This window comes from Poecilia formosa, unplaced genomic scaffold, assembly GCF_000485575.1.
Source record: "Poecilia formosa unplaced genomic scaffold, Poecilia_formosa-5.1.2 Scaffold553, whole genome shotgun sequence".
Classification (NCBI taxonomy): Eukaryota; Metazoa; Chordata; class Actinopteri; order Cyprinodontiformes; family Poeciliidae; genus Poecilia; species Poecilia formosa.
In genome coordinates, this window is record NW_006800492.1 from 114,413 (window position 1) to 174,794 (window position 60,382).

At 36.4% G+C, this 60,382-nt stretch overlaps 3 protein-coding genes across 5 annotated transcripts in view; 1 reads left to right on the forward strand and 2 right to left on the reverse strand.

The window, feature by feature from the left end:
- Positions 1-1,670: 1,670 nt before the first annotated feature.
- LOC103129519 (rab GTPase-activating protein 1-like) lies at positions 1,671-27,518 on the reverse strand. The gene is made up of 11 exons (XM_007540662.2): positions 27,262-27,518; positions 26,837-26,984; positions 20,775-20,979; positions 18,914-19,088; positions 17,889-18,046; positions 17,199-17,309; positions 14,048-14,114; positions 13,654-13,756; positions 12,688-12,854; positions 7,688-7,817; positions 1,671-1,768 (listed from the first exon to the last, which is right to left on the reverse strand). The coding sequence occupies exons 1-11, from the start codon at positions 27,397-27,399 to the stop codon at positions 1,671-1,673; spliced, it is 1,500 nt and encodes a 499-aa protein (XP_007540724.1). The 5' UTR covers positions 27,400-27,518.
- A 4,593-nt stretch (positions 27,519-32,111) lies between these two features.
- LOC103129524 (rab GTPase-activating protein 1-like) lies at positions 32,112-52,605 on the reverse strand. Its single transcript, XM_016665173.1, has 10 exons — positions 52,498-52,605; positions 46,788-47,019; positions 46,363-46,510; positions 40,301-40,505; positions 38,440-38,614; positions 37,415-37,572; positions 36,725-36,835; positions 33,574-33,640; positions 33,180-33,282; positions 32,112-32,380 (listed from the first exon to the last, which is right to left on the reverse strand). The coding sequence occupies exons 2-10, from the start codon at positions 46,923-46,925 to the stop codon at positions 32,127-32,129; spliced, it is 1,359 nt and encodes a 452-aa protein (XP_016520659.1). The 5' UTR covers positions 46,926-47,019; positions 52,498-52,605; the 3' UTR covers positions 32,112-32,126.
- Positions 52,606-53,207: 602 nt separating this feature from the next.
- Positions 53,208-60,382, forward strand: part of axdnd1 (axonemal dynein light chain domain containing 1) — a 16,193-nt gene continuing 9,018 nt past the window's right edge. For 2 of the 3 annotated variants that reach the window (XM_007540669.2, XM_016665168.1), the window contains exons 1-8: positions 53,208-53,475; positions 54,794-54,948; positions 56,008-56,111; positions 56,632-56,731; positions 58,332-58,417; positions 58,505-58,561; positions 58,731-58,839; positions 59,810-59,931. In XM_007540669.2, the coding sequence (XP_007540731.1) occupies positions 53,412-53,475; positions 54,794-54,948; positions 56,008-56,111; positions 56,632-56,731; positions 58,332-58,417; positions 58,505-58,561; positions 58,731-58,839; positions 59,810-59,931 (797 nt within the window). In that variant the 5' untranslated portion in view covers positions 53,208-53,411. The remainder of the gene's footprint in view (positions 53,476-54,793; positions 54,949-56,007; positions 56,112-56,631; positions 56,732-58,331; positions 58,418-58,504; positions 58,562-58,730; positions 58,840-59,809; positions 59,932-60,382) is intronic. The other variant, XM_016665167.1, reaches the window with a different exon arrangement.

A 60,382-nucleotide genomic window follows, 5' to 3' on the forward strand; every position in this document is an offset into this window, starting at 1 on the left:
GTCAATGTGGCCCGTTGAGGTGGGCCAATATGCTTCAGTGGCTCTCGGTGAAATTGAGTTTGACACCCCTGCCTTACACAGAGGATCAGGGCTGCATGTCATTAAGAAAACATACATTATGCAATAATATTGGTGAATGTTCCATATGGCTCGTGATAAACACATAGTGTGTTAATGTATTTCTGCTTGGGTTTAGTTTGGTTTATGTTGCTTATTTCAAACATTTAATAATAATTAATACAGACTAACAACCATTTGTATGAAAAGGTGGTAGGCAGACATATAAACTTGTTTGATTCTACCCCATATCTTACTTTACATATTATTTATTGCTTAAATAGATCATAGTAGTAGTTTACACAACCTAATCTTAGTTTCTTTATAATTTTACCAGAAAGTATTGCTGTCAATCGAAAACATTTTTCTATTGTTGAGGTATTACCAAATGTCCCAGTACCATTAAGAGTACTTATTTAGTATAGTACATATATAGTTAACTATTATTCAATGGAGTCCAGACGACTTTATCCAACACTGATATAATGTGGTAGTATATTTACGATGCATTATGAAGAACTAGTGAGAATAAAGAAGACAAAGAAAAGGTTGTTAATAATCTAAAGGCAGTTGGGAAAAAAAAGTCACCAAGAACATCAGTGGTAACACATTAATTACTTGGTAACAAATTGAAATCTTGAAAGCTCTTTGCAAGTTATTAAAAGCTGAAACTTTTAAATGCCAAGCAGCAACTGGAAACGAGAATTTCTGGAAAGAGAATTGGATCAAAATCCTTTCTGTGGTGCGAGCAAACATCGGACAGGAAGTGATGCGCTTATTAGTCTACATTTCTTACGTCTAGCTTGGGGATGAAAATACTCATGTCACTTTTCATTAATAAGTTTCATCTGGATTTTGACTGATATTCTTTGTCCATTAAAATTCCTATTCATTCTTTTTATTTCAGCAAAATTTAGTGGGGAAGCAAACATGTATTTTCAGGTTTTGGTTTTGTATGAAGCTGCGTTGCCTACCGAAAAAAATGCATTGTTACATCAGACTAATTTAGTGATATGCAGTTCTGATGGGGACTTTTGACATGAAAAGTTAATTGCTGCCCCTCGGGCACTGTGCCACCGTAATTTAAAATGAAATGGTGTTAAAATCATTATACTGTCAAACATCAGGTTTAATGAAAATCTGCGGTGCGTACAAACTGCAGTAATAGAGCAGACATTACTTCTACTGTAAAACCTTGTTGTTGTTTTTTTACCTGCGCAAACATCTGTTTTAGCATCTTATATTAGCAAATAGAGCAGTTAGCACTTCTAAAACAGCAATCTTTCTGTATATGATCAATAAAATATTCCAGTCAGCCTGTCACTTACAATAATTAACAGAAATAAAGGCTTTCAAAGGTCCGTCTGTGTGTAATTAATATATACACTGCGTTTCACTTAGTGATGAAGTTCCTGAAACAAATTGAGTAAATATTTTAATTTATTGAATGGGTCTGTAAAGGCTAAAGTGATCTAGACAAGAACCCCATTATCATACCGTTACCCAGTTTTTATAACATAATTACTCTCTAACCTTACTCTTCACTCCAGCCGTCAAGATTCAAGAAACATGTTTCTGACATCACTGTGTTCAGATTTTGTCTCGTTAGATGCCTACCATCTGGTGAGGATCCCTCCCCATGACTCCAGTATTTTCTCCGGACAGTCCTTGGAGACATCTCCAGTCCCACTGGAGATTTCGCTGTCACTATCTGCAGAGAACAAGATGTATATTGAGACACATTAATCCAGTTTCATCAGATAAAACTGTTACTAGCTGTTTTATCTAGCTGGTCCAGTAAGGTGAGGAAAATGTGCAGCTTAGGATTGTTTCAAATCTTTTACCACTCATTTCAAGAGGTCTGAAATTTTTTGTTAACTACCAAAGCCATTTCTCATTCTCCTGAAGTTTCAGGTGCAAAAATTTTGTGTTAAAAGTGGAAGCTTTGTGGGAGCCATCACTCAAGTGGAACAAGAATTACTTTGAAATTGCAAAATATATATTAGGCACTAAATAATAAATCAATCTAAACCCTTTTTGAGTCTTGCAGCACATTTTAAAACCAGCTGGTATTGAACCCACACAGTTAATGGAGGCAGGAGTGCGTGCACAGTGCCTACACCTTCCATTATCACTGCTCTCCTGGCTGCTGGTTCGTGAGGCAGACAAGAGGCAATCAGCACGGCCAACCACTTGTCTTCTGAAGCAGACTGTAAGGCTGCTTTAACATATGCTGCACAGGGACAAGTGATGAAATGTATTTCCAGCACGAATAAGCAGAATGACAAAAAAGGAACATAAATACCCTTTTGGCAGCCAATGGTTTTATTAGCTGGCATTTTACATTTAAAAACTGAAAACAGATAAGGCAGAAATATCTGTTATTTTTAGTGTAATCACACTAAAAATTGTGATTATGTTCCACAAGGTGTCATATAGTTTCTTGTCGCATATGTTTCTGGATATAAAAACATGTGTATGTGTATGTGTATGATGTGCATGGCTTTACTCTCATTGCAGAGTGACAAACAGTAAAGTCTAATTATTTATCTGGGTCTAAATGTGAAGAAAATTAAATGAATGTTATGTCAATGCGGGGAATTTGACACTTATGATGGAGCACAGTTTTTTTATAGTGCATATTCATTGGATGAAGAGTTTAAAAGTTGCAAAGTTACTGCAAAAGACTCTGCATCGTTCATTAAATTTTGTTTTCTATATATAATAAATGCAAAACCATCTTAGGATGAAAGTTCAGTGCTCTGCACACGATCTACGACTTTTAAGATGCCTGAATCAATCAGAAAGCAAGTTAAACTGGTAGGAGAAACTTTAAGCAGTAGTCGTATCCAGGTGAGTCGATCTTCATTGGAAGAAACCTAAATTTGCTAAGTTTGCTCTAAATTAAATAATATTATTACGGTGGTATTACTGTGACCATTGAGAGGCACAAGTGCAAATTTCATACTGGGAGCACATATTCAAATTCAAAAATATTTTATTAATCCCAAAACAAAATTAAATAATGTGCACTAGATGCTTCACCTCCAAGTTTCATCTGTGATAATACAGAATCTTTTTACATATCTGGGTATATTATTAAGCAGAGCTCTGCGGCTCCAGTCCACGAGTGCCGGTGTTTACAGGTGTCTCTCTTCAGAAAGGCAATGCGAGGGTGCTAATTACTATGCTACTGAAACACAGGGCTGATAAGTAACAGTTTGACAGGAATATTAGCCTGTAAAAAGCTTGCCTTTTACAAGAGAGACAGCGGCACAGATTGAGTACTAAACTCCACAACCGTAGTCTTCATCACAGACCTGAACTCAGATCAGAAAATGTACGAGCGATTGATTTATGAACCTGGATATAAACGATGCAGGACTGGGCAATATAACTAATATATTTGATGTATTGTGATTTGTGCCATGCGTGCAATGTATCAAATGGAAATATTGTGACTATCAAGAGTATAGGTTTCTATAGCAACCGTTGCCCATCTGCATCCGATCTTTACGCTCCTAAATGCATCACTTAAACTCCCATCATACCGCTGCAGAAAATTACAGAATGCGCCGATTGTTTACCATGTGAGATGAGTGGAGAGTGAGTGGCGGAGAAATCGGAATTGAGCATCAAGGTCTGCAGTGTGAACAAAGTATTACTTTGTTTTGGAACTCAACTCGTCAAAGATGCCGTCAACTTCTGCATTACGTCAAAAAACAGCTGAAAATTTTGCATTCGCTGATTCAGTTGTCGAAAAACAGCTAAATTATAGCTGAACATCGTCATAGTGATAAAGAACAGATTTTACATATTGCCATATATGTTGTGTATTGCAGTAAATCAAAGTGACATTGCGTTTAAACTATATCACTGATTTAATTATACTCATACTCTTCTATAAAATTCAAATATCACAAAAGATGTTACTGTATTGTTTATCAGGAAAAACAAATGATAAGAATTAGCCCTTATTGATACTTGGTGTCGACTGTTTTATCATTTATATTGATTGTGTGGTAAGGCCATTGATACATTCTTAAATGTGATTAAAAACAGGTATTAAGTGTCATTAGTTAAATATAATAACATAATACAACTACTTCAATAACTGATTTGAAAAGTTTTATTTTTAAAAGCAGTATTTGGGTTCAACTGTATGCAGTGACATGAAGTCAGAGCCCTAAAATCTACAAAAGTAGATTGTGATCAATTTTGTCATCGTCACTTTTATCATCACACCACAAAATATCCTGGTAAACCTTAACGTTTATAATTCCAACCACTAATTAAAATGCATATTTCCTGTTTGCCTTCCTTGCAAAGTGAGGAATACAAGTAGCATGTAGTCCGTTTCGACATGCTACTTGATATCGTTTCTTTAGCAATATCAGAAAGAAACAGAAGTCACACAAGCATAAAGGCAACAAAAATGTAGTAAAAAGAAACAGGTCTTCAGAGATAACTGAACAATAAAACCCAACTGCAACCTTTCTGAGAGTTTAAAGGCACCGCTCATTCCCACTTAAGACTCTTACTCAGGCCTTTACATTTCAAAATGAGTAAAGGCAAGTGGTTACGCTGAATGCGCTGCGGCTCCAACATCCTCACAGCCTCTGCAGGAGCTTTTCAGGTCTTTATAAATGCTTGATGAAGCCTTTCAAATGTTTCAGAAACCCAACATAAAGCTCCTGCCTCCGTCCTCAGATTTGTTGGAGCCACGTGGCAAGAAAGCACGAGTCCAAAGCTGCTGCCAACTTACCAGGTGATGAAAGGAACCGGGCAGACAAGGACCATTACTATTACCTTTATACGTGATGGGGGGGGCAGGCACATTCAGTGTGGGATTAAAACAGGATCTGCGTGAGGATGAAGTCACAAATGGACTGGGTTTGTTACAGCTAGCAGCCATTTCTTTCGTGTATCGTAAAGATAATACTTGCAGAATAAAATGAAGGAGAAAAGGAGTCAGGCTGGAGACATAACCATGTTTGTCCGAGAAAGTAGAAAGAAAAAAAAATGTCAGTGTCAAACCAATTTAATTAAATGCGTTTACTGGGGTGGTTTCTACTTTGACAGTGTATTCATTACTATTACAATAAAAGTGACCTCCAGCTTCACAGCCCTGATAGCCTCCAGTTTCCAGCAGTGGCAGAGGAGAGGGGCGTCGCTGAAAAAGGCTTGTGGATGTCGCCCACAGAGCCGGCTGAAAGGAGTCAGACGCAGCCTTGGCGGACGCCTCGTGACTGAGTGACTCGACAGATAGGAACAAAACAGACTATTTCTCTCTCTTATTGTGTAAATACTTTTTACCACTTCAAGGAGAAAATAGCTGAAGGCTGTTTATACAAACAGGAGAATAAAGCCTCAATTTCTGAGGCTTGAGGACAAACTTAATAAAAAAAAAAACACCAACAAACTTGTGTAAAGAAAATTATACTTTATACTTTCATATGTGATGCGTTATATCCACTTTCACTTTGAAATCCTTAAGTAAAGCGCAGAGCACTTAACTAACTTATGCTGAATTCATATTCACACTCTTTAGATTTTTGTTTGTAAATCTTATGCAATATTCCTTCAAATTTGCAAGTATTTTCTAACTTAGGCTGGTCTAATCAGATAAAATCCAGTTAAAAAACATGAATGCTCCAATATTAAAAAGTTAAAGGCAGATGAATATTTCAGAAATATCTCTTCTTCTCTGAGAGAACTGGATGGAAATGTCCTCTACAAGAATATGCTCACATATACGCACACAAACACAGCTGCAAAATAAACAGATCCATTAAAATCCGTGTTATCGTACAGCATGCAGTCTGAATGATGACCTCGAGACACCTGCAGCATTTAGCCTGTGGTGAAGTGCCTGAAACTGGGTCATGTTTGGGAACCTCTGGAGTCTATCTGGGGTTGTTAATATTACTGCTGTTTTGGCTTCATTCCTTCGGCAAAGACGGCCGTTACTGGCGGTGAAATATCCAGTCTGGTAAATAGGTCAAGTTTACAGATTCACCAACTTTCTCAAGAGAAAAAGTTGATGGATAACTCGGTTCAGGCGGAGAAAAGTTCATGTCGGATGGCTTGTAAAAAAAATACATATTCATAAGTCCAATTTAGGTTTTTGTTATATGCTTGATCAGACTACACAACTCTAGTAATTCTTTATTTGTCACACAGTGTGGAAATCGACAGCGTAACAGCATGGGAAAGTAGACATGAAACTTAAACCATTAAAGAAAAGAAATTACACCAAAATAGTGCAAATATGTCAATATAGTTTGGTTATGTATAAAATAACATGCTCCAAATGGTTCAAGCAAGTAGATTAATGTCTGTTTTGTTTAAATTGTGTTCCTTTCTACCAAAAAGTCTGTTTCTGACAGGAAATTAAATGGCTATTTCCTAAATGATAGTACTTTGTAGATGGGATATAATTGTTGAAAAAAGGAAATTCTTGGTATTTTATTCATATTTGATAAAAATCAGCAATTTTTAAAATTATTTACACCCTTTTTAGGAATGAATGGTGTGGTTATTATAATTCCAAATCAGCTTTTTGTATGTTTGGGCAATTATTTGTGAAGATTTATCACCATAATCTTTAGTTTTCTTCACAGATTGAAGTCACGTACAGATGTGCAACTCTAAACTCTTAATTTTACTTCCAGTTACAGGAAACTTGTTAGTAAAATTTAAATATAACTCCAAATATAAATCAGTCAGGGGTAAGAATAATGTTGGAAAATTAGTAAAACAGAAACTTGATCTCATCTTTTAATTGTGTTTTTATTTTTAAAGAACTCTGAGGAAAAAGTCAGATTTATTTTTCTTTCAGTGGCCCTAATCCTAGTTTTTGGTAGTTTTTGGTTCAATAATGTTATCGAAACTGAAGAGAAATACGAACAAATGGTGTCCTTGACTAAAGGAGGCTGTTTACTTCATCCAAACAGCAGCACATAAAGGCTCTTTGATGTTGTCGACGCTGCAGTGTTGCAGGCGTTAACAGGATTGGGCCGGGTTCTGGTTGACACACAGACACATTCACAAGTGCGGATAATCACACAAATACCCCCCGACTGGACCCGCAGCTAAATACTGTGGACAAATCAACAAATCCACGGTCGACATCAACAATGTCGAACTCGTGTGTGAATATGTACGCCGCCTAGCCAGTGTTTGCTTGCCTAACAGAATTAAGCTTTACTGTTGATGAATCTCTGTCACTGAAGTGTACACAGGGGTTTCTATCAAAGCGTTGCTGCAGAAGGACAGTTTGAAGGGGCTTGTGACCCTTTACAGAAAACAAACTCTTCCAATTTGAAAAGGCTTTACGATACACGGCGAAAGCAAAATAATAAGAGAAGGTAAACGTCGATTCTACAACATATTGGTGAATCACTCTCCTTTTATTGTGCTTAGGAAAGTCTCCTCAGTACTGAAAGGACAACAAATTTGTAGAGCGAATGCTGTTATGTTTGTGCAATTTTCAATCTCACTACAAAGGACAAGTTATTGTGAAGTTATGTCTGGTTTATTTTGTTTCAATCCAAGAAGGTAGAATACGTCACCCAGAACAGTAGAAAAGAAAAGAAAACTGAACAAAAACAAGACAAAAGAAGCATACCTTCATCGACATCTTCTTCCTCATTATGGGAAGTGACCTGCTCCCTTTCTTCAACGTTTCTTTCTGCTTCCCTCTGAAGGCTCACCACTTCGTACACAGCGTCACTCTGACTCACCCTGTCAGGGGCCTGCTGCATAAACAAATAAACACATAATCACAAATGTTTAAATGTTGCACTTGTGTAGCGCTTTATCAAGTCAGGCAACTCCAAAGCGCTTTACACCACATTCACTCATTCGTGCACATTTTCACAAGCTGAGCTCCATTGTATCTGCAGACTGACAGAAGTGAGGCTGTCCAACATCACCAGTGAGTAAAAAGATTGAACATAATCTCACTAGTAGAATGTAGTTTCTGTGTCAATTTAGTCACTTGGTAAAGAAAAAAAAACACCTGTTGATTCCTATAAAACAAATGAAACTGGAGCACTTTTTAAATTCATATTATAATATTTTAAGTGGTCAGAGTGTCTAATGACATCTATGACTATCTGTTTGCTAAAGTATAAAAACAAGGCGACTGTTAACCATTTCTCTTCACCTTTCACTTTTCAAAATGGGAAAAATAAGAGAACATGCCACTGAAGTTAGGCAGATTTTTGCTGTTCAAAAATACTCAACAAGAAATTTTCTTCTACTTGTCCATGCCTATCGTCAAAGCAATAATAAAAAGCTAAAAGTTTAAAACAACTTTAACTGCAACAAGCAAAGGTGGACGAGGACGCAAGTTTTTCTTGACACCATGTAATGATGATAAGGAAGGTAAAAAAACCAAAAATGTTACTGTTAGAAAACTGCAGCATTTTTGTGAGATTAAGCTGCATAAAACAAAAGGATTACTTTTTTAAAAAGTCTGCTACACATATTTGACTGAGAAGCTAACAAACAAAGGACACAGTGTCTTATCATGAAGACACTCACAATATTGTATCTCTGTCTGCAGAAGATAAATATTTTCACATAGACATGAGCAGGAAGGTTATATATGCCCACTACACATTTATTTTGTTTTTTTTTGTGGTTTTGTTCTAAAAAAAATACAATAACAAATGCATGTCAAAACTGACTGTAAAGCAGCAAGATCAAGATTATTTTTGGTGCAACATGAGCAGGTAGTGGATATAAAGAACTTGATTCAATCATCACAGCTTGACCTGAAAACTAGTATCATAAACTGGAAATAAAGTGAAAATTATCAGTTAGTCTGATTTTTATGGTTTTTTTTGTTGTTTTTTTTAAATGCATATTAAGAAGGCACAAATAACTCGAGGAAAAGAAAATTCCCACTTAAAACTGCAACATTATTTTATTGCCAAGTTAACAACTTCAGCTTATTTAGAATCCGACTCAATACAACATTCTTCTCTGAAAAACTAAAACTAGCACAGCAGGTCCTAACATGGGCCTTAAATGTACCTAAAGGCAATAAAGAAAGTGTAAGTGAACAAAGATACCATCAGATCTGACCTTCTGTGTCACAGGCAGCTGATGTTTATTTCTAGTCTATTCAATTACTTTGGTGCTAGTGCCCATCTCTTCCACCTAGAGAAAACAAAATGGATCAATGGGCTGCATTGATCCGCCCACTCGCATGGCATCTAATGACTAACTCAAGTCAGAGTCGACAACTCGAAATAGCCGAGGATATCCAGCCTGGACTATTTCTGGAAAAATAATCTACAGAGACTTGAGGAAATAATTTGCTTTGGTTTGCTGCGGCCTCTTCAAGAGATTAGTGAACTACATAAATTATTCACACCGATTTAAAAACAAGAGAAATAAATTTGGACAAAAAAAAGGGCTCCTGGGACATATGTGACATGGATTTTGAATTATGCAAAAATAATCAATGCGTCAAGAGAAGTGAAACATTTTCCACTTGTGCCACGTAATATCAATTTATGTGCACAAAAAATCTTCTACTGATTAGTAACTAACACAATATTACATCTACAAAAGACACAATTCTGTGTTTTTCTGTGCAGATTGATACATTTCTAAAAGTTTTATGATTGTCCACAAATTCACAGTTAATATTACAGTTTTGCAAAATTGTACTGAAAATAAACATTTATTTATTAAAAACTACAGTTAATATGCAACTTTTTTCTATATCTAATAAAAATTTATTTCAACAATTAAACCAACATATTTAAAAGCATATGTTTCATATCTAAAACAAGCCTGTCTGTCAGAAATAAGTCAGAAGAACTGATGACAATAATTTTATCTGAGAGATTGGGAGGGTTAGCAAGCATATGGTGCGTTATTTTATTGTGATGTATAACAGGTCTCTCTTGTAAATGACATAATGAGTCTCAAGAGATTTAGCCAGCATAAATAAAGAATTATATATACAGAGTATACGTTTCTCCCTTTTGTGTCTTAGTAATGAAACTATCTCTGCAGACTGAATCATTCCAAAAATGTCACATGCAACAAATATGTCAATTAAAAAAATCAAAACATAAAATATGCAATAAATTAAAAGACTCCGACACCCACTATTAATAAAATGTCTTGAAGTTAAATAGACCTTTCTGCTTTTCTGGGGATCAGTTGTTACATTTACTCTGTAAGCGATCAAGCTCCTTTTAGAGGAATTTAGTTTTTCTCCTTTCATTTCAGACTCCATGTTATTACTGGAGATATTTCAGGGTTTTCAGTTTATTACAGCTTTAAAATCAAGGAAGAACATTCAGCACTGGCAGGCTTGTTTAAAAGAATAGCAAGTGGTTGAGCAAACAACTCCTATAGGTTAACAGATGGATCAATGGTACTTCATATTAATGTTTTCCTTCTCAAAATAAGCCAAGAGGATTGCATATTTATTGTGTTTGAACCACCTATGATTGTCATCTTCAGTGGAAACTTCTACACAATATTATCTTTTAATTAGCTTGGAACCACAGAACTAGCCCAGCACCCTTCCATTTACCGAAGAGATAACAAGAGAAGCAATCAGGCGAACGAGTCAAAGCGCTGCTGTTAATTACCCAAAAGCAAATAATGAGACAGAGCCTCTTATTAGCTTTCACAATCCAAAGCTTCCCCACACCTCACTGATTCACCAGGTCCCTGTGGCCAACTAAAAGATTTGCTTTTTAAAACAGAGAAGAGGAAGCTTATGGCTTAACGGTTTGTTTAAGCACCAGCAGAAAACCGCTCCGGCTGCATGTGTTCGTGTCGGTGGGGAAGGAAGTATAATCACACTCCTGTCCGAACACTTTGGACAGCAAGTCAAAAGGTCAAGTGTGGACCTTTTGTGTCTGCAAATATAAACAAAATATTTTTAAAAAATACTGTGCGTTTTTCTTTTGTTTTGAAGGGATACATTGTTTTAAAAGTACATTACAATACATACTTGAGAGTATTGGTCATTATCCAGGAATCCTGAAGGTGAAAGCTGCTCCACAGCCATTTTTATTGTATTATTTTTTAAGTGATTTTACTTTACAAATGTGAAAAAATCTGCTAACAATTGGAATCAATCTGATTGGTCACCTGCCATTTCTTTTTTGTTGTTGTTATTTTGGGTCTTCATTGTGTAAAGTAGTTTGCCTTGTTGCTATAATGTGCTATACAAATATTTGCTTTGCCAGTCAAAAACTGGACTTGCACACTGGACTTTTTAAAATTTTTGGATTGATTGCATTCATTTCCCTGGTATTTGATTTTATTTGTCCATCCTCAGCAGCAGGAACAGAATATGGATCAATCTTTTTGTGAAAATGTGCAACTAGCTGCACTTTTCTACTCTCCTGTTTTGAAATATTAGTAAAACCTGTTTTACAGTGATTGGTGGGATGTCACCTCTGTTTCAACTATTACTAATAATATATAGATATTGAATGCTGTTCTCATAACTTCTTATATTTTAATTGTTAATAGGGAAATTGTAATCTGGTGAAATCCTTACTGGTGGGTCAAACTTTATAAAATCCAAAGATCGGATAACATGACAAAAATTCTGACTAGTGAATCTCTATTTTGTTTTTTTATTCCGTTTTTGTTTTTCAGCTTTACTTTTGTAAATACCTGGAGATAAAAAAAAATGTTCAATGTACATTAATATTAATAATTTATTAAGTATTTAAGACGCAATGGGAGCACTGCACATATTTCCAATCTGCTTTGTGAACCTCTACATCACAACACTTACCCTCCAAAATGAAACTCTGCCTGCCTGGGGAGAATAGATCGAGTTCAGAATTAACACAATCTGGGCCTTTTTGTCCCCCTGACACCAATTCTGAAATAAGTCAATAAACTTAACATGACCTGAGAAAAACTGCAAAACAATAAATCACTAATAGCCGACAGCTGACAGATTCGTAGCCAGAAGCCTTCACTGACACTCAATAAGCTGAACTGACCTGCTCAGGTTGGCTTTTTAAATATTTAATAATGCCTAAATGCATTGGCTCTGCTGCAACACAAACATTGCTGCTCTATATTTTACAAAAGATTAATAAATCATTGCTGACAAAAATGACCAGGAACATAGTTTTAGTTAATGCAACAAAATCAGTGTTTGGGAAAATAGGACCAAACACTGATTCTCAAATTTTATAGCAAGATTTCAAAATCCAAGCATCACAAGGAAATCCGGATTATTTTAGTGATTTACTCTCCTGCAGATATTAACCCAGCTTCGATGATGTACCAGTACTAAAAAATAATAAAAGACATTGATGAAAAGCAAACCTATAAGTATATTTTGTTTTTGTCCAAATGTATAAAACAAGAAAGTAAAAAAAAAAAGCAACCTAGTCAAGAACAAAGCGTCTTTATGCCTCACTTCGTTACTGAGCTTCTTTTTTCCACTGACTGATGCCAGGGCACAAAGCATTTCACAGTCAGTGAATCATACACACCCACATGTCGCGTAGGTTCATCAGCCAACATATTTAATCAGAATATAGGAATATATAAAGGCTCACCATGTAAGGGGAGCAGATATGTAAGGGGAGCAGATATTAATAGTTGCAGCAAACCAACCTGCCGCAGCCTGAGGTAGAACGTTTCGCTGAAGGTCTTTCGGCTGAAGTACCAGAAACGTTCGTTTGACGGATAAACCCTGACGAGAGTTTCCAACAGGAAGCGAACGGGTTCCACCACTTCGGTCACCACCAGGTCCACCGCCACCGTCATGTACACCTGCTTATCTGAGGATGGAAACAAACAAAATAAAGTTAACATCTCTCTTGGTTTTCTTAGGAAATTCAGTCACTAAAATCTGTTTATTTGGAAAAAGCTGAAATTAAAGCATTAGGAATACACTAAAACTGTTAAAGCATCTGTACCTCTTAGATAGAAAATGTTTCACACTTAAACTCCTAAATAAGGTTTTTAGTGCCAAATGCTTTTTCCATTAACTGTCTTACACAAACATATACTCAGATTCATCCTTGTCCCAGTTCATATTTTACATCTTATTAACATTTTATTAATACAATCCTTCATTTTAGACATTTGACCTACAGCAAGTGTACATGTTGTTTAATTCCAACACTGGCACGTCATCTGGAGAGCACTGATGAAGGAAAAAGCAAACAGAAATACATTTCCCTCAGATAAACATTAACCTCATTAAGAAAAACTAATATTCATTAACTACGTCCATAACAGTTACAGTGAAAACAACAACAATAGACATAGGGAAAATAAAAACTTAAGTAATAATAGTATATACTAACACAAATAATAATATACAAGCAAATAAATAGAGGTGTCAGGGTTTCAGTATGAATCTAGTTGAAGGTTTCCTAAACTTTGCTTTTTATTAATAAAAGTTACCCAAACTGGCTCCAACTAAAATACAAATACTGAGTTAAGAAGCTGTATCCTGTATGGACGCCACACCCCCATACTGGATAAGAACATGGCTCCAATAACCTGCTGATAAAAGGGTAGATGTGCTGTTACACTGTTAAACCAACCAGAAAACCTTTTTGGAAGACAAACCTTTGGGAGTGTCTTCATTCAGTGGCTGGAAGGCGGCCATGTTGGGATTCCACGTTCCTGTGATGATGTAGGCTTTTCCATCTGAGCTCTTTCCCATTGATTCCTATAAAGGGAGTCGAGTTATAAAATTAATCTTATCCCCAGCAATATTTACGTTTTTATCTACGATCTTATTAATCATGCAATAACACAAGATTTGTACCGTTAAAGTCTGGTCAGTTATCATGTTTCTATAAACTAATTCAGTCTCAAAATCAGCATAAAGATTGGTTTATTTGATAAATCCATACATTTTCGCGAGGTGTTTCACAATAACAGCCACATGCATTGATTTATGTTATAATTAAACCCTTTAAGGCCAGTAATAAAATGAGTCAAATGAAGTCCCACATACCATGTCAAGAAGATGCATGTCACTGTTGCAGACTTTCTGCCCGGGACTCAGCAGCATCCCAAAACACCTTAACAGAAGACAAAGGAGGCACAACCCACAAATCAATACCCACTAATTCCAAGGCAGAGCTACAGCCTGCCTTCATCAGTCAAGTTAGCTGAGAGAGAAAAGAAAATGGAGGGAAAAAAAACACTCAAGATGTGAATCCACACTCAGATACAGCATCTTATCTATTCCGGAGATGTTTCAAACGTCTTAGATTGTACTTTACTGTCTGATTGAACCTATGCCCAATTATCATTGGATACTTTAAACTAGGAAATTAATTTTAATGTCTTAATAACCACAACAGATAGAAAATAGGCTAAGAGGTCTCTGTTGTTATAATCTTTAATCTTGCTCCTACAGAAGCTTAGAGTTTGGTGATATGGACAGAAAACAAAGCTAATTTCTGGAATGTTTAATCTCTAAGATAGCAGATGTTTCAATACAAATGCAAAGAACAACCAATGGGATTTGTTTAATAGCAATTGTCAAACTAAACTATTTCCTTAAAAGAATTGCAGGGTTTTATGGAATAATAAACATGCTTTCTGAACTTGTAACACATGTGTGTCCTCTCATCTTTATGTTGCAAAGGTTTTTCCAGTTTCTGACCCAAACTGCATAAGCATGCATTTTTACAGCTAATCACTGAAGCAACATTTGTACAGTCAAAGCACAAAGTACAACCTGTTGCAATTACAACTGCAGAGTTTTACATATCTGGACATGAATAATCTGCATTTTGCAAAGTTCTAATGTGGCCTCAAGCTTAGAACAAGAGACACGAATCATCCAATCACATCAATCTAAATAAAATAAAAACAGGCAAGGCCAAAATTAAAAAGGCATGTGTGAAAATGTATGTACACACCTCATGTCTGTGCAGTTAGCTGAAGCATCTTTAGCTGTCTTAGAGGAATTTTATCCCAACTTTGCTTCCCTGCTTGCATGACCCAGTTTCAGACAGGTGGCTTCATGTTTGGTTGTGGGATATTTTGGTGTCCTGGTCGACCCAATGAAAACAGCCATTGGTGTGACGTGATTCTGTGGACACGCTGTGTTTAACATGCTAACAGACTTGCAGAGGCTTTTGCATGGTCTGACTGTGGGGTGAATTTCCCCAGAGTGTCTATTCCTGGGAAGACAGGCGGCAACCGTCCTAAATGGTCTCCAATAACAACAGTAATCGCTTCTCTGAAGTCACTGTTGAAGTCTCTATTCCGTGGAACTGTGTTAATATCCATTTATTGTTTCTAGCTAGGGAAACTAAACTGCTGTCACAGAGGTGGTCGGACTCACTGATGAAATCCGAGAACAAGTCTAACACCATTCCACTGCCACAAAATTTAATGACAAATTAAACTGTATTCCCAAGGAACAGATAATAATATATATGTATATTAATTAAGGGTCAAAAATCAATGTCAACAGACATGAGAATGATCTCTCTGAAGAACAATAGAGGTTTCAATGTCTGAAAAAGAAAAGAAAAAAAAAAGTGGGCAGCTTTTTGTCTCTGTCTGATGGCCACAGAGGTGTGAAGATGAAAAAGGGGAAATGACCTAGTTTTTCCAGTGGTACTCAAGCATATGAACATTTAAACAGTGGGCTGCAGATATCTGAATGTGACTTTAAAACACAGTCTGCACTACTGCTCACCGAGTTCATGAGAATCAAGCATTAAACAGCCAGAATATTCCATCCTTCTTGTTTATTTTAGATGTCAAACAGAGGCATGTTGAAATCCTTTATATTGATTAAACCAACCATCCCCAAAATACCAACACATAAAAGATAAGTCCATAAATGTTTTGTGCACCATTAACTGGGTTAATGCTCCGTTGTACAGAAAGAATAAATGAGTTAAAGTATAAGACAGGAAAGGTTCTATAATGGCATCTAGAAAAGTGGAACTATGTCTGTACTTTCAGTACAACGATTTAAATACCCAGTTTTTTAAAAACAGAGTCAGAGCCTAAAGGTGCAGACTTGTGGTCAAGCTAGACTCAAGATATTTCTGGCTGGCTTATGAAAATAGGATTATTTATTCATTGAACCGTTTATCCTAAAAGCCAGATTATGACACTAGGGTCTTTAAGGCAGGTCCATCACCATGCCAGCAGTTGCTGAGGTATCTAAAAAGCACCCAGTTTCAGGGAGACAGGGGTGGAAGAGATTTTTCCTGAGATGCTGGAGGGTTTGAGTATTGTTGGCCAGCTGATTTGCCTCTTTAATGTTGCATAGAGGACCAGGAAGAACCTGCTGAGTGGTTGGATGGGGTGGTGGTCCCAATTAAGTCCTTAGAAAACTTTTTAAACTAATTTGAATAGTAAATTGAGTTTTGTGTGTAACTTGGATCAATTGGAATGTATGTGACTGAATTTAAATTACTTTCTTTTTTTGTAAAGTGCCTTGAATTACATTTGTTGTGTATTGGCGCTATATAAATGAACTGAATTGAATTTTTAAGGAAGAGGACGGGAACGTGTGCTTCAGCATTCGAGGAATAATTCTTCTCAGCGTTCCTTGGACAGTCTACTCTTCGGTAAGGAAGACTGACTTTCAGACCTCAGATTCACGAGGATCAGGGCGGCTCTTGTCTGCTGATGGGGTTATGGTAGTTTGGTGGTTCAGTCCTTGTTTGTTTGCATCCAACCTTTATGTCATTATATCAGATCCCTCCTTTGTATTCAGTGTTTTAGATTTTCCTTAGATTGGTGTATTGACTTGGTCATCGTTTATTTCCTCCTCAGCTCCTTCATGTTCGTTAGTTTTCTTCCTTCTGTCAGGCTGCCCGTCTTCCCTCACAGCTGCACCCTGTTCCCAATCAGCCACCTGTTCTTTATCAAATAATCAGGCTCCTCAGTATTTAACTTTCTCATTTGCTAAGAAAGTTACTATCTTGCCTCTTCCTTGTCTTTATTGTTGCTGTATTATAAGTTTGTTATTTTATGTAAAGTCTATGTATTATATCTCCTGTCTCCAATTGTACCTGTATTATGGGTTCAACTGCAACACTACATTGTGATAATTTCATGTTCTGTACCTGGTTCATTATGTTATACTTCAGAGTTTGTTTTATACTGAAAACCATTTTAATGCCAACCTTTCGATGCCCAGCTCCTTGTTGCACATTTGTTGAACAGAAACCAGCACCTTCTTCTGGACACCTTGTCGCAGCTTGAAGTAAAACTTATCCCTGTCCTTTGGCACCGGGCTGGGAAAGAGAAAAAAATGAGTTATGAAGACCAGATATTTACATACAATATATGACATTTTTCCTCAAAGTGTCTGCCGTCAAATCAGGCAAACTCTTTCCTGACTTAGTTTGAATTACTAATTTTTTTTCTATTTGCCTCAGCAATTAAAGAAATATTTTTTTACATATATATTTACATTTTTGTTAATCCTAGCCGTCTAAAGTCAGACAATGACAAATCAGTTGTGTGTCTCTTTGTACTGTTGGATACTCAAATACCTGAAATTAACTGTGAAAGTTACCAAAAGTACTTCAATATAGCTTTGTTTTTTTTTACTCGGTTCATTCTCTGTTGCTTTGTAACTGTTATATTTTCTTTACATTTTACTTCAGATGTCAAAAGTTATTTACCTTTGACAACTGACATGAAAAAATTGGCCGACCATGTTTTCGATCATTAGGCTAGCAGAGTCAAAATTTTCAACTGCAAAGATTATATTTTCTATCCAGAGTCCTGTTATTAAAAAGACAAAACAGGAAACTGTGTCTGTGCATTTGATTTGCATTTGTGTGTGTCTGGGTGTTTGGACCAAGTACTTGTAGTTGCCTTTGCCATCATCTTCTCTGATCTCCAGTGAGACAGTGAAGGTGTAGAGATCTCCGTCAGGCGGGCCAGAAAGCGCCGTGTCCCTGATGTCTGCTCGTTGTGAAGAGCGCCGAAAGGCTGTGGAGAAACTGTACAGGATGCGGCTGACCTGAACGAAAAGAACAAAAAAGGACAGAAAAATCAAAAAAGGGAGGGAATAGAAATTGAAAAAGATGTTACAAAATAAATACCTTACAAGTAAACAGAAGGAAAAATAAAACTGGAAAACTAAGAAACAAATTGAGGAGAAAAAATAAAAGACAATAGTGCCCCCAGCTGGCCAACAACAGCTGGTACAACTAAATATTTTTGAAACACTGGAAGTTTTTACTAGTCATGTATGAACGCGCCACGTTATTTAAGGTAACTGCTGGTCTTCACCCTTCTTCCTTTTTCAGACCAGCTGGACTTTGAGCTGCAGGATAATTTGTTTGTATGTTTATAAGTTTTTCAAATTAAGTTCAGAAGGAAAACAGAGTCAAGTAACACTTTTCCAACACTGTTGTGAACTCTACATGTTTTCAACTTGCAGGAGATCCCAAGATAATCAGAAGTGCCATACATATTTTGTAACTACAAAAAAAGCAAAACATTTTTATTGGTTTCACAGAACTAAAATGGAGTAGTGAGATCCTGTTGTATAATAAGAAAGAAACACGTAGTCTGAAGCACACTACATACGGACAGGAACTGGACTAACAAGTACAGACGGCTTTATTTAACTAAATGCAAATCTACAAGCTGCATAACCAACTATTTGTACAGATCTGTATTTCTGTTGTGATTCCACTGCATTTCTGTAATGGCAACAAAGTCCAAGTCATTGACAGGATTAACAGCTTCTGATGCTGGAAGGGAAAATAATCATTTTTAAAAAGTATTTTGGATCTAAAATGTTAAAGAACTGAACTAGTGGAGCCTGAGAAACTTGCTGAGATTTTGTTTAGTGTTTATGGTCTAAACAAGTTTAACTCACGGCCTCTTTGATGTGGCAAGAGAAGACGTGAATCTGGAAATCCTCTGAACTTCGGTAACTCTCAGTGAAGGAGAAACAGTCGCTTTCCACAGAGCCTTCCCGCCCGCGGGCGCAGAACAGCACCTTGTAGATGGGGAAGGAGGCGATCTCTGTTCCTGAGGCCTGGTCTACGATTCTGAGAAGATGGAAAGGAAAAAAATTACACACAATATTTCTGTTACTGTACATGAAGCTGATTGTTTCTATTTTTGATTTACAGCTGAATTAATTTGTAAGGCTTTCAGCTATAAATAATCAGTGCATAAATGGCTGCTTTATTCTTCTTTTAGTCAACTGTCTCATTTCCTCTAGAGTACGTTTTAAATTCAGTGTTCCCTTTTCATTAAATGAATGAACATGGCTAAAAGTTTCTGTCAACTGATTTTACTTCATGGTCTGTAGCACATTTTTTTCATTCTTGGAAAATGACCTCCAAAGTCATTTTCATAATACCGTGGAGGTCTGAAAACTTGTGTTGACTGATTTACGTAAAGAAGAAAGGTTGGATTTGATAATTAGGCTAAAAAGTCCTCATCATCATCTTATGATTTGTGTTTTAAAAATGCCATTTTATCCATGTATATAAGTATCCATAGGACAATTACACATTAATATAAATATAAGAAATATTTTGTGTTCGAACTTTGAATCAAAGCCAAACACAAATTTATACACCATGCTTTGCAAAAAGTAGTTTTTTCCAAAAAGGTTGAACACAAGTGCTTGCAAAAAGTATTCATACCCTTTTGAACTTTTTCATAGTTTTTCACATTATAACAACTTCTGTTAATTTTATTTTTTTTATTCTTTTGCCAGTTCTTTTCAAAACAGCTGAAGCCCAGTCTGATTGGAGGATCTGTGAAGATCAATTTAGGTTTTGGCAAAAAACACAAATAGTTTGGGTTTGTACTTTACTTTACCCAAACATCATACAAATGAATCTAAACCATAATATTGTAACTCTGGCTGCCTGTTCAGGGTCGATGACTTCAGCCTTTTAGACCCTCTCACAGGTTTTCCTCCTATATTTAGTGTCGTCCATCTTCACATCCACTCTGACCAGCTTTCCTGTTTCTGCAGAAGGAAAACATCCCGACAGCCTGATATTTCCATCCGCACTTTTACTAATAGCTGTGGTGTGTTCAGGGGTATTTTCCACCACACGTAGCATTTTATTTTTGGCCCAAAAAGTTCAACTCTAGTTTCATCTGACCAGGGAATCCTCTATCAACGACACAGCGTCACTTTTATGGGACCACAGAAGGCATTTCATTTGGCTTCCTTTAACAAGTCAAATTCTTGAAAACTTTTAAGTGTGGACGGCACAACCAACATTTGCCCCAAGCTGAGAATCTCTGCAGTTCCTCCAGCGTTCATACGGACAACTTACAACTTCTCTGACTGATGGCCTTCACACGTGGTCTGGCAATTTAGTTGACCAGACATGTTTTGGTGGGTTTAAAGTTGTGCCAAACGAATTAAGTTAGTTAGTTAGTTAGTTAGTTAGTAAAACTCTAAATAGGTGATGTTTGGTGGACTGTATTTTACTAAGGCATGTCGGAGAAGAAAATGGAAGTAAACACACATTAACATCACACTTTTAAGACTTATGAGTAAAAAAATGTTGAAACCAATTTCTCACTTTCATCCCTTGTTAGTCTATCACAGTAAGTCCCAGGGAAACACACTAAAGGAGTAAAAAAGTGAAAAAAAAAAAGTTCAAGGGATGTGAATATATTTGCAAACCACTGCATGCTAATATTTTGCCAATCCAACTTTCAAGCCGCTCAGTATTCCTTACAATCAGACTCCGTTATCTGACCTGACAGAACCATCTGGCCCACAGGGAACATGCAGTGTGATGGGAATCGGGATGGCGCTCTCCGCTCGCAGGGTCGCCATGGCTCTCTGCGCCTCTGCCTCGTTGCGAGGAGCTTTGACCCACGTGCAACCCAGGTATGATAGCTTGTTGAACTGGACGCTGTCCTCCTCTATGACACTGGGACTGGATGGTGCCGGACATGCTTCTGTGTGCAGACAGACAGGTTTTTCTCTTAACAGTTTTGGCCACTTGTTGAGAACTTGAGGTGAATTTTTCTTTCCATGTCATGTGAACAGGAAACATGGCGACAGAAAGAGCAAAGCTGCATTCGCAGCACTGAGAAGAGGATGGAGAAAAGATGTGTTAGAATGATAGAGGAAGTTCGAGGGTCTTCTCTGAAATAGGTTCCGATCTGAAACTTTCATACCAGCAAACAGGAAGCAGAACAATGAACCCAGCAGCTGAACTTCCACTGCTCACATGCTCGCTTTTATAGCATGCTAACAGTTTCCCTCTCAGCCTCCCTGCAGCTGTCTAGCACACCTGCAAAATCATACCGACGACACTGCCAGTTTTTGTTTAAATGGTGACCAATACTTCCCCAACAATTTATCACGGTCTTAATTAGGGGAGTGGCGATACCTAAAACTCATTAGTATCACATAGGGCTGGGCAATATATCAATAACAATAGATATCTCTGTAAACACATGATCAACATCAATAGATATTCAATAATTTAATTGAACTCCGATCCAGAACCACGCAGCATTCTGGGGGATGTAGGGAAATTAAAGGCTTTAGCTGTTCTCACTGCCAGCTAAGCAAGTTTGATTACATCGACTAACTTGGTCATTCTTTGGTTACCTAGCAACACCCTGTCTGAGTAACTTGTGGTTGCCTAACAACAACCTGTTAAGCAACCTGTAGTTGCACAACAACAACCTGTCTGAGTAAGTTGCACAGCAGCAGATTAATGTTTTACCACGGTGCGACCACTGCTTAAAAATAAAACGAACAGAAGGAAGTGGAGGGAGGAAATAAGTGCGACAGTAAACTTATGTCACGTCACCAGTTTGGCAGTATTCCAGATATTTAAAACAAAAAATGAATCAATAATTTTTTATATAAGCAGATATGAAACTCTTGTATCATGATACGTTTTTCAGCCATATCATCTAGCCATTCACAAGAACAAGACAGGACGAGACTTTCATAATACTTTCAAGAACACTTTAAAAATCTAATTTACGTCAAAAAGGCCTTTATTCTTCATTTTTTGTCCACCAACTTGACAAACTGAAATCTTTTTCTGCCTTTTTATCTGTTCACACCTTAGAACAGTGCTTCAACCATGAATGGTCTGCAGTTACAACATTTTCCATTTCTGTCCTCCAGCCATTGGTTGTTTTAGAGATGCTTTCTGCCTCCTTCAGAATCTGAAATATAGTGTTTACATATCGAATATGCCTTGTTTATCACTCTGTCACCATTTACCACTCTTACTTTGAAGCCAAAGTGCTACTAAACAAATTATTTAAGAATATTTGGAGCATATTATGTTAGAATTTCATCAGGTGAAGAAAGGCTGACTGCAACTGACTAGCAGTTACTTTAAAGAGAAATATTGTAATGTTTTAACATTACAAGATCTTGTACAAAGAGATTTTGTTACAGCCCTACCTAATGCAAAAAAAAGGTGTTTTTGTTTGTTTTGTTTTTTTTCCAGGAACATAATAAAGGTTTCATAAATCTCAAACTGTAGTTCAAATGATCCATCTTACCCAGTTCAGGTTTGACTGGACTAGGTAGTTCAGGGTGTGGGCAAAAGATAATTAAATGTCCCCAAATCATAAAAACATGTCAAACAAGAGCTTTAATAATGTTAATCAGATGGCAACCTTACAAAGCTGCTGTGCAGTCATATTTACCTGTACAGCTAAATGAATCCCCCACTCCAGTGCAGAGGTAATAGAGAAAAATATTAAAGACGACAACTATCAGATGAGTTAAACAAAAAGAAAAAAGAAAAAAGAAAGGAGTCAGCATGCCCCCAATATAGTGCTGCCCTGGGCATTCGCCACACATGAACATCAAACACCTCAAGTGAAAGCAAAAGTGCATTCACCTTCAAAGTGGAACCTCACAGTGGCATTAAATAACGCTAGTTCTACATTTGATGTTGTCTATAAGATTTAAAAATAACTGATTAGTTTTGCTAGTAAAGATGTCTACACCAACTTGAACTGAAAATAAAAGCTGAATAGCTGCATATGCATTTAAAAATGTGCCAACATACCTCGTCTTTTTGCCGTTTTTGGAGCAAAACGCTTCCTTCTTCTGAACATTGCTAACCATTTGCTTAAAGACTGTCATAGTACGTGCTTATTTCCTGTGTGACACATTTCATCACTCTCCGTTTCATTTCACCTGAACTCATCCAAAAATAAAAAAATTCTTTATGCTGGACTTCCTCTCCTCTGATATGAAGAATCACATCTGCTTTTTATTTTGTCATAAACATAATGAAGGATCATTAAAAGCAGTTAAAGTGGGGGAAAAAACAGACTGAAACTATCCAAACAAGTCAGTCAGTGACACAGAGGAGTTAAAACACAGCATCAGAATCACTCAGGGCTCACCCTAAGATACTCACTGTATAATAACAGAGTAAAAATACATCTTTCAATGCTGGGAAATAAAGATTTACAGCTTGAAGCCGTAACTGTATTTTTATAACAGTGCTAGCTTTTTATTCCTTCCTGAGGCTAGGAGCCTCTCAGTACTCACATATACTGCGGTGTGAAATATAACAACATTCAAAAACAACAACTAAAATAAATACAGCACAATACAGTACAATAACAGGCTGCTTAGCAGAGGATCATCAAGTTCCTATGAAGAGGATTTGTTTATTCAACTTTTTGTACCTTTTTAAATTCAGACGTTTATAGACATTTCACAATATTTGGTTGAATAACCTTTCAAATGTTCTTACTATCCTTCCACAGGTTTCTCACAATTGTTTGAATTTTGGTTTGACAGAACTGGTGTAACTGAGTCAAGTTTGTGGACCAAGTTGCTTGACATACCAAATGGTCTGTGCCTGGAATCAAGGCTTTGTGATGCACACTCAGCTGATTGACTTTGTTGATGCTGTGCCACTTGAAAGGCCAATTTGTGCAAGAGCTTTAACTTCCTGGCTGATGTCTCAAGATGTTGCTTCGGTATTTCCAAATAGTGTTCTTTACTCATAAAACTATCTATTTATGTTTGTGTAGCGCTCCATCCTGCAGCAAAACATCCACACAGCATGATGCTGCCGTCTCCACGCTTCACATCTGGGATGGTCTTCTCAGGGTTGCAAACTTGCCCCATTTTTCCTTAAATCTGCAGTATTCCAGTTAAAAAAAAATTAGATTTTTAAAAAATATATATTTAAAAAAATCACTATGTTGTGACACTATGAGACAGATAATCTGCAAAAATATCAAAATTTTTAGATTACCATTGAAGCAATGGCTTTAGGCCTATATTAGTACAGAATTAATTTACCCTCTTACCAGCATCAGTCAGCATTTTCAGAAAATGTTTTGTTTTTCCCTGGGACTGTCCACATATTAATCACCAAAAACTCACATCACAGAAAACCCCCTTCTTAATAGTGTGCTGGGTGGACATTCCCCTGTTTTTACAAGTCTAAACTTGTACATAGAAAGTTTTAACAAATTAGCGCAGCACTTGGAAAACCAGGCATTTGGAAACTGAAACCCAGGATGAACAAGATTTGTGGAGGTCCACAATTCTCTCCTGATTTTTGTATTATTAATTATATTTCTCCTAACTAAATTATACACTCAGATGTGCTTTCAATTAATTGAAATGTTGTGAATTAATAATAAGGAGCTCTAACTCACAACAGAAAACGGCTAATCTGTTTTGATAAAGAATAGAATAAAGGTTAGTTTTACATCCCTACATAGACATAGACGGGTTGTGGGGTAAAAAGCTGGCCTGGTGTTAGGAGTTGGAAACAACTCATGGAACTGTTTCAGTTTCCCCAACAGGACTGTCTGTGCTTCTTTACGACTGGAACTATTTCCAAGCGGCCAGTTTTGTCTTTTCTGTAAGCGCGAGATAAATGCAGACGCCTTCTTTTAGTCACCCGACTGGCAGTTCACAACAGCAGATGGAAGGAGAACAGCACTGCATTAATCCAGTCATTCCTGCATTTCCTCTGGCATTTTGTTACAAAGGACCTTAATAGGAATAGCTTAGCAAACCATTTTAGCAGTTATAACTTCATCTCATTTTTTAAACCTTAATATTCTCTTATATTTATAACTGGCATGGGCGGTTCTAGACGGAGAGCAACAGGCGCCAGTGCCCCTGTAGAACCAGTTTTTGCTCTTGCTATGCCCGAGGTAATGAAGAGATAATACTAAATTAATTTCTTAAATTGGTCCCTTAAACTAATTTCATTATTTACCTTCAAAATTAAATAAAAATAAAGGTGTTGGACTTTTAGCTTGAGCCATCTTGAGCTTCAAAGTCACAAGTGGCTCACTTAATATATTCAAAAATGAAATACTGCCCTGTTTTTAGTTTCATGCCTTTGTTCTGTGCCCTTATCAAAAACAACACCGGCTCCACCCTGTTACTGTTGGTCTAGAACTGCCACTGATAACCAGCCCATCTCAATAAAAAATAACTCAAAACAGGCTAAAGTATTACACAATATACAGTTTCAGTTAAATTTCACTGGTTTTTCACTGTTGTAAAGATGCTGGCTTATGGAGTCAAGTGATGTAATAGAAGAGCAGAAAGCCAGTGCTAGAAATCATGATTTTCCTGTTGGACAACAACATGGACTTATCCTCACATTCAGCTGCAGCTCAGGTTGTTTTACCAGTAAATGATTTAGAACCTTGTTGAACTTGATTTGTGCACCTGAACAGGTTGCGTTTGAGCACAAGTGACCAAAATAGGCCTGGGTTATTTGTTTAGGTCACCCCATGGAACAGATCCCTATTACTCCATCAAACAGAACTATACAAGCCATGTTGTTGTTTTCATACATGGTGGTTGGTAGAACTGCCAAAATTAGACAAACTCAAACAGAATAACTTTGTTCATTATTCAAGTCTGTACAGGTAATGCTGAAAAGTAGTTCATGAGTGTGTATAGGTCCTGCAGCCTGAAAGCTGTTTTGCTGTACAAGGGTTGTTTATTGAGTGATCTCAGTCAACTATGTTTACATACAAAGCAGCCAGAGTTCAAGTGCTGACTGTGTTGATCCATCAGCAAAGAAAACCATGGGAGGGGCACGGCTCTGGCAAATCAAGGCCCCGTTTTGTACTCAAGTGTTGCCATTTCACCCAAATATTTTCTGCTTTTATACCGGGAACAAGACAATTTGTACCCTTGTACTTAACCAATGAATTTAAATATATCTTAATTTATCTAATAATAATAACACACTGCATAAATTTCTTATAAACCAAAACCAAAACAATACATAGACATTACTTAACTACATATGCAGTAGACCAGGGGTACCCAACCACAGGCTTTCATATTCTTCAAGTCATAAAGTTTATAAATTTGATTAATTAAAAAGTACCAGCTAACAGATCATGAGCATGCTAACAAGCTCACTGCAGTAAGCAATGAATTAATTGCATGACAAATTAAAATAAGTTTGATCATTTCCATTCTGATTGAAGTCTTGTTTATAGAGATGTCAAAATCAATTTTATGTAAAGTTTCAGTTATGTTTGGTTTATAATTCAGTTTTATTTATTGTTTTGTTTTATCTTGGATAGTTACAATATCTTACAGTTCCAGTGTTAAATGTTAATTACAGAATTAAAGTTTATTAATCTTTGAGAGAGGAAACTTATTATCATAAATATCATAAATATGTTACTTGAAAAAAGTCTCAAAATATCATTATTGTTCATCGCAGTAATTACTGGGACAAATGATTGTCCAGAAAATTTGTTTTTTTTTGACGGCCTACATGTTGACCTTATTCAAACCTATTGGTTCCAGAGTGTTTACCTGCAGGTTGGGTCTCTGACACTTGGCTCTCCAGTTTCTTTTGCTTTTCCATCTGTTCCACGCAGCTCTTTTCTACCTTCACCTCATCATCATCATCCAACACCTCCTCCATTGCCTTTTCCAGCTGATCACTTCCATTCCACGACATCTGGGGGTGGGGGGGACAAAATATTACAGGAGCAGGCTATTTTGAGCTTATGACTACACAGAATCACATAAAATTCATCCACAAATGTATTCAGCGCAGTTTAGAGACTGTATATTTGGTGCAAAAGACCACTTAATCTTGTAAAATATTGAAAGGAAGAGTTTTGTCTTATATTTTGCAACTTCAAATTTACTCAAAATATCTCAGGTGTGACTAACTTTGTAGATTATGGGAACAATTAAACTAATTTAGTGATCACATGGTGCTCATTTCTGACCTTGAGTCTCGGTCTGCCCTCAGAGCCCTGCGGTGAACTGGCCGAGCTGGACTGCACTAGGACAAACTCTTCACTGGTGACGGTGGCCACGGACTCTGTAGAGCTGCTGACTTTGCCCAGTGAGGAGCTGTCATCCATGGCTAGCAGGTTCACTCAGGATCAGGATCTAAGGGAGACCAAGGTTAATGTTCTCCCCTTCCCTCCTGTCAGCCCAGCTGTGTTGGATGGCAGCCTGCATGAAAAACAAAAGGAACTGGATTAGAAATGCGGCACTCGCATGTGAATACAAAGAGCAGTGAGGCTCCTTCAGACTCAATATCCTATTGGCATGCAAAATGTGAACTCATGATATTGTTGCCTCCCAAACAATCATATAGCTACATTCACAATAGAGTGTCCAACCCTTAAAAGTTCATTATGAAATACAATGAAACAGTTCAGCACATAAAATCAACAAATATGGGTCACATTCTGACCAACAGCTTGCTGATTTCATTGAAAGCTACTGCAACAAGTAAGACAGGTTTATGCAACATCTGAATTAATGATACCTGTTAGGATGGAAGGACCCACTTGTTATATAACAACATATTCAGTTGCATAATTCATAAGATTTAACTGCAGCAACAGTCTCTGAAAGCCCAACTGAGCAGTTAATACAACCATTGAGTTTCCATTAATGACACTTTATGATGGTTATATTTTTAAACATGTTATTTATGTATAACTGAGTGTTCATCCAGCACTTTATGTTAAATTAAACTTTGTACAGAACGTTTAAAGTTTGTCAAAATGCTACTTAAGATAATTATTCTTGTTGTTACTTTTACTAAAAATAAGTGTTTTTTAATTAAATTAAAAATTATTTTAAAAAACTCCGTAAGATATTGTTAATATAGGTGCATCTCAAAAATTAGAATATCATCATGAAGTTTCTTTATTTCTGTAATTTAATCGAAAAACTTGAACTATTACTATNCAATAACAAATGCATGTCAAAACTGACTGTAAAGCAGCAAGATCAAGATTATTTTTGGTGCAACATGAGCAGGTAGTGGATATAAAGAACTTGATTCAATCATCACAGCTCGACATGAAAACTAGTATCATAAACTGGAAATAAAGTGAAAATTATCAGTTAGTCTGATTTTTATGGTTTTTTTTGTTGTTTTTTTTAAATGCATATTAAGAAGGCACAAATAACTCGAGGAAAAGAAAATTCCCACTTAAAACTGCAACATTATTTTATTGCCAAGTTAACAACTTCAGCTTATTTAGAATCCGACTCAATACAACATTCTTCTCTGAAAAACTAAAACTAGCACAGCAGGTCCTAACATGGGCCTTAAATGTACCTAAAGGCAATAAAGAAAGTGTAAGTGAACAAAGATACCATCAGATCTGACCTTCTGTGTCACAGGCAGCTGATGTTTATTTCTAGTCTATTCAATTACTTTGGTGCTAGTGCCCATCTCTTCCACCTAGAGAAAAAAAAAAAATGGATCAATGGGCTGCATTGATCCGCCCACTCGCATGGCATCTAATGACTAACTCAAGTCAGAGTCGACAACTCGAAATAGCCGAGGATATCCAGCCTGGACTATTTCTGGAAAAATAATCTACAGAGACTTGAGGAAATAATTTGCTTTGGTTTGCTGCGGCCTCTTCAAGAGATTAGTGAACTACATAAATTATTCACACCGATTTAAAAACAAGAGAAATAAATTTGGACAAAAAAAAGGGCTCCTGGGACATATGTGACATGGATTTTGAATTATGCAAAAATAATCAATGCGTCAAGAGAAGTGAAACATTTTCCACTTGTGCCACGTAATATCAATTTATGTGCACAAAAAATCTTCTACTGATTAGTAACTAACACAATATTACATCTACAAAAGACACAATTCTGTGTTTTTCTGTGCAGATTGATACATTTCTAAAAGTTTTATGATTGTCCACAAATTCACAGTTAATATTACAGTTTTGCAAAATTGTACTGAAAATAAACATTTATTTATTAAAAACTACAGTTAATATGCAACTTTTTTCTATATCTAATAAAAATTTATTTCAACAATTAAACCAACATATTTAAAAGCATATGTTTTATATCTAAAACAAGCCTGTCTGTCAGAAATAAGTCAGAAGAACTGATGACAATAATTTTATCTGAGAGATTGGGAGGGTTAGCAAGCATATGGTGCGTTATTTTATTGTGATGTATAACAGGTCTCTCTTGTAAATGACATAATGAGTCTCAAGAGATTTAGCCAGCATAAATAAAGAATTATATATACAGAGTATACGTTTCTCCCTTTTGTGTCTTAGTAATGAAACTATCTCTGCAGACTGAATCATTCCAAAAATCTCACATGCAACAAAAATATGTCAATTAAAAAAATCAAAACATAAAATATGCAATAAATTAAAAGACTCTGACACCCACTATTAATAAAATGTCTTGAAGTTAAATAGACCTTTCTGCTTTTCTGGGGATCAGTTGTTACATTTACTCTGTAAGCGATCAAGCTCCTTTTAGAGGAATTTAGTTTTTCTCCTTTCATTTCAGACTCCATGTTATTACTGGAGATATTTCAGGTTTTTCGGTTTATTACAGCTTTAAAATCAAGGAAGAACATTCAGCACTGGCAGGCTTGTTTAAAACAATAGCAAGTGGTTGAGCAAACAACTCCTATAGGTTAACAGATGGATCAATGGTACTTCATATTAATGTTTTCCTTCTCAAAATAAGCCAAGAGGATTGCATATTTATTGTGTTTGAACCACCTATGATTGTCATCTTCAGTGGAAACTTCTACACAATATTATCTTTTAATTAGCTTGGAACCACAGAACTAGCCCAGCACCCTTCCATTTACCGAAGAGATAACAAGAGAAGCAATCAGGCGAACGAGTCAAAGCGCTGCTGTTAATTACCCAAAAGCAAATAATGAGACAGAGCCTCTTATTAGCTTTCACAATCCAAAGCTTCCCCACACCTCACTGATTCACCAGGTCCCTGTGGCCAACTAAAAGATTTGCTTTTTAAAACAGAGAAGAGGAAGCTTATGGCTTAACGGTTTGTTTAAGCACCAGCAGAAAACCGCTGCGGCTGCATGTGTTCGTGTCGGTGGGGAAGGAAGTATAATCACACTCCTGTCCGAACACTTTGGACAGCAAGTCAAAAGGTCAAGTGTGGACCTTTTGTGTCTGCAAATATAAACAAAATATTTTTAAAAAATACTGTGCGTTTTTCTTTTGTTTTGAAGGGATACATTGTTTTAAAAGTACATTACAATACATACTTGAGAGTATTGGTCATTATCCAGGAATCCTGAAGGTGAAAGCTGCTCCACAGCCATTTTTATTGTATTATTTTTTAAGTGATTTTACTTTACAAATGTGAAAAAATCTGCTAACAATTGGAATCAATCTGATTGGTCACCTGCCATTTCTTTTTTGTTGTTGTTATTTTGGGTCTTCATTGTGTAAAGTAGTTTGCCTTGTTGCTATAATGTGCTATACAAATATTTGCTTTGCCAGTCAAAAACTGGACTTGCACACTGGACTTTTTAAAATTTTTGGATTGATTGCATTCATTTCCCTGGTATTTGATTTTATTTGTCCATCCTCAGCAGCAGGAACAGAATATGGATCAATCTTTTTGTGAAAATGTGCAACTAGCTGCACTTTTCTACTCTCCTGTTTTGAAATATTAGTAAAACCTGTTTTACAGTGATTGGTGGGATGTCACCTCTGTTTCAACTATTACTAATAATATATAGATATTGAATGCTGTTCTCATAACTTCTTATATTTTAATTGTTAATAGGGAAATTGTAATCTGGTGAAATCCTTACTGGTGGGTCAAACTTTATAAAATCCAAAGATCGGATAACATGACAAAAATTCTGACTAGTGAATCTCTATTTTGTTTTTTTATTCCGTTTTTCTTTTCCAGCTTTACCACTTTACTTTTGTAAATACCTGGAGATAAAAAAAATGTTCAATATACATTAAGATTAATAATTTATTAAGTATTTAAGACGCAATGGGAGCACTGCACATATTTCCAATCTGCTTTGTGAACCTCTACATCACAACACTTACCCTCCAAAATGAAACTCTGCCTGCCTGGGGAGAATAGATCGAGTTCAGAATTAACACAATCTGGGCCTTTTTGTCCCCCTGACACCAATTCTGAAATAAGTCAATAAACTTAACATGACCTGAGAAAAACTGCAAAACAATAAATCACTAATAGCCGACAGCTGACAGATTCGTAGCCAGAAGCCTTCACTGACACTCAATAAGCTGAACTGACCTGCTCAGGTTGGCTTTTTAAATATTTAATAATGCCTAAATGCATTGGCTCTGCTGCAACACAAACATTGCTGCTCTATATTTTACAAAAGATTAATAAATCATTGCTGACAAAAATGACCAGGAACATAGTTTTAGTTAATGCAACAAAATCAGTGTTTGGGAAAATAGGACCAAACACTGATTCTCAAATTTTATAGCAAGATTTCAAAATCCAAGCATCACAAGGAAATCCGGATTATTTTAGTGATTTACTCTCCTGCAGATATTAACCCAGCTTCGATGATGTACCAGTACTAAAAAATAATAAAAGACATTGATGAAAAGCAAACCTATAAGTATATTTTGTTTTTGTCCAAATGTATAAAACAAGAAAGTAAAAAAAAAAAGCAACCTAGTCAAGAACAAAGCGTCTTTATGCCTCACTTCGTTACTGAGCTTCTTTTTTCCACTGACTGATGCCAGGGCACAAAGCATTTCACAGTCAGTGAATCATACACACCCACATGTCGCGTAGGTTCATCAGCCAACATATTTAATCAGAATATAGGAATATATAAAGGCTCACCATGTAAGGGGAGCAGATATGTAAGGGGAGCAGATATTAATAGTTGCAGCAAACCAACCTGCCGCAGCCTGAGGTAGAACGTTTCGCTGAAGGTCTTTCGGCTGAAGTACCAGAAACGTTCGTTTGACGGATAAACCCTGACGAGAGTTTCCAACAGGAAGCGAACGGGTTCCACCACTTCGGTCACCACCAGGTCCACCGCCACCGTCATGTACACCTGCTTATCTGAGGATGGAAACAAACAAAATAAAGTTAACATCTCTCTTGGTTTTCTTAGGAAATTCAGTCACTAAAATCTGTTTATTTGGAAAAAGCTGAAATTAAAGCATTAGGAATACACTAAAACTGTTAAAGCATCTGTACCTCTTAGATAGAAAATGTTTCACACTTAAACTCCTAAATAAGGTTTTTAGTGCCAAATGCTTTTTCCATTAACTGTCTTACACAAACATATACTCAGATTCATCCTTGTCCCAGTTCATATTTTACATCTTATTAACATTTTATTAATACAATCCTTCATTTTAGACATTTGACCTACAGCAAGTGTACATGTTGTTTAATTCCAACACTGGCACGTCATCTGGAGAGCACTGATGAAGGAAAAAGCAAACAGAAATACATTTCCCTCAGATAAACATTAACCTCATTAAGAAAAACTAATATTCATTAACTACGTCCATAACAGTTACAGTGAAAACAACAACAATAGACATAGGGAAAATAAAAACTTAAGTAATAATAGTATATACTAACACAAATAATAATATACAAGCAAATAAATAGAGGTGTCAGGGTTTCAGTATGAATCTAGTTGAAGGTTTCCTAAACTTTGCTTTTTATTAATAAAAGTTACCCAAACTGGCTCCAACTAAAATACAAATACTGAGTTAAGAAGCTGTATCCTGTATGGACGCCACACCCCCATACTGGATAAGAACATGGCTCCAATAACCTGCTGATAAAAGGGTAGATGTGCTGTTACACTGTTAAACCAACCAGAAAACCTTTTTGGAAGACAAACCTTTGGGAGTGTCTTCATTCAGTGGCTGGAAGGCGGCCATGTTGGGATTCCACGTTCCTGTGATGATGTAGGCTTTTCCATCTGAGCTCTTTCCCATTGATTCCTATAAAGGGAGTCGAGTTATAAAATTAATCTTATCCCCAGCAATATTTACGTTTTTATCTACGATCTTATTAATCATGCAATAACACAAGATTTGTACCGTTAAAGTCTGGTCAGTTATCATGTTTCTATAAACTAATTCAGTCTCAAAATCAGCATAAAGATTGGTTTATTTGATAAATCCATACATTTTCGCGAGGTGTTTCACAATAACAGCCACATGCATTGATTTATGTTATAATTAAACCCTTTAAGGCCAGTAATAAAATGAGTCAAATGAAGTCCCACATACCATGTCAAGAAGATGCATGTCACTGTTGCAGACTTTCTGCCCGGGACTCAGCAGCATCCCAAAACACCTTAACAGAAGACAAAGGAGGCACAACCCACAAATCAATACCCACTAATTCCAAGGCAGAGCTACAGCCTGCCTTCATCAGTCAAGTTAGCTGAGAGAGAAAAGAAAATGGAGGGAAAAAAAACACTCAAGATGTGAATCCACACTCAGATACAGCATCTTATCTATTCCGGAGATGTTTCAAACGTCTTAGATTGTACTTTACTGTCTGATTGAACCTATGCCCAATTATCATTGGATACTTTAAACTAGGAAATTAATTTTAATGTCTTAATAACCACAACAGATAGAAAATAGGCTAAGAGGTCTCTGTTGTTATAATCTTTAATCTTGCTCCTACAGAAGCTTAGAGTTTGGTGATATGGACAGAAAACAAAGCTAATTTCTGGAATGTTTAATCTCTAAGATAGCAGATGTTTCAATACAAATGCAAAGAACAACCAATGGGATTTGTTTAATAGCAATTGTCAAACTAAACTATTTCCTTAAAAGAATTGCAGGGTTTTATGGAATAATAAACATGCTTTCTGAACTTGTAACACATGTGTGTCCTCTCATCTTTATGTTGCAAAGGTTTTTCCAGTTTCTGACCCAAACTGCATAAGCATGCATTTTTACAGCTAATCACTGAAGCAACATTTGTACAGTCAAAGCACAAAGTACAACCTGTTGCAATTACAACTGCAGAGTTTTACATATCTGGACATGAATAATCTGCATTTTGCAAAGTTCTAATGTGGCCTCAAGCTTAGAACAAGAGACACGAATCATCCAATCACATCAATCTAAATAAAATAAAAACAGGCAAGGCCAAAATTAAAAAGGCATGTGTGAAAATGTATGTACACACCTCATGTCTGTGCAGTTAGCTGAAGCATCTTTAGCTGTCTTAGAGGAATTTTATCCCAACTTTGCTTCCCTGCTTGCATGACCCAGTTTCAGACAGGTGGCTTCATGTTTGGTTGTGGGATATTTTGGTGTCCTGGTCGACCCAATGAAAACAGCCATTGGTGTGACGTGATTCTGTGGACACGCTGTGTTTAACATGCTAACAGACTTGCAGAGGCTTTTGCATGGTCTGACTGTGGGGTGAATTTCCCCAGAGTGTCTATTCCTGGGAAGACAGGCGGCAACCGTCCTAAATGGTCTCCAATAACAACAGTAATCGCTTCTCTGAAGTCACTGTTGAAGTCTCTATTCCGTGGAACTGTGTTAATATCCATTTATTGTTTCTAGCTAGGGAAACTAAACTGCTGTCACAGAGGTGGTCGGACTCACTGATGAAATCCGAGAACAAGTCTAACACCATTCCACTGCCACAAAATTTAATGACAAATTAAACTGTATTCCCAAGGAACAGATAATAATATATATGTATATTAATTAAGGGTCAAAAATCAATGTCAACAGACATGAGAATGATCTCTCTGAAGAACAATAGAGGTTTCAATGTCTGAAAAAGAAAAGAAAAAAAAAAGTGGGCAGCTTTTTGTCTCTGTCTGATGGCCACAGAGGTGTGAAGATGAAAAAGGGGAAATGACCTAGTTTTTCCAGTGGTACTCAAGCATATGAACATTTAAACAGTGGGCTGCAGATATCTGAATGTGACTTTAAAACACAGTCTGCACTACTGCTCACCGAGTTCATGAGAATCAAGCATTAAACAGCCAGAATATTCCATCCTTCTTGTTTATTTTAGATGTCAAACAGAGGCATGTTGAAATCCTTTATATTGATTAAACCAACCATCCCCAAAATACCAACACATAAAAGATAAGTCCATAAATGTTTTGTGCACCATTAACTGGGTTAATGCTCCGTTGTACAGAAAGAATAAATGAGTTAAAGTATAAGACAGGAAAGGTTCTATAATGGCATCTAGAAAAGTGGAACTATGTCTGTACTTTCAGTACAACGATTTAAATACCCAGTTTTTTAAAAACAGAGTCAGAGCCTAAAGGTGCAGACTTGTGGTCAAGCTAGACTCAAGATATTTCTGGCTGGCTTATGAAAATAGGATTATTTATTCATTGAACCGTTTATCCTAAAAGCCAGATTATGACACTAGGGTCTTTAAGGCAGGTCCATCACCATGCCAGCAGTTGCTGAGGTATCTAAAAAGCACCCAGTTTCAGGGAGACAGGGGTGGAAGAGATTTTTCCTGAGATGCTGGAGGGTTTGAGTATTGTTGGCCAGCTGATTTGCCTCTTTAATGTTGCATAGAGGACCAGGAAGAACCTGCTGAGTGGTTGGATGGGGTGGTGGTCCCAATTAAGTCCTTAGAAAACTTTTTAAACTAATTTGAATAGTAAATTGAGTTTTGTGTGTAACTTGGATCAATTGGAATGTATGTGACTGAATTTAAATTACTTTCTTTTTTTGTAAAGTGCCTTGAATTACATTTGTTGTGTATTGGCGCTATATAAATGAACTGAATTGAATTTTTAAGGAAGAGGACGGGAACGTGTGCTTCAGCATTCGAGGAATAATTCTTCTCAGCGTTCCTTGGACAGTCTACTCTTCGGTAAGGAAGACTGACTTTCAGACCTCAGATTCACGAGGATCAGGGCGGCTCTTGTCTGCTGATGGGGTTATGGTAGTTTGGTGGTTCAGTCCTTGTTTGTTTGCATCCAACCTTTATGTCATTATATCAGATCCCTCCTTTGTATTCAGTGTTTTAGATTTTCCTTAGATTGGTGTATTGACTTGGTCATCGTTTATTTCCTCCTCAGCTCCTTCATGTTCGTTAGTTTTCTTCCTTCTGTCAGGCTGCCCGTCTTCCCTCACAGCTGCACCCTGTTCCCAATCAGCCACCTGTTCTTTATCAAATAATCAGGCTCCTCAGTATTTAACTTTCTCATTTGCTAAGAAAGTTACTATCTTGCCTCTTCCTTGTCTTTATTGTTGCTGTATTATAAGTTTGTTATTTTATGTAAAGTCTATGTATTATATCTCCTGTCTCCAATTGTACCTGTATTATGGGTTCAACTGCAACACTACATTGTGATAATTTCATGTTCTGTACCTGGTTCATTATGTTATACTTCAGAGTTTGTTTTATACTGAAAACCATTTTAATGCCAACCTTTCGATGCCCAGCTCCTTGTTGCACATTTGTTGAACAGAAACCAGCACCTTCTTCTGGACACCTTGTCGCAGCTTGAAGTAAAACTTATCCCTGTCCTTTGGCACCGGGCTGGGAAAGAGAAAAAAATGAGTTATGAAGACCAGATATTTACATACAATATATGACATTTTTCCTCAAAGTGTCTGCCGTCAAATCAGGCAAACTCTTTCCTGACTTAGTTTGAATTACTAATTTTTTTTCTATTTGCCTCAGCAATTAAAGAAATATTTTTTTACATATATATTTACATTTTTGTTAATCCTAGCCGTCTAAAGTCAGACAATGACAAATCAGTTGTGTGTCTCTTTGTACTGTTGGATACTCAAATACCTGAAATTAACTGTGAAAGTTACCAAAAGTACTTCAATATAGCTTTGTTTTTTTTTACTCGGTTCATTCTCTGTTGCTTTGTAACTGTTATATTTTCTTTACATTTTACTTCAGATGTCAAAAGTTATTTACCTTTGACAACTGACATGAAAAAATTGGCCGACCATGTTTTCGATCATTAGGCTAGCAGAGTCAAAATTTTCAACTGCAAAGATTATATTTTCTATCCAGAGTCCTGTTATTAAAAAGACAAAACAGGAAACTGTGTCTGTGCATTTGATTTGCATTTGTGTGTGTCTGGGTGTTTGGACCAAGTACTTGTAGTTGCCTTTGCCATCATCTTCTCTGATCTCCAGTGAGACAGTGAAGGTGTAGAGATCTCCGTCAGGCGGGCCAGAAAGCGCCGTGTCCCTGATGTCTGCTCGTTGTGAAGAGCGCCGAAAGGCTGTGGAGAAACTGTACAGGATGCGGCTGACCTGAACGAAAAGAACAAAAAAGGACAGAAAAATCAAAAAAGGGAGGGAATAGAAATTGAAAAAGATGTTACAAAATAAATACCTTACAAGTAAACAGAAGGAAAAATAAAACTGGAAAACTAAGAAACAAATTGAGGAGAAAAAATAAAAGACAATAGTGCCCCCAGCTGGCCAACAACAGCTGGTACAACTAAATATTTTTGAAACACTGGAAGTTTTTACTAGTCATGTATGAACGCGCCACGTTATTTAAGGTAACTGCTGGTCTTCACCCTTCTTCCTTTTTCAGACCAGCTGGACTTTGAGCTGCAGGATAATTTGTTTGTATGTTTATAAGTTTTTCAAATTAAGTTCAGAAGGAAAACAGAGTCAAGTAACACTTTTCCAACACTGTTGTGAACTCTACATGTTTTCAACTTGCAGGAGATCCCAAGATAATCAGAAGTGCCATACATATTTTGTAACTACAAAAAAAGCAAAACATTTTTATTGGTTTCACAGAACTAAAATGGAGTAGTGAGATCCTGTTGTATAATAAGAAAGAAACACGTAGTCTGAAGCACACTACATACGGACAGGAACTGGACTAACAAGTACAGACGGCTTTATTTAACTAAATGCAAATCTACAAGCTGCATAACCAACTATTTGTACAGATCTGTATTTCTGTTGTGATTCCACTGCATTTCTGTAATGGCAACAAAGTCCAAGTCATTGACAGGATTAACAGCTTCTGATGCTGGAAGGGAAAATAATCATTTTTAAAAAGTATTTTGGATCTAAAATGTTAAAGAACTGAACTAGTGGAGCCTGAGAAACTTGCTGAGATTTTGTTTAGTGTTTATGGTCTAAACAAGTTTAACTCACGGCCTCTTTGATGTGGCAAGAGAAGACGTGAATCTGGAAATCCTCTGAACTTCGGTAACTCTCAGTGAAGGAGAAACAGTCGCTTTCCACAGAGCCTTCCCGCCCGCGGGCGCAGAACAGCACCTTGTAGATGGGGAAGGAGGCGATCTCTGTTCCTGAGGCCTGGTCTACGATTCTGAGAAGATGGAAAGGAAAAAAATTACACACAATATTTCTGTTACTGTACATGAAGCTGATTGTTTCTATTTTTGATTTACAGCTGAATTAATTTGTAAGGCTTTCAGCTATAAATAATCAGTGCATAAATGGCTGCTTTATTCTTCTTTTAGTCAACTGTCTCATTTCCTCTAGAGTACGTTTTAAATTCAGTGTTCCCTTTTCATTAAATGAATGAACATGGCTAAAAGTTTCTGTCAACTGATTTTACTTCATGGTCTGTAGCACATTTTTTTCATTCTTGGAAAATGACCTCCAAAGTCATTTTCATAATACCGTGGAGGTCTGAAAACTTGTGTTGACTGATTTACGTAAAGAAGAAAGGTTGGATTTGATAATTAGGCTAAAAAGTCCTCATCATCATCTTATGATTTGTGTTTTAAAAATGCCATTTTATCCATGTATATAAGTATCCATAGGACAATTACACATTAATATAAATATAAGAAATATTTTGTGTTCGAACTTTGAATCAAAGCCAAACACAAATTTATACACCATGCTTTGCAAAAAGTAGTTTTTTCCAAAAAGGTTGAACACAAGTGCTTGCAAAAAGTATTCATACCCTTTTGAACTTTTTCATAGTTTTTCACATTATAACAACTTCTGTTAATTTTATTTTTTTTATTCTTTTGCCAGTTCTTTTCAAAACAGCTGAAGCCCAGTCTGATTGGAGGATCTGTGAAGATCAATTTAGGTTTTGGCAAAAAACACAAATAGTTTGGGTTTGTACTTTACTTTACCCAAACATCATACAAATGAATCTAAACCATAATATTGTAACTCTGGCTGCCTGTTCAGGGTCGATGACTTCAGCCTTTTAGACCCTCTCACAGGTTTTCCTCCTATATTTAGTGTCGTCCATCTTCACATCCACTCTGACCAGCTTTCCTGTTTCTGCAGAAGGAAAACATCCCGACAGCCTGATATTTCCATCCGCACTTTTACTAATAGCTGTGGTGTGTTCAGGGGTATTTTCCACCACACGTAGCATTTTATTTTTGGCCCAAAAAGTTCAACTCTAGTTTCATCTGACCAGGGAATCCTCTATCAACGACACAGCGTCACTTTTATGGGACCACAGAAGGCATTTCATTTGGCTTCCTTTAACAAGTCAAATTCTTGAAAACTTTTAAGTGTGGACGGCACAACCAACATTTGCCCCAAGCTGAGAATCTCTGCAGTTCCTCCAGCGTTCATACGGACAACTTACAACTTCTCTGACTGATGGCCTTCACACGTGGTCTGGCAATTTAGTTGACCAGACATGTTTTGGTGGGTTTAAAGTTGTGCCAAACGAATTAAGTTAGTTAGTTAGTTAGTTAGTTAGTAAAACTCTAAATAGGTGATGTTTGGTGGACTGTATTTTACTAAGGCATGTCGGAGAAGAAAATGGAAGTAAACACACATTAACATCACACTTTTAAGACTTATGAGTAAAAAAATGTTGAAACCAATTTCTCACTTTCATCCCTTGTTAGTCTATCACAGTAAGTCCCAGGGAAACACACTAAAGGAGTAAAAAAGTGAAAAAAAAAAAGTTCAAGGGATGTGAATATATTTGCAAACCACTGCATGCTAATATTTTGCCAATCCAACTTTCAAGCCGCTCAGTATTCCTTACAATCAGACTCCGTTATCTGACCTGACAGAACCATCTGGCCCACAGGGAACATGCAGTGTGATGGGAATCGGGATGGCGCTCTCCGCTCGCAGGGTCGCCATGGCTCTCTGCGCCTCTGCCTCGTTGCGAGGAGCTTTGACCCACGTGCAACCCAGGTATGATAGCTTGTTGAACTGGACGCTGTCCTCCTCTATGACACTGGGACTGGATGGTGCCGGACATGCTTCTGTGTGCAGACAGACAGGTTTTTCTCTTAACAGTTTTGGCCACTTGTTGAGAACTTGAGGTGAATTTTTCTTTCCATGTCATGTGAACAGGAAACATGGCGACAGAAAGAGCAAAGCTGCATTCGCAGCACTGAGAAGAGGATGGAGAAAAGATGTGTTAGAATGATAGAGGAAGTTCGAGGGTCTTCTCTGAAATAGGTTCCGATCTGAAACTTTCATACCAGCAAACAGGAAGCAGAACAATGAACCCAGCAGCTGAACTTCCACTGCTCACATGCTCGCTTTTATAGCATGCTAACAGTTTCCCTCTCAGCCTCCCTGCAGCTGTCTAGCACACCTGCAAAATCATACCGACGACACTGCCAGTTTTTGTTTAAATGGTGACCAATACTTCCCCAACAATTTATCACGGTCTTAATTAGGGGAGTGGCGATACCTAAAACTCATTAGTATCACATAGGGCTGGGCAATATATCAATAACAATAGATATCTCTGTAAACACATGATCAACATCAATAGATATTCAATAATTTAATTGAACTCCGATCCAGAACCACGCAGCATTCTGGGGGATGTAGGGAAATTAAAGGCTTTAGCTGTTCTCACTGCCAGCTAAGCAAGTTTGATTACATCGACTAACTTGGTCATTCTTTGGTTACCTAGCAACACCCTGTCTGAGTAACTTGTGGTTGCCTAACAACAACCTGTTAAGCAACCTGTAGTTGCACAACAACAACCTGTCTGAGTAAGTTGCACAGCAGCAGATTAATGTTTTACCACGGTGCGACCACTGCTTAAAAATAAAACGAACAGAAGGAAGTGGAGGGAGGAAATAAGTGCGACAGTAAACTTATGTCACGTCACCAGTTTGGCAGTATTCCAGATATTTAAAACAAAAAATGAATCAATAATTTTTTATATAAGCAGATATGAAACTCTTGTATCATGATACGTTTTTCAGCCATATCATCTAGCCATTCACAAGAACAAGACAGGACGAGACTTTCATAATACTTTCAAGAACACTTTAAAAATCTAATTTACGTCAAAAAGGCCTTTATTCTTCATTTTTTGTCCACCAACTTGACAAACTGAAATCTTTTTCTGCCTTTTTATCTGTTCACACCTTAGAACAGTGCTTCAACCATGAATGGTCTGCAGTTACAACATTTTCCATTTCTGTCCTCCAGCCATTGGTTGTTTTAGAGATGCTTTCTGCCTCCTTCAGAATCTGAAATATAGTGTTTACATATCGAATATGCCTTGTTTATCACTCTGTCACCATTTACCACTCTTACTTTGAAGCCAAAGTGCTACTAAACAAATTATTTAAGAATATTTGGAGCATATTATGTTAGAATTTCATCAGGTGAAGAAAGGCTGACTGCAACTGACTAGCAGTTACTTTAAAGAGAAATATTGTAATGTTTTAACATTACAAGATCTTGTACAAAGAGATTTTGTTACAGCCCTACCTAATGCAAAAAAAAGGTGTTTTTGTTTGTTTTGTTTTTTTTCCAGGAACATAATAAAGGTTTCATAAATCTCAAACTGTAGTTCAAATGATCCATCTTACCCAGTTCAGGTTTGACTGGACTAGGTAGTTCAGGGTGTGGGCAAAAGATAATTAAATGTCCCCAAATCATAAAAACATGTCAAACAAGAGCTTTAATAATGTTAATCAGATGGCAACCTTACAAAGCTGCTGTGCAGTCATATTTACCTGTACAGCTAAATGAATCCCCCACTCCAGTGCAGAGGTAATAGAGAAAAATATTAAAGACGACAACTATCAGATGAGTTAAACAAAAAGAAAAAAGAAAAAAGAAAGGAGTCAGCATGCCCCCAATATAGTGCTGCCCTGGGCATTCGCCACACATGAACATCAAACACCTCAAGTGAAAGCAAAAGTGCATTCACCTTCAAAGTGGAACCTCACAGTGGCATTAAATAACGCTAGTTCTACATTTGATGTTGTCTATAAGATTTAAAAATAACTGATTAGTTTTGCTAGTAAAGATGTCTACACCAACTTGAACTGAAAATAAAAGCTGAATAGCTGCATATGCATTTAAAAATGTGCCAACATACCTCGTCTTTTTGCCGTTTTTGGAGCAAAACGCTTCCTTCTTCTGAACATTGCTAACCATTTGCTTAAAGACTGTCATAGTACGTGCTTATTTCCTGTGTGACACATTTCATCACTCTCCGTTTCATTTCACCTGAACTCATCCAAAAATAAAAAAATTCTTTATGCTGGACTTCCTCTCCTCTGATATGAAGAATCACATCTGCTTTTTATTTTGTCATAAACATAATGAAGGATCATTAAAAGCAGTTAAAGTGGGGGAAAAAACAGACTGAAACTATCCAAACAAGTCAGTCAGTGACACAGAGGAGTTAAAACACAGCATCAGAATCACTCAGGGCTCACCCTAAGATACTCACTGTATAATAACAGAGTAAAAATACATCTTTCAATGCTGGGAAATAAAGATTTACAGCTTGAAGCCGTAACTGTATTTTTATAACAGTGCTAGCTTTTTATTCCTTCCTGAGGCTAGGAGCCTCTCAGTACTCACATATACTGCGGTGTGAAATATAACAACATTCAAAAACAACAACTAAAATAAATACAGCACAATACAGTACAATAACAGGCTGCTTAGCAGAGGATCATCAAGTTCCTATGAAGAGGATTTGTTTATTCAACTTTTTGTACCTTTTTAAATTCAGACGTTTATAGACATTTCACAATATTTGGTTGAATAACCTTTCAAATGTTCTTACTATCCTTCCACAGGTTTCTCACAATTGTTTGAATTTTGGTTTGACAGAACTGGTGTAACTGAGTCAAGTTTGTGGACCAAGTTGCTTGACATACCAAATGGTCTGTGCCTGGAATCAAGGCTTTGTGATGCACACTCAGCTGATTGACTTTGTTGATGCTGTGCCACTTGAAAGGCCAATTTGTGCAAGAGCTTTAACTTCCTGGCTGATGTCTCAAGATGTTGCTTCGGTATTTCCAAATAGTGTTCTTTACTCATAAAACTATCTATTTATGTTTGTGTAGCGCTCCATCCTGCAGCAAAACATCCACACAGCATGATGCTGCCGTCTCCACGCTTCACATCTGGGATGGTCTTCTCAGGGTTGCAAACTTGCCCCATTTTTCCTTAAATCTGCAGTATTCCAGTTAAAAAAAAATTAGATTTTTAAAAAATATATATTTAAAAAAATCACTATGTTGTGACACTATGAGACAGATAATCTGCAAAAATATCAAAATTTTTAGATTACCATTGAAGCAATGGCTTTAGGCCTATATTAGTACAGAATTAATTTACCCTCTTACCAGCATCAGTCAGCATTTTCAGAAAATGTTTTGTTTTTCCCTGGGACTGTCCACATATTAATCACCAAAAACTCACATCACAGAAAACCCCCTTCTTAATAGTGTGCTGGGTGGACATTCCCCTGTTTTTACAAGTCTAAACTTGTACATAGAAAGTTTTAACAAATTAGCGCAGCACTTGGAAAACCAGGCATTTGGAAACTGAAACCCAGGATGAACAAGATTTGTGGAGGTCCACAATTCTCTCCTGATTTTTGTATTATTAATTATATTTCTCCTAACTAAATTATACACTCAGATGTGCTTTCAATTAATTGAAATGTTGTGAATTAATAATAAGGAGCTCTAACTCACAACAGAAAACGGCTAATCTGTTTTGATAAAGAATAGAATAAAGGTTAGTTTTACATCCCTACATAGACATAGACGGGTTGTGGGGTAAAAAGCTGGCCTGGTGTTAGGAGTTGGAAACAACTCATGGAACTGTTTCAGTTTCCCCAACAGGACTGTCTGTGCTTCTTTACGACTGGAACTATTTCCAAGCGGCCAGTTTTGTCTTTTCTGTAAGCGCGAGATAAATGCAGACGCCTTCTTTTAGTCACCCGACTGGCAGTTCACAACAGCAGATGGAAGGAGAACAGCACTGCATTAATCCAGTCATTCCTGCATTTCCTCTGGCATTTTGTTACAAAGGACCTTAATAGGAATAGCTTAGCAAACCATTTTAGCAGTTATAACTTCATCTCATTTTTTAAACCTTAATATTCTCTTATATTTATAACTGGCATGGGCGGTTCTAGACGGAGAGCAACAGGCGCCAGTGCCCCTGTAGAACCAGTTTTTGCTCTTGCTATGCCCGAGGTAATGAAGAGATAATACTAAATTAATTTCTTAAATTGGTCCCTTAAACTAATTTCATTATTTACCTTCAAAATTAAATAAAAATAAAGGTGTTGGACTTTTAGCTTGAGCCATCTTGAGCTTCAAAGTCACAAGTGGCTCACTTAATATATTCAAAAATGAAATACTGCCCTGTTTTTAGTTTCATGCCTTTGTTCTGTGCCCTTATCAAAAACAACACCGGCTCCACCCTGTTACTGTTGGTCTAGAACTGCCACTGATAACCAGCCCATCTCAATAAAAAATAACTCAAAACAGGCTAAAGTATTACACAATATACAGTTTCAGTTAAATTTCACTGGTTTTTCACTGTTGTAAAGATGCTGGCTTATGGAGTCAAGTGATGTAATAGAAGAGCAGAAAGCCAGTGCTAGAAATCATGATTTTCCTGTTGGACAACAACATGGACTTATCCTCACATTCAGCTGCAGCTCAGGTTGTTTTACCAGTAAATGATTTAGAACCTTGTTGAACTTGATTTGTGCACCTGAACAGGTTGCGTTTGAGCACAAGTGACCAAAATAGGCCTGGGTTATTTGTTTAGGTCACCCCATGGAACAGATCCCTATTACTCCATCAAACAGAACTATACAAGCCATGTTGTTGTTTTCATACATGGTGGTTGGTAGAACTGCCAAAATTAGACAAACTCAAACAGAATAACTTTGTTCATTATTCAAGTCTGTACAGGTAATGCTGAAAAGTAGTTCATGAGTGTGTATAGGTCCTGCAGCCTGAAAGCTGTTTTGCTGTACAAGGGTTGTTTATTGAGTGATCTCAGTCAACTATGTTTACATACAAAGCAGCCAGAGTTCAAGTGCTGACTGTGTTGATCCATCAGCAAAGAAAACCATGGGAGGGGCACGGCTCTGGCAAATCAAGGCCCCGTTTTGTACTCAAGTGTTGCCATTTCACCCAAATATTTTCTGCTTTTATACCGGGAACAAGACAATTTGTACCCTTGTACTTAACCAATGAATTTAAATATATCTTAATTTATCTAATAATAATAACACACTGCATAAATTTCTTATAAACCAAAACCAAAACAATACATAGACATTACTTAACTACATATGCAGTAGACCAGGGGTACCCAACCACAGGCTTTCATATTCTTCAAGTCATAAAGTTTATAAATTTGATTAATTAAAAAGTACCAGCTAACAGATCATGAGCATGCTAACAAGCTCACTGCAGTAAGCAATGAATTAATTGCATGACAAATTAAAATAAGTTTGATCATTTCCATTCTGATTGAAGTCTTGTTTATAGAGATGTCAAAATCAATTTTATGTAAAGTTTCAGTTATGTTTGGTTTATAATTCAGTTTTATTTATTGTTTTGTTTTATCTTGGATAGTTACAATATCTTACAGTTCCAGTGTTAAATGTTAATTACAGAATTAAAGTTTATTAATCTTTGAGAGAGGAAACTTATTATCATAAATATCATAAATATGTTACTTGAAAAAAGTCTCAAAATATCATTATTGTTCATCGCAGTAATTACTGGGACAAATGATTGTCCAGAAAATTTGTTTTTTTTTGACGGCCTACATGTTGACCTTATTCAAACCTATTGGTTCCAGAGTGTTTACCTGCAGGTTGGGTCTCTGACACTTGGCTCTCCAGTTTCTTTTGCTTTTCCATCTGTTCCACGCAGCTCTTTTCTACCTTCACCTCATCATCATCATCCAACACCTCCTCCATTGCCTTTTCCAGCTGATCACTTCCATTCCACGACATCTGGGGGTGGGGGGGACAAAATATTACAGGAGCAGGCTATTTTGAGCTTATGACTACACAGAATCACATAAAATTCATCCACAAATGTATTCAGCGCAGTTTAGAGACTGTATATTTGGTGCAAAAGACCACTTAATCTTGTAAAATATTGAAAGGAAGAGTTTTGTCTTATATTTTGCAACTTCAAATTTACTCAAAATATCTCAGGTGTGACTAACTTTGTAGATTATGGGAACAATTAAACTAATTTAGTGATCACATGGTGCTCATTTCTGACCTTGAGTCTCGGTCTGCCCTCAGAGCCCTGCGGTGAACTGGCCGAGCTGGACTGCACTAGGACAAACTCTTCACTGGTGACGGTGGCCACGGACTCTGTAGAGCTGCTGACTTTGCCCAGTGAGGAGCTGTCATCCATGGCTAGCAGGTTCACTCAGGATCAGGATCTAAGGGAGACCAAGGTTAATGTTCTCCCCTTCCCTCCTGTCAGCCCAGCTGTGTTGGATGGCAGCCTGCATGAAAAACAAAAGGAACTGGATTAGAAATGCGGCACTCGCATGTGAATACAAAGAGCAGTGAGGCTCCTTCAGACTCAATATCCTATTGGCATGCAAAATGTGAACTCATGATATTGTTGCCTCCCAAACAGTCATATAGTTACATTCACAATAGAGTGTCCAACCCTTAAAAGTTCATTATGAAACAGTTCAGCACATAAAATCAACAAATATACCTGTTAGGATGGAAGGACCCACTTGTTATATAACAACATATTCAGTTGCATAATTCATAAGATTTAACTGCAGCAACAGTCTCTGAAAGCCCAACTGAGCAGTTAATACAACCATTGAGTTTCCATTAATGACACTTTATGATGGTTATATTTTTAAACATGTTATTTATGTATAACTGAGTGTTCATCCAGCACTTTATGTTAAATTAAACTTTGTACAGAACGTTTAAAGTTTGTCAAAATGCTACTTAAGATAATTATTCTTGTTGTTACTTTTATTAAAAATAACTGTTTTTTAATTAAATTAAAAATTATTTTAAAAAACTCCGTAAGATATTGTTAATATAGGTGCATCTCAAAAATTAGAATATCATCATGAAGTTTCTTTATTTCTGTAATTTAATCGAAAAACTTGAACTATTACTATAGATTCCTTTTTATATCTACAAATGTCATATTTAAATTTTTTCAATTAACTACTAGGATTAGCTGAAAGCCTAATAAAATAAGTTTGAAAATATGTTGCTTTGTGTGTAATCAATGTACTGGATGAGTTTCACTTTGAATTAATTGATGGGAATTAGTTTTCAGATTTATTACAATTAGATTGCATATTTAACTAACTTAATTTGCACTCTTGTAAACAATAAATTATTTTTCAAACATAAATATATTCAAAATTAAGTGGGCATGTACAGAAATAACATTAATATCAGCTTTCCTAAAAACGGTAATCTAAAAAGTACCTTAGTTTATTTTAAACATTAATGGACATTTATTTGTGGTATCTCTGTTAGCACACATTACAAAACAAGTGTTGACAGGGCCTAAGTATCTTTAATACAACCTGTACACATTAGAAAACGGCTGGCTAAGCCACAAACACGCCTTTATGAAACAGTAGTTAATGAATGGCTGCTGGAATGTGAAATTAAAAGGTTACATTTCTATAAGTGCTGCCAACATCTTTGAAATGCTGTTAAAATAAAGCATTAGAATAGAAACAGTCAAAAAATTAATAATCACTTCTTACAATGGCCTGACTATTTTATTGGAAAAGAAAAATGCGAAAAATGCTCTGGCAAAAAAAAAAAGCCAGAAAAATACAAGCAGCAGGTTATGTTGGGCATTTAATATTAATAACAACCTAATGAGAAAACAAATGTAGATCAAAACGACTGTAATAACATGAAGACCAGAAACATGAAGACAATAATCATATATGTAACCAATCACAACTGTGACTTATACTTTGTGGTAAAGGCATTCTAACTTTCTACCATAAAGTTAACTTTCAGACATAATGCTGTCTGACATCAATACCTGTCAGTTTGATCTGATTATAATCTGCCACAGATCATAACTAGTTACTCTTTGTTCGGCTCTGATTGGTGAAAAATCAGAATTTTCCTTAATATTTCTGAAATGCATGAACAATTAGAACTCCCCCCACCCTATAACTATAAACACCGCCACAAATAACATATTTCATGCACTTTTCTTAGTCGATTAAAATCAGAGCGAGGTTAAAGACTCATGAAGACGTGCAAAAACAAAAAGAATAGGGACAAGCTCTTGGTTCATTTATTTCCTCATGAATTCAAAACCACCTCTATCAAAGAACCTGCGACATATTTCCATTTTATCTTTGTCTTAGAAAAACAATTGTTGAAAATCAGAAGCAGGTTTGACTTCAAAGAAAAGCAAAAAAAGATCAGAAATAAGGCATTTGGAAATCGGTGCTTCTCTAGTTTAAAGAAAAACAATTGAAAATTGTTTTAAATTCTGACAGTACAACACAAAACTAATCACATTTATTCATACAAAACTACACTCACTGGTGCTTTTGCAGGAATCTACTGTATCTTTAAAAGATAATCTGAAACTTTAGGTTTCAGGCATACAAATAGAAACTGACGAGAGGGAATGCAGGAAGGAGCCATTCAGTCACAGATAACGCCATGATTGGATGCACACAGAAGGCATTCATACAGTTAAGACTAGGCAAATTATCCTCCAGCCATCTGCAAAGGCTAAAATGCAGGAGGCAAAATAAGTCATGTGCTCAATTCACACATAATCCATTACACTCGCAAAAAAAAAGACAAGAACAATCTGCCTATTAACTTTTACAAGTTTCTGCATAACAGTCCAGATAAGAGATCCATTTGACTAAATGATTTGATTATCTTTCCCTTATACAGAGTCCTGAATGTTGTGTATGTGCTGTTGATGTTTATTTGTTGATTATATTTATCCTGACATGGTAAACATTTTTTTCACCTTTAGTCTGCTAAAGGTCTCACCAATGTGTTAAATAGGCTCCTCCTGCTACACTGTTCATTTAAATAACCAGATGACAGTGCACATAAACCACATCCCATTGTGCTACACAAACTCGAGTCACACAGTTATAGTAAAACACTCCGTTCATCAAAATTAAACATGCATATAATCAACTTTTACAAAGGTAATTACATTATAATAAAATAAATATTTTGCTTTGCATGCATATAACATCAACAGCTCACCAGACTTTGCAGACATGTTAATATTAACTGATTCTACTCCAAAATGACACAAACAGTCTCATCCCTTGTGGTCACAAAAGAGCAGCAAACTGGCACCCTGTCATTACTGGTCTGTCTCCAGTTCAGGACTGGTAGGCTGGCTAACGTGCTACCAGCCACAGCCTGTGTGAAACCAGGAAGAGGTTGTGTGTTTGACAATGGCACAACACATGAAGCAGAGCTGATCAGTAGTTTAAAGAACAGATGTGGAATTCCCAGCAACAGAAGAAACAGCTGGACAGCTCAAGTGAAGCCTTCGGTGGGGATAAATCGAAATAATAATAAACATTAATTGTAACTGAATCAGTGTTTTCACCAAGGTTTTGTTTGTCTGGGTCTTTCTGTTTTGCTGAACGTCCCCTCATGCTGTATGATGCATTATGTAGCACTTACAGTTCACTTGAAGAATGAGAGATGAGGGAAATCTTTGCTTTTGCCAAACTACTGAAAGGTGATGCAATGCACATGGCCTCTCATATAGCTGTGAATGATGCAGCCAGCATTTTGGACAGATAGATAACAGCAACTTCTCTTGCTAAATCATTTCGGTGGCCCCCTGTGAACCTAACCTGAGAACTTCAACATCCCCTTTTCAAAAAAATAAAAAAAATAAAAAATTGCAGAAAGTATATGCACAGAAAGTGAAATTTGTTATTTTTAAAAGCAAACCATTTTGGATTTTATACGTTTACCTTTCTGTGATTTCCCTTTTGCTACTGGTACACATGAATTTCCCCACTGAGGGACATTAAATAATATTTTTATTCTATGGCTGATTGGATATGGCAAATGGAACAGAAATAAAAATAGGATAGAAAATAAAAATAGAATAGAAATATCTCTTGGTAATTTAATTGTAATAGCAGCAAAGTGATATGCATAATTTTACAGAATGTAGAACGAATAATTGCAATAGGAAGTGTAAAGGGAAAGTATATAGATCTCCCTGATTTTTGTATTGTTCAAGGTAAATGTGCAACTTTTTTCTTATGATTCTGTTGGGCCACTGTAAGAATAGTTGTAGTTTTACTGCAGCTAATTGGGCTCTTGAACAAATAAACTGCAACAAACTGACAGGCAAGCAATGCATGTAGATTCACACAAAGATAAGAATGTAATGCATAAAAAACAGAATAATAACATGCTGTGTAGAAAGGGCAAAATTACAATGTAAAATACTAAAAATATCCAAAGGAATGTGCCAATTAAAAAATTATAAATTCTGCATATGTATTTGTGCATTAAAAACCAAACTATTTACAAAAAGTGACAATAAAATTGTTCAAATAAAAGCAGACATGTTGTTTGAAGCAAGAAAAACACATTACCTACAGCCAGTTGTAACACTGATTTCAGTAATGCTTAGTTTAGGTTTCCTTTCCCTCCCAGGCTAAGATAAGCTTTGAAATTTCATCTTAAGCAAATGTTTCTATCAATACCCTGATACTGAATCATTTCCTGTGAAGTCCACAAGGAAAAAAAACAATCAATGCTATTTTTTGGATAGGACTCAATGCATTGGTTATGTTGCATTCAAAATAATTTTCTACATTCTAATTTTCAGTTATCAGTGTTTCTCCTAGTCAATGCTCTGCTAAAACATAATTTAAAGTATTAAATTGAAGGAAAAATGTAAAAACTAGTGTCATAGGTATAATCTGTAATTATATTAAAAATATAATTCCTTATTATGAATTGAAAACAGCTTATTTTGCTAGTGTCTTCTTTAAATTTTGTTTTTCTTTGTCCTAAACTGTTGCATCTCTGGGCCACAGTTGTTGCGGTTAACTCATTTCAAGTTTATTTTAAAATACTTTTCACACATGTATGCCTGGGGGAGAGAGGAAGAATGAAAAAAAGGTGTTTATATCTATCTATAGTATAGCACCAACATGTCTCCATACACTTTGAACTTGTCAACTGTGAAACTGAAATCAACCACACCTTCAGGAAACCATTTCTACACTAAAAGTATTTCGTGATAGAGGTCCATCAAGTGTCATTTAAAGAAATGCATCACAGACAGCTGATGATGCTGTGAGTCTGACATGACAACGCTGTTGTTAGGGTCCTAGGAGGGTAAACTACTGCAGTAAACTGCTTTTGTTTATGTCTACAGGCCTGGATGGGGCAAAGAGTGCCATGGTAACACCAGCTGGTTACCCTCATTTGCTATGTTTTATCTGTAAACTGTACCGTGATAAGCATGTAGGAAGCAGGACAGCTTTGACAAAGTGCTGCCTTGCAAATCATTACAATGAGAGGCGGACAGATTGCTTTTGCAGCAGCTAAGTGAACGCAGAAACCACAAACACCGAGAAATAATTAGCAAGGAGCAAGCTAACTCATCATAAATGTATCAGTTGTTTTTTCTCACGTTTCTTACAATAGCTTCCACAAGCCTGTTCGCTTACTCGGGAATGTCAAGACAGGTGATTGCGGGCTAGACAGGAAGTACCTGGATACGTGTGCTAGGCTACAGCTGGGAGCTAGAGCTAACTTTGGCTAACGCTACCAGCTCGAAGTCCAAAACAGTTGGACCACTGAGCTTTTTCAGGAACACCCCGCCCGGCTCCGGAGGAAAAACACCCGAGAGCGAAGAAAGGAAACAAGTCTCCATCTTTATCTGCTCGCAGATGTAACTCTAACATAAGCATAGGTAGCCGTTTAGAGAGTTGTCAACTTACTTATTTGAAGGTTTGTGGAGTTGTTTATTTTGTGTCCGATAAGTTGCAGCGAAGATCGTGTGTTGTGTCAAAGATGAATTACTCTGGAGTTTTATTAAACATTTTCCGGTGTAATGTAGGCGCATGCGCGTTATCTTCAAAACCTACCTTGCATAGGAATTTTTTTCATGCATATTTTTTACAAACAGAAGCTGAAGAAAAAAATAATTAAAGACCAAAAATGTGAACCCACTCTTCCAGTTTAAAAACGTCTAATTAAACGGGCCAGAGGAGGGATAGCTGATCAACGCGTCTCGTGAAAAATAACTAAGCAATAAAAAAGTTCAAGTCTAATATGTTATTAAGCCCATTTTATAATCGTTGTCAAGAAAACATACATTGTTGAACAGTGTGGTTCCCAATTAATTACACGGACATAAACGCTTAACCAGAAGTAGACAAAAAAATAAACGAATATACTGTGAATATATTCACCTTTCTTCCTTTATCATAAGGAAAAAATGTGTTAATAAAGGTTGAATTGACATTTTCTAAAATACATTATTTGAATTCGTTTGAATCAAAGATAGTCAAATATATTATGTCGCCAACGTTTTGGAAAGAATCTGGTGATATTTGATGCTTTTATCATTTTGAATATTTTTCATTATGTGAAATCTACTGTACGACTTCACTTGAATGCACCACGGAGTTAACACGCGAATGTAAAATGTTGAGTAGACGAGCAGCTGGTAGGCACGCCGTTTCCATAACAACGCGATCAGGAAGAACGGAATACTGAAAGAAAAGGCGCATTCGTTCGTAAATTTATAAAGAATGTTGTTTAAGATAACCTACATTAGCTTCTCGCCTTCATGGCTCGGTGAAAGTTGAAAGGCTCTATCCTCTGACTGTAACAGCCTCGTTTGGTAAAGATGTCGTTGTCCACGGCCAGAGCCAGTCCAGCGCCAAGCTCACCCAGGGGAGAGCAAGCAGACGGTAAATTATTCACATCCATCCGCTGCTGGAGGCTTTCTACGTGCCAATGCTGCTCAGAAAGTTACAAACAAAACGTTATATGTAGTCATGCACAATTAGTAGTTTAGTAAACGTCTCTTTGAAATGGCTAAAAACCAATCCAGTGCGTTCATTTATATAGTACAACCGTACTTTCGATGCAAAACAAACAGGTGTACACAAGGAAAAGTAGTGTTACCTCAAAATACTATTACTGAAGAACAAATAAAATTGTGTCATCAGAACATTACTCAAGTAAGGAGACGTATATTGTTGGATGATTAACTGATTTGACAATCTAAAATAATTCTGGTATTTTTAAACAGGAAACCCAAAGGATTTGAAACCACCTACGTAGTAGACAACATGTGTATGTTTAAACAGATCAAACTATGTCCAATGACAAGATTGTACTCAATACAGGCTTATGGGCAGGCTCAACTGAGCCTTACAAGTTTAGTTTATATAATATAAACAGTTTATATAAACATAAGAAATTTCCCCTCCCAATAAACTATGTGGCTGTCCTTTTTGGTTAAAGTATGCTTGTTCCCGACTCAACTAAGATAATAGTATCACTTTAAAATAATATCAGATGGTGCAAAACTACTCTTAGAAATACTTGAATAAATCTAACTGCGTAAATGTAGCTCATTACAGCCACCTCTGTAAATAAACCACTAATAATTTATTTTCATTATAATTCAAATGAGCTAGACTTATAATAATTTAAAGTGGCCTGGAAAAAGTTTTTCTTTAGACCTTGTCTTCCATTTTTTGGCTCCAGTCCATATTCTAACCGAGACATTAGTAAACTCAGGTGCTGCTTTAAGCACCCAAACTAACATTTAGCTTAAAAGTTTAACAGTGCTGACAATACTTTTGATCTGTGAAAGTATTTGATATAGGTTGTACGTCTTTCTGCCTCGTGCTACAGCCTGTGAAGGTGCAACAATGTTAAAAACAAAATCCAGAAATTTGTCTTCCATCACTGTTACCTTGCAACAAGAACATCCTACATTCGAATCCCAGCCTAGGTTTTTTCTGCATAGTTTGCATGTTTTTTCTGTTTTCTTGTCATTAGGACAACACCAGACTAAGACAAGGGAGCTTCCCAAAAACAAAAAAGCATTCTCAAAATGGTCAAAAATCATACTGATGATGACAAGACAGATAAATTCCAAATAAGAAATTTGGAAGATGTTTAGAAAACATTTAGAAATATTGACCAAAGCTGTTTTTATGGTTATAATAAATAAAAATACAGAGTCTTAATGAGTATTTGCTTGATTTTTCTTAGAGACTGACCTGAGAGTCCAACTTCCAGCTCTGGAGATCAGGAAGGGGCCACTTCCTGTCAAACAAGCAGCCATCCCAGATGAACTGCTGCTCAGCCTCACATCCACTGTCTCCAAGAACACACAGGGCCACACTGCACATCACCGAAGCTGTGAAGTACTGGCTGCGCTTTCTTCTTTACACAATATGTTGTGATATATACACACTTAAAGTACAGTTTTCTTTAATCTTCTCAGTCGATAACTGTTTAGTTTATAAAGACAGTCAGTCTGAATCAAGATGCTGACATTCAGCTCAAAATATCTGGCAATGGCTTGAGAAGATTACTTTAAAATTCTTACATTTATGTCTGCTTTATGTAAAATGAGGGGGAAAAAAGTATGTCAGCGCCCCCTACTGGACCCTTTCATTATTTGTCCATTTAGGGTTTGATTTCAGTTACTCTTTATAATTTTTGTACATTCTGTAAAAACCATATGTATTTTCCCTCACACAGATTTCTGTTTTTTTGTTGTTGCACTTCAACATTTCACATTATTAAACAAGTTTTAATTAAAGACAAATATGGACTGAGTGAATCCAAATGCAGTTCACAAACAATAATTTTATTTGTCAAAAGAAAAAAAAGCTACCAGGCTAATCTCACAGTGGATGAATTTCTCCCCATTCAAGCTGTTCTGATTCAGTCATATTTCAGTCACACTACAACATCTCAATCAAATTCAAGCACAGTCAGATCTGCTTAGGCCTTTACTTTGAATGCATTCTTTAAATATTCACACATGGACTTGTTGGTGTTTTTCATATAATTGACTTGCAAAATAACCCAAATAAGTTTGAGCTTTAAAAAAATGATTTCATGTTGTCAGAAAGGCTCTATGTAGTTAAGATTATTCTACAGGTCAGGCAGGAAACAGATCTGAGTGTGATCTGAGAATTTGTGTAATTATACAGAATTCACCATTTAACATACATAGTCACATTGGGCTCAGTTGGGTTTCATAGCCATTGATAAAGGAACTCTTGATTTGAAAACCTTTTTATGTATTTACTCAAGTTATCTAGAGCTGAAGTATAAAAGTTCGACAAAATAAGTCAATTCTAAATAAATCTGTCAGGAAGCTAAAATGTTAGCAATGTTTAAATAAAAAGACTTGATACAAATACATATGAGCATAGGTTGATAAAATAGCAATGACACATTTTTTTCTGCAGAATGATGGAATAAGACGGCCAGATGGAGTTTGGCATTATCCGCTTGGACGCACCAAGTACAAATACTTTCTGGAACAGCCAACATCGCTGACAGAAGCCGGCAGGTCAGTTAGGGGGATGAAACTGTGACAACTGTTTATATAAGTTACTCTCAAGTGTGAGTTAATGACAGTAAATACATCTTATAGCAACTGTGTTTGGTCATAGTGGTGGAGGATGGATGATTTGGGCTTGTTTTTGGCAGCCACAGGTTCTTTTCAGTCAATCACGATGAGTACTAAAGTATTGTAATGTCAAAGTTTTAAGGTCAACTGATGAAGAATAAAAAAACAAAAGTTCCTTCACACAGATGTGAGCGACTGATAAAGTCAAATGGAAAATAGCCACTTACTAACTCATCTTGCTACAAGCTGTGGAATCACCGGGTACATTTAGTTTTTCAATGCAACGCTTTTGAATTTTGGCTTCTTCTTTGTATAATAAATAAAATGAAACCTCTTGCTTCCTTTAATCATTACTGTTTGTTCTCCACCATTGCATCAAATGCTAACATGAGTTTTAAAAATCAGCAGTTGTTAAAATAGTACACTAAATGTGTTTCCTCTGTATGTGGTGCCTCTGTAGGGATATTTCATTCCTGTGCGATGCTGTGCTTACACAGAAAAAGATGACTGCTCTCCCACCACTGCATGAGAAGAGCTGCAACGGAGACACAAACTACAGGGTATGTACAACTAGATGTTTTAAAAGTAGTTGATTTCCATGTGAAGTCCCTGAAAGCACTTGATATTCAAACTGCATAGTTTTATAATAAAGTGCAATCTAACATTTGATTAAAAGCCTACATTTTTTTTAACCATATTTTCATGCACCTATAAAGACAGACATTTTTTCTCACTCTCTGAAGGTAAATCAGACTAAACTTTTCTTGTTTTTGTTTATTTATATCTGCTAAATGCCAGAAAACTTAACGAGAACATTATTTATTTTATTTTGGAATATTTATTTTTGCTAATTGCCCTATGGGTTATTGATCTGTGTGATTGAAATAAAAGTTGTAATATTGTTTTTTTTACATGTTTAATTTGTGTTTTGTTTTCAGACCAGTCAGGTGTGTAGGGTGTGTGTGAGAGACATTTCAAAACATAAAATTGTGTTATATTTTACACAATTGTCCCTGCTGTAGAATGAAGAATATTGTCACAAGACTTTTTTAATAACAGTAATAAATTATATCATTATAATAGCGAATTTACAGTCTTTTTTAGTTAATTTGTATTGTTTTATCTCCAAAGTTTGTTGCTGCAAAAATTTAAAAAACTTATCTTGAAAATGAAAAGTGTACAGAGAAAAGTGTACTCTGTAAGCAGATGGTTGACATTTTTAAATATTTAATTACAAGAGTGTCCCATGTTGTTGTTATTATAGAAACATGTGGGAAAATGTTGCTAAAGTAACTTGGAAATAGCTCCAATGGAATATATTGGTTTGTGTTAAGCCTTTTTTGCTGCTCCAGATAAAATAAGATTTAAAATATTTGTTGCCGTAAAATGATATCCATGTTTTTAAATCATCCATTTTCTAAAGTAGCTATTGGACGAGAGGCAGAGTATACATTGGGCAGCTCGCTATTCCATTTAGTTCATCTTTGGCAAGCGTTAGAAAATAAATAAAACACACTAAGAAAAACTTACACAAAATAAAAAAAGATTACCATAAATTATACAATGTGCATCAAAAAAAGACACCTAATTGAGTTGATAGTTAAGCTAACAGTTGTGGTTTTGGAGTGTGGAAGGAAGCTGGAGTACCCAGAGAAAATGTTTTTTAAGTTGAAACACTTGAATATCATTGAAGGTCAAGTTTTCTGTCTCAGTCTTGTTTTTGGAAATTTAAACTGAGTTTCACTACCTAGTTTTTCCATTTTCTGTCACAGAAATGTTTTATTATTTTAGTCAGAACATTTCCAACATGCCACATTGCACATTGTTTCAGTTTCTAGTTGACACTGATCTATAACTTTGTTGTTTTTCATCAGATGTTTTTGTTTCCTGTATTTTTCACACTTTGGAATTTTTCTTTCTCCCACTTTTACTTTATATGTCAATTTTTCATGTTTTTTTTTTGTTTTGTTTTTTGTTTTACTTTAACTGTTTATATTTTTTCACTTCCTCATTTTAAAGGTTTTCACCTATTTTTTCTGTGTGTCACCACATATTTCAAACAATTGGTTTTGGATTTAAGTATTCCTGGGGCAACCTTTGCCATTAATTTGAGTAAGAAGACAAGCTAATCACATAATGCCACCATTCTGTGTCTCTCAGAACTTGGATGTCAAACAAAACGTGATCCCTGAAGAGTATCGTATTGTGAAGAACAAAGGAATACGATGCCTCCAGTTGTATGAAGAGTAAGTTTCCTTAATGGTATTTGGTGCAGTCCCTTCCTGTATGATGATCTAGCTTTTTCCTGATGTATGTCATATTGTACCTCACAGTGCATTCACAGTGCAGCTGAAAGATGAGGAGCAGAAGTTACGAGTCCTCCCATCACTGTGAGTGCAAACATATAAATTACAGTGACAGGAAAAATTTGTAACACTTTATTCTAATGTAATAAGCAATTTTCTTAGGAAACATACCAGTAAAACAGACCGTTAAGCATTACAGAACTCTGTATGCAATAATACACATGCTGTATTTGTGGGAATGTTCTGTGTGCAGGAGGCCCAGTGGCAGGCTGGAAGTGATCCAGCTGATGAGGATGATGGATGACATGCTGGAAAAGGCTGGAGTGGATCAGGAGGACGAAGAGCTAACTGATCTGTGCCAAGTTAGTTTTCTACCTCTGCAACTGACATGAAAGCTGTGTTGTAATTTTTGTTTAATACAGAGAAAAACCTTTAGTTTGCATAATTAAAATGGGAAAATACACAAACAGCATCCAGTCAGTAAAACAACATAAGCTACTTTGACTCAAGGGACGTTTGTGACCCATTTTTAAATTTTGCTTTTATTTCTCTTTTTTGATTCTCAGGATATAGACAACCTTAAGGAATGAAATATAGGCAGATTTTTTTATTCTGATATTAAAATGTTATTATTCAGTTCATTGTACAGTGATTTACATATGCCTTCATTTCTCTCTTGGGAACAGTGTTGTCTTTATTTTTTATATAATGTAATACTCACATATATTTTTATACTACAAATACCTGACAAAATAAAAAAGAAAACAGTTTTTTAGGTGGAATAACACCGCAGATTTAAAGCTTTCATTGATAAGAAAACAAGAGATTTGGTGACAAAAGAGGACATTATCCATCCATCCATCCATCCATCCATCCATCCATCCATCCATCCATCCATCCATCCATCCATCCATCCATCCATCCATTTTCTTTACACCCTTGTCCCTTAGTGGGGTCGGGAGGGTGCTGGTGCCTCTCCAGCTAACGTTTCGGGCGAGAGGCGGGGTGGACATTATACAGAAAAACAAAATAAAAAGTATAACTATGTTTAGGGATGGGTAACTTATGAGATCAGATGCTTGGAAAGTTTAGAAACAAACATGAAAAAATATTTTTTACACTTTAATGAGAGGAAATGTTTGAGCCTGAGGGTAGAAAGTGCAACCAAATTTTAAAAGATAGTTCAAGCATTAAGGAATATTTAACAATTACACAAATGGCCTCCTTCTTAATCTGCAATGTAATATACAAATGTAGAATGTCTGTGTTTATCATTTCTGTCAATACCAATAAAATGCTCGGAGACTTTAAGGTCTATGACTTGTTTCGCAGCTCGAAAGCTTGTTGGAACTGGTGAAGACAGAGCAGAACATCTACAACATCGTTTTCCATGAACTGATCAGGCAGGTGACCGTCGGCTGTGCTGAGAGAGGACAGCTCCTCGCCAAACTCAGGTCAGCAGCTAACATATTTAACCTTATAAGCCTTGACACCAAACAATGAATACACAGACTTGAACAAATGCTTGTGAAATGCCATAAAACGATATCTTATGGCAGTAGGAGTATTAAAAGAATGCTGACTGACTGGATGCAAAAACCATTTTCTGTGTTAATATGATAATCATATAAATTTAGAATTATCTGAACTTTTGTCTGGCATTATCTGGAACAGTGCATTTGGTAAGATTGAGTTTTTCCTTAAATAAACACTCCAGGTGGATCTGGAAACAAGGAAAATTCTTTCATATTCCCGTTAAAACATAGTGGAGGATCCATGATGCTGTGGGTTTCTTTCGCTTTAAAGTCTGTGGGAATTCTGTTAGAATGTGCAGACTATGGATTTTTAAATAAGCCTAGAGGTTAGGTTGTTTTGTTTCTTTTCCAGTGTAAGAATGAAAAGTAG

Excerpts from the sequence above, each read along its gene's own strand:
- LOC103129519 (XM_007540662.2), bottom strand. The coding sequence starts at position 27,399 with ATGGATGACAGCTCCTCACTGGGCAAAGTCAGCAGCTCTACAGAGTCC. Across the intron at positions 14,115-17,198 it reads AAGGAGCTGGGCATCGAAAG|GTGTTTTGGGATGCTGCTGA; the intron begins GTTGGCATTAAA and ends TCTTCTGTTAAG. Across the intron at positions 7,818-12,687 it reads TCTACCTCAGGCTGCGGCAG|CAGGCCCCTGACAGGGTGAG; the intron begins GTTGGTTTGCTG and ends TTGTTTATGCAG.
- LOC103129524 (XM_016665173.1), bottom strand. The coding sequence starts at position 46,925 with ATGGATGACAGCTCCTCACTGGGCAAAGTCAGCAGCTCTACAGAGTCC. Across the intron at positions 38,615-40,300 it reads GGGCCAGATGGTTCTGTCAG|AATCGTAGACCAGGCCTCAG; the intron begins GTCAGATAACGG and ends CCATCTTCTCAG. Across the intron at positions 33,641-36,724 it reads AAGGAGCTGGGCATCGAAAG|GTGTTTTGGGATGCTGCTGA; the intron begins GTTGGCATTAAA and ends TCTTCTGTTAAG.